We start from the raw sequence: 72,089 nt of genomic DNA, 5'->3' as shown, positions 1-72,089 counted from the left end.
TGAACTGCAAAGCATTTATATTATTACTGGATTTTGGCCTATGTTTCATAATATAGGAAACATAGGCCTAGAACATAGTTCTAAGTTCTGCGGTACTGAAATAAGGACAAGAGTATTTATGGAGCGTTCAGTGGCAGCCTTTGATAAAGGACTTGTAATATGGACACCCTCCATTACATAGAAAAGTTTTGCATGCCAGTCCTTGCAGGTTCATCTTATATCTTATATTTTCTTTTTTTTTTTTTTTGTATGTTTTGCAGATGAATTCTGAAAAACCTTCTACTCAAAGACATTTTCACTATACCCTTTCTGTTCCTCCAAATATGAGAATGCAACAAAGACACGGTTGACAAAAATGCGTGTGGCCTCTGTACAAAAGTAGTTTTCATTCAACACTGTCAAAGACTTTTGTCTTGCAGTCACTGACTGCAAGACAAAAGTCCATATTCAGCAAGAGCAGGCTACACTACAATTGATATTTAGCTAATTGATAATCACTTTATGACTAATGTTGTCAATCTGGCAACTAAATCCTATTTTGGTGGCCATCTGGGCTCACTGAATTACTCCCTTGAGAGCAGAGGTTATAAATAGTAATTATTCAGAAGTCATTTACTTTTAGAGGTGTTTAGTGCTTATCTATTTTTCAGTTAAAATGCTGACTTTGTGCCCACAGAGCTTCTTTCTTCCAAAAAAATATCTGCAAAGCATGTAAGGACTACCACGAAGTGTCGCAACACCACCTACATTTTCCCATGAAAAACTTTATTAAATTAGTTAATGACTATTTTACAATTAAATATGTTCACAACGCAAACTTAAAAAACAAGTCGTCATGATGGACTTCAGGAAAACTCGTGTGACCCTTTCTCTTTTCTCTCTTCTAGGCAAGGTTTGTTTTTAATGTGGGGAATAAAGACTTCCGTGGCTCTTTCTACATGTAGATTACGAATGTGATCTGGATGACAAATGTTGGACTTACACAAGATTATCCAACATGCACTGTCTGTGCATTTCACTCACTTATTGCTGAAGCACTCTGTCAGATTGATTATCCAGTCAACTAATTCCCAGTCTATGTTTAGCTAAAGTATGATAGACTCATTGTGTCCCATGGGTGCAATTCTCATTTGTGTGTCTGTCTGTGTGAGTGAGTATTTATGTGAAAGAGGCTAACTAATCAACAAACTGGGCCAGAAGCTGAATATTGAGCAATCTGGGACAGTTGTCGGTGTGCTTTAGGGCTCATCACAGCCAAATCTAGGGATGCAGTCAGTGTTTGATGGAAAACAGCTATAATGTAGAATAAACATAGAGATGGTGATGATGATGGCGATAAGGGGACAAATGCTGTTTTATGTATGATGTTTTTATTCATGTGCATTTCAATCTCCACAAAAATCATTGACTCTGATCCTAGAACCAGATTTTAGCCAGGAATTGCCAAAACAGTGTAATTTAATTTTAGAAAGTATTATTTATAAATTGATTTAACTGGCCAACATTGATTGATTTCACATGCTTGTTGGCCAACAGGAGTTTTTTCTCCACTGCACTTTCAATTCATCATATAAATTGTGAAAACACAAAAATAATAAAACCTCAGTCAGGATGAATACTACTGACAGAAATACAAAATGGAAAAGTATATAAACATTACAGTGGATGTATTTTGTGCTACTAAAAGACGTCTAATTAATTAATAAAGGAAAACCTAGACACGTACTTAAAGCAATGCTGAAAGTACAAATGGGGAGTCCACATTTAATGGAAATGTTAAGACAACTGATGTTTCAACTAATGTAGAGAAAACAAGACATGGAGTCACACTTAAATAAACTGTGCATCTGAATAGTTAAGCAGACAAATTAAGTAGTTATAAGGAAAATATTTCATTATATTATCTTACCTTATCTCACTGTCCATTGCAAATTTGTATTGAGAGCTTTATTACCTATCCTTGTTATAATATTACTCATCCTTGTAGCATGCAGAAGGATCTTCTTATAATAGTAAAAACCCAATAATTCTTTGGGGGGTTTACATGTAAAACTAAACCAGTTTATTTATTTTTTTTATTTAGAAGTAGCCAATTTTAAAAACAATTGGGGGTTGTAAATACTGTAAGGTAAAATAACTATTTTTACTTGCATCAGGGTGATAAAATGAACTCTAATTACATTTAGAGTGCACCTTCGCTCTTTCAAAGTTTGCTCTTTCAAACACTGTTATCTGTTTTGACCTAACAAGCCTCAAAAATCGTAGAAAATAAATGGACCAAGTGCATTTGGAGGCAGCTATATCCGTTCTGTAATAATCCTTAGTGTGTCCTGTCTTCCTCCTCTTACCTCCAGCCAGTTTTTTCCTGCTGAAAAGGAGTTTTTCCTTCCCAGCGTCGCCAAAGCGCTTGCCCAAAGGAGTCACCTGACTGCTGGAGTTTTCTCTGTTTTCTCTGCATTATTGTTGGGTCTTTAAATTCCAATATAAAGCACCTTGAGGCATCTGTTGTTGCGATTTGGTGCTATATAAATAAAACTGAATTGAACTGAATTCTTAACAAAATAAACACCCGTTAATATTTTTCAAAAAGTTGCATCTTTTTTCTAACTCTATGTAACAACGGCCAATTAAAATTTAACTTGATCATTTTCAACAGTTATTTTTTTAATAATACTCGCATTTCCTGACATAATGACTACTATCATAATTGTCATTATTTAAATTGAGATGCAGATTTAATGATAATTAAATGTTTCTTATTATAGTATTACAGATGTGTAGTTGTAGTGGATAGATTTACTCTATGAGTGTTTTCATGATTTTTTTTTTTATATATATCCATCGTACTGTACCTTTCTATCTTACAGTCTTATGCTCAGCGGGTCAGCTCAGGACCATAACAGAGTACCGTTCAATACCAGCTGGTCACACGAGAACACCTTCTTTATTTCCTATTGGAGCAGAAATATCTTTATCACATTATCTGGTGTGTCTGGCCAAGCAGAGTCCTCGGAGAGTAGAGGAGAGGGTGAAAGAGGTCATGTAGAACCAGACAGAGACACTTGCATGACACTGTGACATGTTAAGATCCCCTCCACTGAACTGTGCCTTGCACAACAACATGAAACAAGGAAATGAGCCACAAACATTTTCCTGACCACCCCCCTCCTCCCCACAACTACTCAAAGGTTTACAGTCATATGCAGAAGCAACCCACAGATCTAAACAGACGGGTAACAGTAATTTCAAAACTATAAATATGAAGTTATTATCATACAAGTACCAGCTAGACTGTGTTTTCCTTTTGAGGGATTTTAAATATTGTGACAAGATAGTTGGAAATATGATTTCATGTTTTCAGCTGGCTTGATTGTTCGACTAGATAACAGCACGGTGGCCATGTGTTCATCTTGTTTAGTGCACTGAGGTGACAAGACTCCACTGGAAGGGAATTATATGTCCTCCACTGGGTCGTCTCTCCAAATGAGAGCCATTGCCCCTATTAGACAAAGGTTAATAGTCATTTGCGGAAGAAAACAGCTGATTTTATGTTTGATCCAGAACACAAACACAGCTAAAGACGGCTATACATTTATTGTCCTCCTCATGAGACCCTTTCTGTTCATGAAACCCCTAAATATTTTAATTCTGACCATGTGAAAAGAGTTTATGTTCATTTTCTCTGTGCCCTGCAGGCAGGAATCAATGACATTTGAAATAATTGTTGTTACAGGGGTAATCTCTGGAGGGAGAATGGGGCAAAACTGTAGAGAAGATTTGAGTAAATTACTGTGTCAGCTTCTATTTATTTGCAACTGGATTGCCAGAGGCAGCACTTCAAGATAGCCATTAGGAGTCAGGGCAATAAAGACAGAGCGTGTAGCCATTGTCGAAAAGTTAGCGTGTAATGCAGCAAGTTATCATCAAAGTGCTCCCTGTGGAGAGAGCAGGGCACACACTGAGGAGAATACATGTGAGGAGAACCAATTATAGCTCCTCAAATCTCTCTTTCTCAGAGGGAGAGGTCATAAATAGATTGATATAGCTGTGTACACTTGCTGTATATCTCTCCATATGGAGACTGTAGCCTATCTGTATCATTAAAGGTAACAGCCACCCTTAAACTGAGAACATGTGCTATACTTTTGGTGAGTACAGTAAAAAGCTAAAAGGGTGAACAAATTGCTAACAAAGTTCTAAATAGAAGAGCAAACACTTATGCGCGAAGGGAACATTTTGTCACTGCGAGTATAAAAGAATAAAATACAAATTTTGCTCAGTGTACTTGTTTGCTAAAGAGAAGAAGCACTGGAACATTTGATTTAAGTAAAACAAGCAACACTGTCGAATTATGGTGTTACTGCACTGCCATTTAAAATGTTATTAGTATCAAAATATAGTCCAAGTTACCAAATGTTATTGCGCATATTAGCCCGATTCAGAATAAACTTTACAGTGCAAAGATAATTGTCTTAAATACCTTAAATGCTACAGAAATATATAACATGATCAGTTAATGTCATACATAAAACTTACAAAGAGTGACCACAAATAGCACAATTTACCCTCAGTACACTTTCACAAAGCTTTTTGATGTACACTGTTAAGGAGGCTGGTTCATGCATCTTCGAGATTACGCCATAGTCATGGAATTTTGTCTCAGTGTAAATGATCAGTACTCGCTCAGGTCTTTGCCTGGTTTTTCAGAACTTGTTCTTATGGTTGCAGCTGGTTATTATGAAGCTCTATAGGTGTGTGTTTGGCATTCCTGGAAAAAATAAACAAATCTAAAACCTAGCCCATCAGGTGTCTGTAGTACCACATTACTACTACTGCATGAAAGACAACAATTTAAACATTAATAAATAGTAATACATATAAATACATATAAATATCCTATACATGTTATTATTGTCTTTGTCATGCTACTATTGTCTGCACTGTCTGTCTATTTCGTTTACACTGAGAGCAAACAAAGAAAAAACAATCCGATTCCTTGTTTTTGTATTCATACGTGGCCAATAAAGCTGATCCTGATCCTAGTAGAAACTTCCTTGAGAGCATTAAGTCAAAAGTTAATTCGAAGTCATAAGGTCCAAATTTCAATTCTCCCTTTGGCTATGACCTTTTGTGTGCAGTTTTCCTTTAACATTCCCATTTAAGTCGCTTGTTGTCTTTGTAATCACTCTGAATTTATCTTATGTAACAGCTATCTACTCTATTTCAAGCATATATTCCCAGAATATAACTATGCCTCGTGGGATATCCTAATTAAAATGCTAATTTCATGAACAATGTGAAAGCACACAATTAGCTGCAAATTAAATCACACGAAGCAGATTCAAATAACAGGCGAGCATGAACTGGTTAATCCTTTTACTCTGTCAAAATGAAACCTTCTTGACCTGTTTAACTGCATTTCTGGGGATATTAGCTGAAGTAATGGTAAAACAATGAATATTTAAGAAAGTCATAATCCACAGAAGAGACACCTTTTTAATCCCCAGCCACTCAAATATGGTATGATAACCAGCACAGGCGGTGACTTTTAAATCTGGGACTTAAGAGAGGAGGGGGGAAGGAACAAACAATGAACAGGAAGTGCAGATGAAAAGGGAGGCTGCATTAATTAGATGACAGTGATGGGCTACGGCGGTGAAGACAAGGCAGGGAGAAAGGGGATTGAAACTGTTTGTAGGGTCTGCAAAACAAATGGCGCAGGTCCCTGCGGGAAAGAGATTATTATGGGGTCTGTGTCTGTCAAACATGTGAACACAATACAAAAAAGGAAAGGAGGTGGGAAGAGGAGGGGGCCCGAGGCAGTCCAGTAGCCTCTGAAGGCCTACAAGGACCCAGGCTCTCCCCAGCAACACTGGTCCTGCCAAAGAATGTCTGTAATCCTCAGACTGACTGAGGTGATCCCGTGGCTCTCTCTGGCAATGCAGCAGGCTTCCCTATTGTCAGTAACGCTCAAAGAGGAGAGGGAGGAAGCAAGAGAGGAGGGGGAGGCAGTGAGGCACTGGGGAGGTGGTGTCCTTTCTCAGCCTGGCCTTATGAAAGCTCCCTGCCATTGTCCAAAAATTACAATTGCACTTTTCTGATCTTTTGTCCAGTCCTGTTGACAGTGGTTATTGACTAAACGGTTGGACATGGAAAGGATATGACCCCCACCCGTACCCTCCCTGCCTCCCTCTGTTTTTTGACTTTGGGGGGCCTCCATGAACAAGAGAGGAAGCAGGTTTGAGGTTTACATGTAGCATTAGACTTTAAAGGGGTTTGAGGCAGCTTATGTGAAAAAGGAATACAGAGATGGGCGGAGGCTTTGGCCCTTAGGAAGACAGCGGGAGACACAGTGAGCAAGAGAGAAACTTGGAAGAAAGAGAAGAAGGAGAGGAGGAGGAGGAAGAAGAAAGAACAGACTTTTCCCTCAATGTGAAGGTTTTTTTTCCCCGTTTCTCCCCTCAAACAGATGCTAAGGCAGATGGCGGTGAATTAGCAGAAAATGGGCGAAAAAAGAAATGAGACAGTATATTAGAAGTCCAGGGAGGACGGACATGATGAAATAAAGATTAAAACGCCTCTGCAGAGAGAAGGAAATCTCACCCAGGGGTTGTGGGAGGTCTGAGGTGTCATCTCGGAAACATAATGTCCAACGGCTTTGGTGATGAGCGATATGCTCTGGGCCTTGTGTTGCAAAAGACCCATCATACAGCAGCAGCGGTAGCAGCAGGACATTGTGTTTCTCACTGTGGGGCTATATAGGTGAGAAGCATCACATTAATAAAATAATGAGGATAACCTAACGATGGATCTCCAATTTAAATAAATGTAGTAGAATAGATGGATTTTAAAAAAGCACCTATTTAACACTTTAATTGGAAAGAAACATATGCCCATCTTCATCATGTGCCTTGCAGGAACATTATTAGTTTTATTTCTATAACCTCTTTTTGGCCTTGTACTACATTCTATAAATCTATAAATAGAAAGCAGTCCACGGGTATTTCTCCAGAGTATCTATTACTTTGAGAGATTGACAGAAATAAAAATAGTGAAAGTGCAGACTAGGTTAAGACTACACAACATTACAGCCAGTAATTCTGGCTGCCTATTAGATTTATCTGTTGCAGGCTGAGGAAAAGCATGCACTTTGTCTTCAGACATGAAAACAGCATCTCAAGTGTTACAATTCCAGAGGGGGTAAAGTGGAATTGCTGTTTTTACATTTCTGTACCATTTTTTGCCCATAAGGAATATGGATAACAAATGAAATATTCAGCCACATTGTCTGATTTATCTCTTTTATTATCTGCAAATATCACCCCGGCAATTTAAAGGATAGCTCGCTTCATTCGGGCCTTTTCGCTTGGGGCCTGACAACCTATCAACTTTATACCGCATAAACAGGTCAGGATTGTATGAGCATTTCTATATGTTATAGTTTAAGGTTTTGAGCTCACAGAATTTCTAAATAGAAATTGAAAAAAGGAAAAGAAAAAAAAGGCACGATCCTTAAGGGGATGCTACAGACCTTCTTGCCTGAGAAAGATAAATTTGCACTGTGTCCGTTTCTGAAACCAGGGAACAAAATGTTATTAATTTCAAACCAAGTGGAGACCTCCGTATCACAATTTCTCAGGCTGTAAGTAATATGACTCTCCTGGGGTGGATGATTGACTGACAGGCGCTCCAGTCCGGCTTTTTGTACGGGCTGAGTGTTTTGGAGCATCCCTACGATCCAGTTTGTCTTGGAGCTGTCGAGTGATATAATAAGCCTTAGTTCTTGCCCTCTAAATGGGCTCTGACTTCACAAAACTAATAGTGTTTGAAAACTGACCTGCATTCACACTTTAAGAAATAAGGATTAGGACAATTAGACAAAGTGGAAACATTTTATTCTGACACTTTCAGAAGAGGCTCTAGATTTCAGTAGTTTCTGTGTTCATTATAGTTATTTTATTCAGTTGGTGTTAAATGAATTGACCAGATAATTGGAAACAATCTTAGAGAATAAACCTTTAATTTCTACAGGGTCATTAATCATTTTTTTCCTGCATTGTATCAATGATTGTAGACAGTTGGTATATTATTTAACCAAAATGATTTGTTTTAAGATCTGGAGACTATGAGCCCTGTTTAACAGCTCATAAAATGTGCAAATTATGAAATATACCGCAGGCCACTGTTTTTCTCCCTGCGGGCAATACTGGTATATATATATATATATATATATATATATATATATATATATATATATATATATATATATATATAGTAAATTTATATATATATATATATATATATATATATATATATATATATATATATATATATATATATATATATATATATATATATATATATATATATATATATGGGGGAATTTACTTTGAAATTATACTGAATTATATAAATTATACTGAAATCTGAATAAGATTAAAAAGTAGAAGAAGTGAAGCCAGTATCACATTGGATACTAATCTTCCGGTTTTTGGTATAGACACAAGGTAGACTATTATCAGGCAAAGATACAGTACTCTGCCATTGAAAACAAAGTAAGCACAGTGCAGTCAGTAACTTATCATGAACTTGGCTGAGATCAAACGATCTGCCCCATGACCTTGACTGAAACACACTTTCTGTTCCTTCTAGGTACTCTGTCCCTCCTCTCTGCATTTCCAAACACACTGCATGGCTAAAGATAGTTATTCCACCTTGAACCGCTCTACATCACCTCCCCTGAGAACACAAGTCCCTCTTGTGAAACCTTACACACCACAGCATTTCTCACTTCCTGAAAGGGGAATAGAATGGCAGGGGGGAGAATATTCAGCATGGCTCACTTTAAATCAAGATAAAAGACTGAAATAGAAAATAATGTGGGGAACAAACCCCCGGATAGCCCAAGGCTCTTAATAGAAACACATGGCTGAAGGCGGAGGTGTTGTCAGCAGCCAACACAGTGATATTCCTTTTTGATAATCTGGCCTGCCATAAAATTAGAATAGCAAATACCTCCTGACAAAGATGCATGTTCCTCCTCTATTGTGCCATCATAAAAAAAGAGGGAAAAAACTCCACTGGTGACTCTGAATGCCACAAACTTCAATTTAAATTTACAGCGCTGCAAAAAGAGAAGTGATATGCACTCAAAAATTTTAATAACCTATTAAGTTACGACTTCAATTTCATTTTATGAATATTTTCCTTGGGGAGCACAGCCATCACCAGAGAAAGATCGAAATTTAAAAAAGATAAATAGTGCCATTAATCTACAACATTTCTCTTCCATTATCCCTGAAAATGAGGAGTTATTTTTGCTCAGATCCTCACGTAATTAGCTTCTTACACTTGATTCACTAGCCAGAAAATGACCATGTTCAGAAAATTAAAAATTTGCCATTAAGTGGAATTTAACATAATACCATTTATCTTTATATATCCCTCCGCTGACAGGCAGCAGCCTTGGATGTTGATCAGGCTTTTGTGTCAGAGGACTTAGCACTGTAAGAGACGCAGAGCTGTTAATGTGTGCTCAGTTAGCAGGTGAATGTTGGTGATTTTAGCTGCTTTCACTCAGAATATTTATCCTACTAATGGTGCTGTCATTTGAAATAGGGAGTTGCCATTTGTGCTAAAATGAGAATAGGACTGAAACAGTGTTATACTGTTACGCTCTATTATGAAGACAGATGTTAACATCCAGTAATGTGTCCACTTCAGTCTCAAAAGGCAAGTTGTTTCTTTTTGCTCATTTGTTTTCAGATGTTCATATTTAGATTTATATAAGGAAGTAAGTACATTTTTATTTATGAAGCACATTTAAAATCAAAGTACTCTACAATAAAATAAAATAAATTAGATCCTAAAGCTTGATGCTACCATGTTTATACATTCCATAAAATAACAACAACTTAAATGTACAACTTAATTTTTTACCTGAAGAATTAAATTGTAAAAAAGAAAGCATTCATTAAGCTGGAAATCATTATTAAAACAACTATATTGTGTCTGATAATGTCATTACTGGACTTTGCTTGGTTCTGCATAAATATCTGAGGAGAAGTTAGCTAACACTAAGCCTCTGTGACTCTGTTGCTATTATTTCAATTAGCCCCATAAAAGAGAAACAGTTAATGGTAAGAATCTGCTACTTGCATGAGTAATGTTTGCAGAGGAGTTCTCCTAGAAATCACATTTATGTAAGCTTACAACTAACATGACAGTAAAAGCAATTTTGAAAGAAAAATATGAGGAATTGTTGAACACAATTGGAAAATGTTCAAATGTGTATCCAAGGTCTTGATACTTTCGTCTACTTTTTGGTGGCCACATAAACTCGTCTGTGGAGACTTTGCCTTTCCAGCTGCACATCCACCGCAAGCACCGGACTTCAAAGAACCAGCATGACTACTCTGCCATCATGTCTCCAACTGTGTCCAACAAAGTATAATCAAGGCTCAACTCTCTTAAGGACAGGCATGATCTAGTTAATATCATAAATATCAGTCATAGTGACTTAAGATGAGCCTGTTAGCATTTTTTATACATAAACCTAACCACAGAAGGGAGTCAAAACACTGCCAAAAAAATATTTTTCTTTTACAGATGTTTCCATAAATGGTAAAATTAAATAAGAAAAAAAATACAGAAAAAAATAAATAAAAAATGTATACAAAAAAGGATGCCTTCCTTCTTTTTAAAAGTGCAATGTACGGTATATTTGACAGCAGTTCCAATGTCAATTGAAATCATTTATTCTAACCATTGCAGCCCCTGGATATTGTTCTAGCCCACTAGCCTTAGCTAGCCAAGCAGTGTTTACTTAGCTAATATTATCTGTTTTACCAAAGCACATAGCTCTATTCTGAGATTGACTGCTGGTGTCTTTTCTGTTAACATTTTGAATCCGCAGAAATCAAAGATAACAATCCTTTGCGTAGTAAAGATTTGTGTATCACATAACTGTTTTTGACATTTGATATTTACCAAAGACAAAGTGTGCTACTACTGTTAGCTCCAAAAGCTATGCCCCCAAAAAGCGAGGTCTGAAACAGACATTCAGAAATTCCTTCATAAATAGTGACATAGTTGCTTTACGATGGTGATTCAACTGCAAAATGAAACACGCTCAACAATCTTACTTTTAAATTGGAATATAACTAGAATACAACCAAACGGCAACCAGATTGCGGCGAGTCTACATCACAAAGAGTCTGCTTTTATAAATTAGCAATTATTTGCAATCCTTCACCAGTCAAAGTGATTATAGTCAGTCCAAGTTTAACCATGATTTTTTGGAGGCAGGTTGCCTCCCATCCAAGCAATCTGTCCAGTTACCTTGCAAGCAATTGCTCAACACAACCTCAATGCAATCATCGGGCAACCATCAATTTTTCCTAGTTGCAATGAGGTTGCCATCAGATTTTTACTCTAGTGTGAATAAGACATTAGTCAGTGTACAGTATACCGAGATTCAGAAAAAAAATTTTTTTGGAAAACTAAAAACATCATGTGGTTTGGACAAAGAGGATAATTCACTCTTCTCCTTTGAACAAATACAAAAACGCTTAAAGCCATAGAGGATTAACTAGTATAGAAATGTTCATTAAGGCTCTAAAAGTTAATGTTCATTTTAAACACCAGCAACAGATATAAATTATTTGAAAATACCAAAGCAAATCCAGTGGCAATGCATTTAAAATGATGTAATCAATGACTGAAACGTGCACAGACTGATTTGAATTGGAGGTTCTGTTCTGTGCTTCTGTGTGCAGTTCTGTCATTTACTTAGTTCAACACAAAAACATGTTGGTCATCATCTCACAGCACAGCAGGCTATCCATTAAGATCTAATTGATCATCAGAAGGAATGGAAGGAAGAAATGGAGTTGATAATGGTGAGAGAAACCATTTTGTCTCACTCCCATTACAGAGCAACAGCATTCTTGTTTAGTTATTATTCTCCTGTGACTATGAAAACAAGAAGTGAGGGGCCACATGCTGCACTTCTCTATTGAAAAACTTTCCCTTCTTATGATAGACCTGCACAAATCTTGTAAACCTTTAAAAGACATTAAAAAAAAGATTGTTTCAAAAATACATGAAAACAGTTGAAATCATCGGCAGGAAACGACGTGAGATTCATAATAATTAAATACATGAAACTTATACCACAGCTGAATTGTGTTGCGATGTGCATGATGTCACGGTACTGAAGCAAATTAGGGATACATGTTGTACAATGAAGTCCTCACATCAAGTGGTTAATGCAGGCTCTCGTCACCCATGCCTGCTCCCCTAAAGCAAAAGCACATTACCGGTAGCTTTAAAACTAATAAACTCATTTCATAATAAAATGTGCAGCTGGGCTGGTAATAAATCATTATGGGACTTCTTGTTCCCTTGATACAGTATTGAGGCATTGACCCCAATCAAGTGCTTGCAACAAATATTTGGAATTACAGGCTGGAGTTGATTAATTTCACAAGATTCAGAGATTCTTTAAGAAGATTAACTATAAATGCCTCTGAGAACAGAAAGTGGAAAAAAGATAGTAGATAAGTGGTAAAGCCATGCAATTTGATTCCTTGATGCTTTGATATACATTTTCTTTGAATTTTCTGGAATTTCGCTAAAGAATATAATTCAATATTTGAGTAAAAAAAAAAAATTCATTTAAAATTGTGCTTCATTAGTTTTGTTTATGTGTTTTGGATTCTGGGGATTGTCATCCCGGGCAGGTTTCTACAATTTCTGTAAAGTCAAACAAGGCATAAAGTCACTGGTTTGTGATCTTATAAGATTTGGACTCTTACCTTTTGAAAATTATAGATTTTCTAGCAACAGAGATATACAGAGATATTTTAAATATCTAATGTTTAAATTATGAAGCAAAATTGTGCATGTTTTCAGTGCAGATTAAGACAGATACTTAATAATAGGGAATAAAAACAGTGATTACAAGCAGACAATGACCTTTTTAAAAAGAAATTATACAAAATTATGTGCAATTTCCTTATTTTTGACCTGGGTTTTCTGAACTGTCAAAATTTAATGCCTCAATTTAATGCCTTAATTTGTAAGATTGGGGAGCTCAGGCCTTAAATCAGTCTTTAATTGGTTTATTAAAACCCTTAATATTTAAAAAAAAAATAGATTGAGAGACTTATTTTGTTCTTGTGAGGTACAAGCTCATATATGTATCTATTCCCGGCAAGTCGGCCATATTCATGTGAAAACTTTTTAGCGTTTATAGAGTTCTAACATCATAAATGACCCCAGACTTCATAAAGTCACTGCAAAAATATTATTAAAGCTGACATCTTTAGTATAAGAGCAGGGAAGCTGCTTATCACACAATAGGGAAGTGTGGTATTCAATCACTTGTAACAGCAAAGGAACAGAAGTGCATTCTGAGGTTGCATCAAACTCCACTACACGCATGTTTCACCAGCCCCTCCCTCTAAAACAAAACCAAGTATCCTCACATGCGAGTCACACATCTTTTCAGCTCCCTGGGGTTCTGAACAGTCTCTCTTGTCTTCAGCCAGTTTCTCTGCTCTAACCTGCAGCAGCCATCAAACCTATTAATCCATCCACCGAACACGACTATGACTGATCTGGTCGTCAAACAATTAATTTGTATCTCACTGTCGTTTGGTGTGGCTGTACACACTATCATGAAAGTATCAATGGCAGTTCCACCACCAGAGTGAAATAATAGAGTAATAAGGCAACCAGCATTTGACCTTGGAAGACAGCTAATTCATCTGCCCATCCATCTTAATTATTTCCTCGGAAATGGATACAAAAGGCAACCTGAACATTTCATCAGTTCTCACATGACAATTTCATTTTTTTATGTGTTCGTAATGCCTCCATTTTTCTTATATGATGTAGCATTTCTTTGTCATGAATTCAAAGGAGTGGCCGATAAAGGCTACACCAGTGGAGATTAAGTGGTTTATTGAAACTTCATGCTAGAACCAAGAAGCACAATGAATGTTGGTACATTTACCCATAAGTAAATTTCTTTGCTTGGAAAAATCTACAGGCGTCTTTCTGTCATCCGTATTATCATGCTTTCAAAGGCAGTATTAGACTTTAGGCAACTAGTCTAACCGGTTATAATGCTGGCAAATCAACAGAGATTTACTTTTTCATTCCAGAAGAAACATAACACTGAGCCACATTATTAAAACTTCTGATAACACAAGGAAAAACACTGACCAGCTTGTTATGACTCAAGGTTTTCCTGGGAAAAAACGTGGGTCATGTGGATGTTACTTTGAAACATATCAATAGCAACTACTGATGACAGTGGCCTCACAGCAGCCTTGTCTCCCAATTGCCCTGATTCTAATTGTTGAGCATCCATGAGAAAACCTTCCATTCACTGAGGCCACATCTCACATGACCCAAAACACAAGCTACCCCAAGAGGTCCCATGTCCATCTTTTGATTGGTCTGAGCATGAGCATGCTGCCTTTTCAACATCTCCTTAATTTAACAATCAGGCTGAATATTTTCCAAGTAATTTTAAAGTTTTGTTGTTACTAACTAACTAAGAAATCTGGATATATTTTTTCTCAGTCTACTGATTTCTCAGTGTTGCTACTTTATTGTTCCATCATCTCTATCAACACCTTGCTAGACTGATCATTTTTACTTTATTTTTAGACTTTTGGATGGATGGATGAATGTGATGTCCTGCGTTTAACTTTACTGGGGCAATACCAACTGTCCTTCAACGCTAAACCACTCAGGAGTGAAACTGTCTGCTGTCAGCTACACAGTGCTGGTGAGCAGCATTTGGAAGCACTTGTAGCTTGTCGGTCTCATTTGATTTTTCATCAGTGGAAGTTTTTAAGCATCTGACAGATGATTCAACATGTAGGTTCAGCGATAGCTGTCAATCAGTCGAGGGCAGCATGAAATGTTGCTGTGAAAATAAAGGGAACAAAGCTTTTCTTTGGCAAGTATAAATGACTTGTGCAATATGTTCCCTCATTTGTCCATCTTATTGGACATACAGTAGGTGATTATCTGTTAGTTTTTGGGATACCAGTAACAACATATTGTACCTCTTGGTTTGACATTTGATCTGTCAGCTTGTTTGTTTTCCTCACACTTGTAATCCTATTATTTAGGTCCATGTGATCAAGCTGCTCTTGATACTCTGATTTTCTCCCCAAGAACTGTGTTTGTAACAATGTTTTTGACACTTTCAATTAGATTTTCTGGAAGCTGCCAATTTGCGCTCAGCGGATAGAAAAAGATTTGTCTGTTATCATTATTTCAGTAGGACCCATCTATTTTGCTCAACAGTTTGATTATTTATATTCATCACACATTAATTTAAGTGCACTTTAGCAGAGAAAAACTATTAGCAAACAAGAGTATTTCATGAGTTGGATTAGATGCATTTTTTCAGGGGAATCTTGTATGAGTTAGACTTTATTAGTACTCAGCTAATTTTCTTGTTTGGGCTTCTTGTCCTTTGCATTTTTTTTCTTCCTAGGCCTTGGTAGTACTAGGTTGGAGCAAATCTCCAGATCCACCGCATTCAGAGTTATTTAAATCACCTTTTTTCCTCCTGATTTTTGGTTTGAACTTCTACAGGACATCATGAACATATCTACATGCCTAAATCTGATGTACAAACTTGCTACCAGTGTATCTCAAAGGCGCTCTTTCAATTAAGATCTGGTGACTGTGGAGGCCATATGAGTACAGTGAACTTATTGTGATAGTCAAGATGATTCTTGAGATGATTTGAGCTTTGTGAAATTGGTCAGCAACAATACTCAGGTAAGCACCGACATTTAAATGACCCTCAACTGGTGCTAAAGATCAAAAAATATACTACCCGTTTTCCCTCACATCTTTACATCACCTCTTGGACTGTTGACTGTTGATGATCCTCGCATCTGAATGTTGCAGCAGAAATTTACACTCATCAGACCAGGTGATTTTAAAAATTTTTTAAACTTCTTTTGAAATACCAAACCGGCCACCCCATATACCATGCCACTAAATCACCTTTCTTCTCCATTCTTGGTTTGAATGTCACTAGGTCATCTTTATCAGGACTGCATACCTAAATGTGTTGAAGAGTTGTTACAATGTAACCGGCTGATTTGTACCTCAGAGCAGTAGAGTGTATTTTCCAAAGAAGCGTTAACTTTTTTTCATGTGGAATCTATGAAATGTAGCACACACTTTGGAGAGGTCAAGGGACTAGAAATACAGGTTTGGATGTTAAATAAGATATTTAAAAGAGAGCATATTAATAAAATGGTATTAACTGTGTGCCATAATATCAAAAGGAATCCAGGATTAGTAATTTATTTAATTTAAAGTTAATCCCATTTTTAGACTTTACAATAACAGTAAATAAAAAATAAAATAAAATAAATCAACAAAAAAAAAATTAAATAATAAAACTTGTGTTGTGACAGTCCTAATAGGGACACTAAAGTACAAACAAGCCTTCTGAACTGATGGCATACTTCCTGGATAGGCCTTCAAATTATGAAAATGAAATTAAATGACTAAGTTATTGTTATTAGATCAGATTCTTTTCAGATTTCTTTTGGAAGTAGATCAAACACTAAACCAATCCGAAGTTTTCAGCTCTGTTACATTGATATTTTTAGAATATAAATTCATCTAAATTCAGAAAATCAGAAATTGCAATTCTAAGTACAAAACAAATAGAAGAGGCTGGATGAATCGGGTGGGCTTTGCCTGTGCACAGAAGGCTCAGATAAAACTATATTTGCTCAATAGCACGTTGATGTAAAAACAAAAAATGATGTGCATGCCACCCATACATACTGTAATAGATATTCAACTGAGAAAGAAAAGTCGGAAGTGTTGGAATGATATTGCAAAAGATAGAAAAAGCATTCCGCATTTTAGGCGCACATTATAACAGTGTTTGATATAACCCTGTCTGATGCCCGGCTTTTGGCTGCCGTGCAGATAAAGCTGCTAATAGTGAGGCAAACGAGAATGCAAAACAGGCCATCTGATAGCACAGAGCAGAAGGTACGAAGGAGGCATGTGTCTGGGAGAGGCAGCCGAGGAGCATTTGTCAGGAGACAGTGACAAAAGGGGGTTGAAGGGGCCTTGCTCAACGCTATTCAGAGACAATTTGTAAGCCCGGCTGTTGAAGCCAGGCCAAAGACTTGTGAACAGCTGGAGCCCTGCCGTGATTGATAAATGCGGGCCTCCAAGAACTTCATTTTGATATGAATGAAGACAAAAGCGTGACAACATTCTGTGAGTGTTTAATATTACCATCATTAAGTGACGACAGTGGACAAACGTTCCGTCCTCAGCTGGGGATACACAATGCCAAAAGGGAGGTCAGTACCCTCTGCTAATTAACATTTTTATGACAAAATTCCTTTCTCTTTTTTTTTGTAGCAGATTTGTAATTAATTCGGGTTTCAAGCTGAGTGATTAAAAGGACATTTAATCTGGATTTAAAGGGGCTGATTACACCAAGGAATACTTACCAAGAAAGCCCCCCATGTTAGCCTTTTGATGGTCACTTTCGTGGCCATTTTTAAGGGTTAAACATGTATGATATAGTGTTTTCCAAAAAAAAAAAAAAAGTTTTCTTTCATATTTTCTTAAAATAAAATATTTTTGAATAGGTACGACCCTACAGATACGGAAACAATCATGTGAACATTAATCCAATTACAGTGTGTGCTGTGCTAATCATGCAATTAACAAATTTCAACATGTATTGACAACTGTAAAAGAGTTTTGCTGGTTCTCTGTCACAGGCTTTTGCAGATGTTGTGACCCATGTTCACATGGGTCACTGAGAGTGAGGGTGGCCAGCTATGATCTTTTCACTTACTGGGTTCACTGATTTTTAAACCTCTTTATCAACCGCTGATTTATATTTTACTAGATCAATAAAAGAGTCTTTGATTTGGAGAGGAGTTTCCAAACAAAATAAACTACTAAACGGGAAATTCAATGAGGTAATCCTTTTTTTCTTATTGATTATGTTTTTCTTCAAATAAGCTTTTTTCTTTTTTATCAACATAACGCAGGATTTCTCTCAGTCTCTTCTATAGAATTGAAAGTAAACTATGCACATTCATCCCTGACCTATTTAATGGCTGAATAGTGCCAAAGACCTACACAAGAAAATTGAAAAGTTTTCCATCATTAGGTGATATATATAGCTGTGACCGAAGTCCATAAAAATTGGGAATTGTTCTATTCTAATTTAAAATTCCATTTCAGACACTCCTCACAGTGACAAAGGAGAACATCCATCCAGTAATACAGTCGAGAATTTGCTGCCAGGATTCACGATGAATGAGTGAATATTGATGAAGTTGAAAAACTCCACCGGGTCCCTGTTCCTACATCACTCCAGTGGAGGATGGGATGGGGGGAAGGGCAGGTTTCACTGGGTTTCCATGGAGTGAGACACCTTTCTCAATATTCAGAATCTCAGTGCTCAGTGCCGAGTCTCAAAAGGAGATCAATCTCACTTTGAAGCACTGGGGGCTTCATTTGTTTGTGAAGGATGTGAGGTGCTGCCTAAATGACTATGCCAATTCTTCAAAACCCACTTGCAGTTGACACCAGGTGCCTATGCATTCATTGTTTTTGGGGGGCTCAAGTTCAGAGACACATGACTGAATCCGGCCCACTTTGGAAAGACTTGCTCACAGTAAAGACTTAGACACTTGGCAGTCACATTTGTTACTTAACTGAACCCTGACATTGCAAAAGATCAGAAAAGGGAACCATAAAAAACAATGAATGGGGACTAAAAAGAAATTTGGAAAAGTGCAAGAAATATACGAGCAATAAACAAGTTCAGACACCATTACTGCTGTGAGATTAGGGAGGATTTTTTTAATTCAATAAGACAATATGACAGAATCTAATTTATAGCTTGTAGGATATATTTTGAAATGAAATGAAATGAAAATATCAGAATTACTGGTAATAATACAAAAGCAGATACTAAAATAATCTTGCTAAACTATATAAGCTTTTAAAAATAAAATGTTTCTATGCTCTTACATGGAAAAATGCAGTGCAATACATGATTGCTGGCTCTGGATGGTTTGAAGATGAAGCAAAAGTAGATAATTTGTTTTTTTAATTGCATTTTTTCCCCTTGCTTTCTTCTTTTTTTCTTCTTCTTCTTCTTCTTTATTTTGCAAAGACTTTTTTATTTAAAAATTATGTCTTTAAGATTCAAAGCTGCATGCAGAGAAGTGAGATTTTTACAGATAATTGTTAAGTCTTTGGCTTTAAAACAGTCCTACCTTTTTCATTTGTATTTACATTGGGGCACCTGCCTATAATAACAACTCTGAGAGTAACTGAGTAGAAAGGACAAAATGACTGTCTGTTTTTCTTTTACTGGGATAAGTAAAACTCCAGGAGCCCAGGGAGGTGTTACAAAAGTGTAAGTAGTGGTTCCAAACATAAATAAATACTCCCTCAGTCGCCTGAGCTTAACTAGCAGCGCGTCAAGCCATTCTTCTCCCAGTTTTAGCAGTTCAATGGCCCATGCGGTTTCCTCACAGTGTGTTTAGAAGAGGACCCTCCATGTCTGCTCAGTTGTGCCTGGTTTACCAACACTATTGATTGCAGGTGATGCTCTGGACAGAGTCCATCTGACCTCTGTAGGGGCTTAAATACATCATTGTCCAGAGAGGGGCCTCCTGAGACTCTGGTTATACTGTGTGTGCAGCCCTGAGCCTTACTCCCAGACACACTGATGAAGTGGCAGCAAAAAAAGTCAACAGGACAGATGGATAAGCACTTTTTTTTTTACTACTTTTCCCCGCTGTGCAAAAACTATAAATATAGCTGGAGGTCAGAGAATAGCAAAGCAGTTAAGACGTCTTAAGTTTGTCTGCTTTCAAAGCTGAAATGTGATAACTGCTACTGCCACACTGGTTTACACAAGACTGAGACGGTCTTCATTCTCTTCATCGTGATCGCGCTGATCCGCTCTCTTGTTGCCTTGCTGTGAATTCTAATTGGCTTTATTAATCAGCAATCATGTTAACATTCTCCCTAATCTTTGTGGCAAGCTTTTGTTCCGTACACACCTCAGAGCCATTGATGGAAATGCAATGAGACATAGGTTTACCTGCCATGAAAGTACCTCAGCAGCAGTCATCAACACATTATGTTGAGTGAGGGGGGAAGTACACTTAGAATTAATTAGCATCAGACCTCTTGTAGCACTTCATTTCTGTAAACAAACGTTCTAATGTGGGGTAATTAATTAAATATGCCAAGCTTCCTCTCTGTTTGTGATTATCTTTCTTTCTGTTGTTCAGTTTTTAGGCATTAACTCTGGTTAGGACTTGAAGTTGGTGGACATGTCAGTCCTCACAAAAGACTGTTTAGTCTTCTCATTGTGATTGGGAGCTTTGCTAATACAGTCAAAACATACTGCGATAACACAAGGGGCCCTAAAACATCTCCAGTATATTGATATCACACAAATTTTACTTGAAAATGATTAAACAATGGATTTACAAATTCAAAATTTGGAAAGTGCCAGACATTTAAGTTCAAACCAACATCATAATTGAATTAAAATTATTATTTCAACATAACTGACCTGATCCTAACCTTTAATAACATCAGAATGCGTAAACACATGTTTTTATATTAAGTAATTCATCCATTAAGACTCTGTTTAATCATTTTAATGGTAATGGCAAATATTTTAACAGTTGTTTTTTTTTTGCTGAAGTTTGCTGAAACTTGAACTGAACTTTGGCATCACTGATTACCTTTTTAACACTGAAGAATTGTCTAATTTTTAAGCAATATACCTTATTTGCGAGCTTATTTCTCAGTGACACCCATTTCAAAACCAAGGGCCCAACTTTCTGTTTTCCTTATTTCCATTTCATATCTGTGACACACTCCCAGCTCTGCATGAGAGCTGCTCATGGATGATGATTTTTGAATCGATTTGCCATTCTCACAAACGAAGGGCACAAAAGGCTGAGCAATCAGTCCAAGGCTGGCTGCTTTTGGCCCAGAGAGAGGAGAGATACTCTGTGAGTAGAGGGCAAGCATGGCTGATCTGAATCATGAAGAATAATGTTTAGCCTGGCAGATGATTAGGGATGTTAATTTTTTTGGAGGGGGTGGGGGCAAACGGGGCTGGCACTTGGTGATGTCACTTTGGCTATCTGAACAATCTGGCAGGGCCAATCCTGGCGAAACGCTGCTCAATTTGCTGGGGCTCCTGCTCCATTTGCCTGTTAATGAGCACTGTTGTTGGAGGTACCCATGTGTACCATGTCAGGAGGCTAGCAGGCAGCACCTTCACCTGACGCTCTGACCACAGAGGAAAATGGCAGGCGCTGTGACAGATGTTTTCACAGTCCTGGGGAGAGAGCCATGGGAGACCTGTACAGTCAGAGGGCCAGGATATATCGCTGGCAACAACTGCTACAACATGTGTCTGCATCAGTGTACATTCAGCATGCACTGAAAACAAGGAGTCAGCTTGATTAAAGCCATTTTTTATTTGAAACACTTGCTAATTTAGTATAGCTGGGGTTTTTTTTCTGTTTTTCCACCATGTTAGCCATGCTGTGACCACTCAGACTCATGTTGAGAACACAGACTGTGCATAAAGTGGGATGTAGCCACTGTGATGTCACACACTGGTTTGTCGGAAAAGTTAGGTACCACCTTGGTCCTTTGAAATTGGACATGGCCATATTTGAGAAGATTATCAAGCTAATCACCTAAAACTAGCTAGTTATTGCTGCAGTCACACGAGCACAATGACCTTGCAGGTCATAGATCCTTTGAATTTGTTCCTTCCACGACAGAAGCCAGGTTTGTGACCACTTGTAGTCAGTTGCTATCTTCAGTGTGGCTTTGATGCATCAAGATGGAATGGTTACTGTTTGCGAACATGTTGGTTCCCATTAGGCAACATGAGCAATTGTCTTGTGATTGAAAGTGGTTTCTTAGAAATTGCTGGAGTTGCATCCTGAGTCTCAGGGCAATTAGTTGGTCACTGCAAAAACTAGCAGTCACTGAATACAAAAAAAAATTTCAACCAATTAAGACCAATCTTTCCCAGTCCCAAGTGGGTTACCTTCTTATTATCACTTTAGTATGACTAAGCTGCAGTTTGGTTGACAATGTGCTTTTACATGAAACAAGATAAACATGCTACAGATTTGAAAGGTTTACTGAAAACTAAACAGCTGACACTTTAGTGTGTCTTTGAGTACAACTGAATCCTAAAAAAGAGGAAGCTGGATCTGACTGAGAAACCAATGACCCTGCATGCCCATTGTGACATGACAAGCAAATCCTTCTTTATCAACTGGTTTAAAGGCTTAAAACAAGCAAGTTCATTAGGAAATTGGTCAAATTTGGTCAAATTAGGAACCAGGTCGTTTTCCATGAGAAAGGATGCATATTTGTGACTGATGAGAATAGAGACTACAGCCTCCTTTTATATACAGGCCGTGATTATGGCCACTTTGAAGAGCCTGGCTCTATACTGGGACCCATTGCTCTAGGCAGCGATTGGTTTCCATTAATTTCTGTATGGCATAAAAATCAATTGGCAGACTACTGACGCTTGCATGAGTATTGTAATTCATCACTCTGAACTCTGTCAAATCAAATATAATACAGTGAGGGATTAAAAAGCAGGCTGATTGATCACAAGAGATTTGGAAATGATTTGAAATCAATGGCAAACTATATTGGACTTAAAAGGCATCCATTCTGCATGGTTTGGAAATCTCCATCGGGATCAGCAGTACTGTGAAGTGCAGTGGCAGAAAGTTGATTAAGCACTGTTCATAGGTTTCATTTTGAGTTATTCTATTGTATTGTGTCATTTTTACTATTAACCTCTACATTTAATATGTAAGTAGTCTGCTTTTTACTTTAATAAATGTACAAAACACAGAAGTGGGTTGCAAAGCTTGCATATAAAGTTTTGCACTTTCAAACCAGCAACATAATGTAAATGTTCACATGTTTCAACAATTTTAAAAAAAAGCACTGTACACAAGTTTTAAGTCACTCCTCTTTTTTTTATATATATATATTTTGCCAGGAATAAGGAATGTAAATGTATGCTGAGATTTTAATTCAAAAATCTGCAAAGAAAAAAAAGGAAATATAGTTCTAAAAAGTCAATATTTGTTCCGACCACCTTTATTCTTCACTACCTGCCTTCTCTTTGTCAAATCTCTCTCAAGGTGATCCTTCAGCATTTCTTTAAGGAAGCCAATCCATAACGGATAGTTTTTCATTGTGTATGCTTTTCCTGCATTGGCAGTGTATTTGGGATCATTGTCGTGCTGAAAAACGAAGCCCTTGTCAGTCATGTGCTTTTATTACATGGTGGATCCAAATCTGACAATTTCCTATCAATTTTGACAAGACCACCAGCACCACTGGCTGAAATGCAGCCCCAAACCATGACAATGCCTCCACCATGTTTTACAGATGGATCACTGTTGTATCTCTTCCATGTATATTGACATGGATTTGAACCAAAAACTTCTAGCTCGGATTCATCACTCCATTAGATCTGTTGTCACTGATTCGTTATCTACTTGTGTAATATGACATCCCTCAGCTTGTTCTCTCTCCCTCCTTAAGATTGGCTTCCTAACATCTATCCTTCCACTGAGACAATTTCTGAGGAGGCTTTGGGGAACAACCGATGGATCAGCTGAAAGACCAGATCTCTGAGATCCTGTAGAATTGCGTGTTATCTTTGGCAAGACAAATGAAACTGTTTACTGACAGGCCTTGAAATTTTTTTACATTTTTTTCTTTTGTAAGAACTGGACTGAACATTGGTGGAAAAGCAGTCAGTGCCCCCCAAAAAACTTTGAAAGACCTTCAGAAAGCCTTGAGAACTACTGCTCAAAACCACTTTAAAAAGTTGAAAAAGAGTCAGGTTGCTTGGAAGGAAAATATAAAGAAATGCAGGGTGATTCAAGACTTTTGCACAGTAATGTATACATAAAACTATGGAATAATTCTGCATGATTGCAGAGATATGGTATAATTTACTGCATTTTAACCAATTTTCTGTAATGAATTAAATATAATGGCCTTAACTTGCAAAATTGATAACTTTAAGTAAAGAATCTGAGTACTTCCTCTATACCCCAGATGACGTATAAGAGCACAGTGATGTAAACAGACTCCACAGCAACAACGAGGATTGTGGAAAAAGAGGAAGCCTCTGAAGCGAGATGAAACTTGAAGGTTGCTGTGGTTATTTATTGAAGCCTCTGAGTGAAATGTGCCAGTACATCATGCGGCTATACATTGTAACACTATTACACAGTGCATCATTAAACAGATCCATAAACCACACGGGCAACCAGACCAAATTTTAATGACAAAAGCGTTGATCTGAGATAAGTATAAATACGATGTAATTCAGCAAGGTTTCATGCCTGGTTAAGCATGTACATCTTTTGGCGGCCCACTAACTGATATTACTTCAGTGCAATATTTCAGAGCACATCAACATCCCGGTGAAATTAACTCTGATGTGTGAGCAGAACCGAGTCCAGCACTCCAAACTGTCTCGTGATTATATCGAGATAGATAGAGCAAGTTGTGCACAAAACTCCCCACAGTCTGCAAGCTGTCCTGGCAAATTTAAATACACCTCTGAAAAAATGGTAGAATCATTCTCTAATGTTTACGCTGCTGGAAAATAGGTAATAGATGTGATGCCCCGAGAGTGTTTTTGGAGGCAGTTGGTTTTTCCTCTGTCTGATTACTAAATCTAGGGTTGATATACAGATGTAAATATGCTGCTTAGAAGCACCCTCCTCCCCTATCCCTCCCTCCCTCTTCTCTTCCATCTGGCAGACAATAGTTTAAAATTCTTAATCCATGAGCAACCATTGAACATTAGTGAATTGCAAATTACAGATGTTTTACTGTCTCTCCCCCTTCTTTTTTTCCTGTTTTGATCTGTGCATCCCACTGTCACTCAGTGTCGCATACGCATCCCTGGCTCCTCTGCATTCATTAGACACCCTGTGCCATCATGGCACCATATGACACTGTCATCATTTGGTAATTAAACCTTTGCTCGTTTAAATATGAAAAGCTGGCAAGGGTGTGATCATAAACAATGTTGCGCAAACCAGATTTTCCAGACTAAATGAGAATTCGAGCAGCATCACGCCAGAGGTTTTTTTTCTTTCTTTTTCTGTCTTCACTTGGAGCAAAACAATAATGAAAAACAAATGCAGGAAAAGTTGTCCTCGTGCCTAACACATCCGACTGTCGCCCATTAAAATTCATGTAAACTCCTACTTTATTTAAACCACAGAAAATACATTTTAGAAATGTTTTTATAGTCATAGTCACAGATTGCAGCTCTCATCTTTCAGTCTACAAGTAAACAATAATAATAAGCCAAAAGACGACAGCAGCCAACAACATTTTGTGCATGATTACATTACAAAAAGATTTTAAAATCAGCCCCCTAAATGATAACTACAGGACACAACATCATTGCTGCACTCTTTTGTCCCCTAAACACAGTTATGTGCTTGATCATGTTGGACCAGCAGACAATAAAATCTCTTTGGTGCCTGAGGACAAGCGTCAACATCTCCCAGATTCTCATCTAAATTCACACAGGCCTCCATCACTGAAGATTTAGCCAAATGGCTGTGAAGAGGAGGAATGCCCGAACCATTACAAGCCAAACTACTGGCTTTTTATTACCGCTAAACAATCTTCCTCAGAGCCGTCCTTTAGCGTACCTCTGAGCTCAGAGCCGGTGAGAAAGTATGTGGGAGGAGGCCATTCAGTCACATTATGGCTTTCCATAGATCAAGGTCACAATTTTCATGATCATTACACCACTGAAGGTGACAGGAAGCATTTACAGAAGTGATCAGGAGCTTATGTGGGAGCTGCTCATCCGTAGATTTCTGGGGAGAGGAATATATGTGTATACACAGCTTCTCCTGCACCCACAGACACACAAACTAATCAGCAAGTCACACGGGCGCAGCTATCATTGCTCATATAATCATGATTATTACGCTGAAGATAACTAGCGAGGACAAAGACAGAGAAGGAACAGAAACAACAAGACAATGTGTGAAAAATTAAGGAAATCAAATTGTCTGAGCTGGACAAAAAATACAACCTTTTCAGTTTTAAGTCTGCCACCAGGAGGTGACTGCTACATTATGCATTCACATGCCATAGGCTAACACATGTCAGCGGCCCACTGGACAGAAGCTCTGTTTCCCATATTGCTGACATGTGATTGGAAGCTGTTGGCTGTCTGGATGGGACAGAGGCAGCTGGCGGGACACCTCCGAGCCGCCTCGGGCTGATCTCTGTTGTACACACACACACACAAACACACACACACTCACACACACACTCACACACATAGAGGAAAAGAGAGAGGAAAAGATAGAGAGAGACGAGCTCCTGCTTCTCCCATAGTGATGAACCCTGGGCCTTATGGGAGGCTGGCTAATGTGTGCTGCCTTTATCCACTGAAAGACATGCTTGTGTGCAGCTCTGCTAGTCACTGTTAGTGGTGGTTGATGATGATGAGGATACTTTTATTTTCATTCATGTAAAATGATAAAAAGAGAATGCTTGGGAAATGATCATAGCTGGACATGAGTGGCAATTAACTTTTATTGAACAAACAATAAAGATACATATGATTTCCTTTACAGTTATCCAGAACATGCCTGACTTTCATTCCTGATGCCCTTACCAGTTTTGCTGCAAAGCCTCGCCAGTCTTTGTGAAGTTAAAACCAGAGGGGCACACATTTAACTATTCATGTGGAAAGTTTGATGGGGAAGAGGAAGGATTTAGCCCTTGTTCCCAGTGCAATAAATGCAACATGGAGAATACTTTTGAAAATGACAAGATACAGTCCTATTTTTAATCCGACACTGCAGGGCATATTTAACAGTAACTTCCAAATCTGCATAATGAATGAAGAGCCAGTTCTTTATCTTTATTCCCCAATTTAGGGTCTCAAAGAATGATAGCTATAGCATATAACCCTGCTAAATAATAATAATAATAATAATAATAATAATAATAATAATAATAATAATAATAATAATAATAATAATGCCATTTTTTTCTTTTATGTTTAAATGCAAATGAGATGTTAATTTTTCTTAATGATTTGCTCTACCTGAGGCATGGAAAAGCTCAGAAACTCGACTGTCTGACTGCCTTTGTGCTCAGGCTATGAAAAGTAATTTAACAAAGTGTTTTCTAATCAAAGTAATGTAACCTGATCTCACTTGCATTTGGATCTTTAATACAATACAAAATGACTGGAACCACTCATTATGTGTGTGTGTGCGTTGAGGGGGTGGAGGGCTGCTGTTGAGGACTAATGACGGGACAGATCATCAGATGAACAGCCAACCTGAAAACACAGCAGACATGGAAAGGCTTTAATTGCAGTTAACAACAAAACGGATGAAGGTAACGGGTTTTTTGTTTTCTTTGTTTTGTTTTTTAAGGTCGCTGTAAGGACATTTACAGTTACAGTACGGATCCTCAGAGCAGATAAAGTTCTTCCTGTGTGGGTTTTATCTTCTGAAATACGACCCTGGCAGCTGTAAACTATGGCATTGACTTTTACGCCTATTCTTAATTTTTCATGATTTGCCATCAAAGACAGTAAGCGGTTAAATTGGCTGAAGTGAACTGACGCGCTCACTCTAAGTGCGCACACAAAGCAACAACTAAAATCTGATGTGTGGGGCCTACAGAGTGGCGTCAAAATGTCGATCAAAGGCTGACAGATTATTCTTTAACAAATGTTAATGACAAAAATGTGCAATGGCTTAATTTACTTACCTGTAAATCTATTCAGAAGACGCTCAGATATCAAGTTCAACCTTATTCCTAAGTGGATAAACGATATTATTAAAGAGTAATTGATTCTAGTTAAGTGTGAATGGACTAAATTGCTGACATCCGTAAAAATCGAGGTAAAAGCCTCTTTAGATTGCTTAATTATTACTGTTTATTCTTGTTGTGATGTTCAGTGTGGATTTAATATCTGCAAAGTTACATATTGCAAAATGTTCGTTTTTTAACTTGCACGTACTATATTAACATGTTAATAATATTTTTTAAAGCTGATCGGTTGCATTAACAAGAGCTTAAGAACTGATTGTTTAGATTAGAATTATTTAATTATTGATATACTATAACATCACGTGAGCACTATGGGAGCTATTATAATGCCACTGTCATAAAATAAAACATTAAAAAAATAAAACTTTTTTTTTTCGTTAAGAGATAGAGAGGACCGGACGTGTGTTTCCATGTCTGTGTTGTTATTCAATGAGGCCACACTCTGAGCTTATAATGACTTTATAACTCTGAAATATTAATCTGCTGCATCTTTGAGGGAACAGACTCTCAGCTGACAGCGTCAGAAACAATGTAGGATGCTCTTCAGCAGAGCGAATGCATAAATATATTGAAATAAAATCAGAGAAACGAAACAGAGATCGCATTTTAATTTTACGTTTCAACTAGGGGATCAATGGAAAACAGTTGTAATGATCCAATTAATTATGGGCAAAATTAAAAGCAAGTGCAAAATCAATCTTTCACGGTGTAGAAGATGGAATCAAATTGATGCGCCATCTGTTCACAGGATTTGTAGCCCAGAGTATTGTAGCCTGGTTGCAGGAGCACAGGGCAGAGTGACGAAATCTAATATACAGTACGGTGTGGAGAGCTATTTTGTAAGTTTTACTGTATTATATGTAAGTGGGAGACCGTGGAGAGGCTGACCTGAACTTCTCAGATCCCCTGCTTAAAAAACAACGACATTACGTCTTTGTACATATTTAAGAGTGGGTTTTTTTGTTTGTTGGTTTTGTTGTTTTATTTTTTTGTTTGTTTTTTTGTGAAACCTATACCAAAATAACAAGGCTGTTATTACTATTACTATTTTTATTCAATCGTACAGAGCATCTTTTCCAAATAAAAATGTGGACATTAATATTAGGTTTACACGATGTGCAAAAAGAGCCTAAATGAGCCTCCATCCTGCAGCAAATTCATCTAAATCAACTTAAATCTGATGACGAACCCCTCCCTTAAATCTAAAAGGATTAATATTCAACTTACAACGAGTGGTGTCAGCTCCCCTCTGCAGGGAAACTCAGATCGATTGGTGACGTTGGAATAACGCGAGGGAGCCAGCCAGCAGCCTGCACAGGAAGAAAAAAGGGGGGAAAACTGATATGACACCTCTACAGAAATAAAACTTCTTAACCACCACTCAGACGCCTCGATCATCCTCCCCACAGTTGCCTGAAAGTGTGAGTTGATGTTCGGCGGGTGGAGCTGCTGGACCGTCGGTGCTCCTTCTTCCCTCTCCACCTCCTTCTCCTCCTCCTCCTCCTCCATGCCACCTCTCCTCTCTCCTCTGCACAGGCCATTAGGAAGCGGGGCAAAAGATAAATTGCTCTCTGTCAATACATTACACCTCTCCTAATGGGTGCACACAGGCTCCAAAAACATTTTCCAAACTCTTGACATGCAGTCGCATCGTCTTAAATGCCGCTGCTGCATGTCAGAGCGGAGACGAGACAGTGATTTAATTTCTTGAAACTTTAATTCATTTTATTTTTTAAACAACTCGTTTCAGGTTTCTGGTTTTGGTGCTCACGTGATGAAAAGTACCAGGGATTAATTATAACAAGTAAAACTTTGGGGGGGGAGATATGTGTAAATATGTGTATTTATATATGTCAGTTCTCGTTTTTGATATATATAAACTATATATATATATATATATATATATATATATATATATATATATATATATATATAGTTTTTTGTTTTGATTTTTTTTTACCCTGAATGACTTTTTATGAGCTCTCTGATCCCAGGCTCTAACTGCTGAATGGAGCGGTCCCCTCCTCCAAAAAGGTTTTTAACAGAGGGTTCAGGGCCCGCGCGGTACCACACGTGCGGTCCAAATAGGAGCCAAACAAAGTAAACAGACAAACACACTGATATCATTTGCTCTAAATTGTTAATAATAATTTCACCTCCTGCCTAATTCTTGTATGGGGAGGATCAACTGTGGGGTGCAAAAGGGCACGAGAGAGAGTGAGAGAAGGTGAGTAGAAAACTGAGGGAGGGGGGTGACGATGGCGATGGTGGCGGTGGTGTTAGTGATGGTGGGGGTCTTATAGGAGGGGGGAGAGAGAGAAAAAAAGAATGTAGCTTTAAGGGAAATGTGCAGCCGGGTGTGAAATTACAGCCTATAGTGCTACATATTGTACCAGAAGCTCTCTCCAAAAACAGTAACAAAAAGAGAAATCATCCTCTAACCTGACCAGGAGGCAGGGCGCGAGATGTGGCCGTCTGCCCCCCAGTACGACCCCGCCCATCAGCGACCAGCGACCCCGGAGATACATATGTATATGTATAATATATGTATGAATTGTGCTCAAAAATGCGTTATTATTATTATTACTATTACTATTATTATTATTATTATTGCTTCAGGTGCATAGAAATACTAGACTTTTATTTTGGTAATTCTATTCTCTTTTATATGTGAAAGAATCTAAGTGTTACTTTTTTGGTCTTTGTTAATAATTAATGTTCATATTGTATTTAGAGCCTTATAAAATAATGTGTTATATATATATATATATATATATATATATATATATATATATATATATATATATATATATATACATATAGACACACACACACACACACACACACATATTGACATATTCTAACTGTGTAAAACAGGATGCTAGTAAGATTAAATAAAACGCACCATCTTCACTTGTCTTCATCATCATTGTTGAAGTCCAAGATTCTCCAGTTTCGGATGGCGAAGTTGTCAGTTAATAATTAATAACTTTGCAACCCTTTGCAGGAGTCTGCAAGTCTACAAGTGACAGATATTTTTACTCGAATACTGTTTTTCACTCCTCAGGTTGCAAGCACTCAAGTGCACCCCAAGTTTAACTTTTTTTTTTTTTTTGGACCACTTTGACAGCCACCTTTAAATTTGAGAAACTATACAGCGCCATCTACAGAAGCTAGGCGGCACTGCTGCGTGCGTAGCAACTTTCACCTCCAACCATCACCCCGGTTCAGTTTGAACCACCGCAATCATCATCACAATCAGCAGAATGTAGTAAAGTGAATACATGTGCATTTACATAGCCAGTTTCAAAATTTTCTATATCGGATTAAAGGGAGAAATAGGATAAAGACAAAAACAAAATGGGCCTGAAGTGGGCCCAGGGCTGGCGGCAAGATCAATAATATTATAATATTAATATTTTTTTAAAGAAAATAAAAAAAAGCTTAATAAATAGGAGAGCTACTTCATAGCTTTGAAGAATGGATGGATGTCCGGTATATTCCCAGAAATACGCCTGTTAGTCCGTTTATTTTAGGGAGGAAAAAAAATCAGACGAAAACACACATTTAAAATATATATATATATGTATATGTATAGCTCTAATTCATTGATTTAAAACTTCCAACATGCGATCATATAATTCACTGCAGTTATAATGTCTAATAAAGTCTGATATTTGTAACTCGGAACTCCTTATTTATCTCCCTCCCCTTCCTGCCGGTGTGACAGACCCAGAGACCTCCTCATTTGGACCCCCGGTTTTTTGCGTTGGCGAATCACAAAGTGTTGGCATCTATTGCCTTTGTCTGACAAGTCATCCATATAAGCAAAAGGGGGGTCTGCAGAGGGGAGGGGGAGGGAGGGAGGGGAGGGTTGCAGCTTTTAGAACCACAGACACAGAGAGAGGCTTCATTTCCAACCCAAAGATCCAGCCTAACGCATCCAGCGCGAAAGAGAAACCCCGACGTGTGTGTGCTTGTGTGTGTGTGCGTACGCGCAGGTTCCCTTCGCCGTTTTGACGTGTGAATCAAAGCCACCAGGACTAAAGGAGATACCGGGCCCTGCACACTGGAACCTGAACGTTTCGTTTCTGTAAAAGAGACCCAGTTTGCTCGCTGGCATGCTGTGAGAATTACCTCTGGTCACTCCAGGCTTTGAAAAAATACCGATAAACTGAGCACAGGTCGTGTTTCTGAAACAATCCTTCGGTCATGCTTTGCACCTGCCAGACCTCCGCTGCAGGACGGGACTGTTAAAGAAAAGAAGGGCAACTTTGAGGGGAAAGAAGTTGCCATTAGATCGGTTGCTGAAGCGGGGGTGGAGGGGCAAACTTAGTCCCTCCATCGAGTAGAATCACCTTTTTTTCTTCTTCACATTCTTGATAGGAAGGCGAAACGGCGACTTCAGTTGATTATCTGTCTTTCCTTTGCTATCCAATGGATATTCACTGCAAAGCAGACCCCTTTACAGCGATGCACCGTAAGTAGCACAACCCGAGTTTCTTTGCCACTGCAGCTTTTGCATGCATGCGGATAAAATAATAACGGGAATATATAATATTTCTTCCCAGCACAAAGGCGGCTCGCAGCAGTCTGTATAGCAATTTGGGACGTAACCGGCATCTTCGTGCATTTAAAAAGACAAAATTACCATCTGATAAACGGACGAACAGAGCCTCAAAAGGAATCATAAGACTGGCAGTGGAATAAATATTACATTTAATACGAATTTCAGACCTTATATCTTTCGTCTGCGCGAATTTGAACCTCGCGAAATGTTCTGAAATTGTCACAGCCAAGCTGCTCCGCTCACAGCAGCAATGTGCACAAATTCAACTTTTTAACCACTAGTAAACAAAGAACATGCGTTGGCAGGTACTTTGTAATTTACACGTGCATCCCCACGTAGCTTCCCGCGCAGCGCGCGCGTGTGTGTAGGCCTAATAAGTCAGGACACATTACACATCTATTACTCAAATTATCCAGCTAACAACAAGCTCTGTGTGCAGCACTTTGTAGTCAACGCACAGTGTGCTTTACTCGTAATTTGGCGAATGTGTGTGAATTATTGATAATCTCTCCGTTTACTAAAATAATATGTAATATGAGTAATCAAGGCTTGTTCAATTATTTAAATTTGCATGAAGGGAATGAAGGAGCTCGTAACTTAATAGCCAACAGGAGCCGTGAGGTGCTAAGAAAATATCAAGTCTTTGTTTCGACTGTGTGAAACTTTCATGGAGTGTCAAAAATATATTTATATTATTTTTTAAATTAATTTCGGGACATGCATTTCCGTTGTGAAGGAGGCTTACAGGTCCAATTTAAGGAGGAAGATGTCACATTATGAGAGATTATGTACAATAATATTTAAATATTAGAAATAAATACATGCATATTCTAAATAATTTTGTGGTTGAGTAGGTGAATGTCACATCGATATTTATTTATTTATTGAAAGTATTTTAATTCACGATGTTTGTTTTAAGAGGATAATGTTTGAGATTGATTTTTGTAACTTAATTTGAGTAAAATATATATACATATAAAAAAAATACATCAAGCAACATTCATCAAAATAATAATTACAAAAAATGTATTTTAGTCAGTTTTTATTTTGTGAAAATATGTGACCAAATTAAATAAATATTTAATATCTTACATATTGCTTTGCTCTGCTGTCACTATGTCCACTTTTAAATCTCCAGCAGTTGAAACAATCATACAATTTTTGCGATTATTCTGAAAACATATTATTATTTAGTCGCTTTGGTGAAGCTGTTTGAGAAACAAAGAGAAATATGGCATTGTAATTTCATAAAATTAAAATAGAGGCTACATACTTTTTTAATGAAAATTTTTTTTTTTTTTTAAATTACACCATTAGAGGGTTCTCGATAATAATAAATGCATGTAGGTCAGCCAACTCACTTATATTACACACGCCTTTGCTCCGTGATTTTTTTCTGCCTGGTATAATTTTTTTTTAAATACTTACCTGCCTGGACCTTCCTGTCTATTACGACCTTATGTAATGTTACGTCTGTTTGTGGTGTTGCTGTTGTATCCCACGTAGGGCACGGAGGTGTGAACCAGCTCGGCGGGGTGTTTGTGAACGGCAGACCCCTCCCGGACGTGGTGAGACAGCGGATAGTGGAGCTGGCCCACCAGGGCGTCCGGCCCTGCGACATCTCCAGGCAGCTGCGGGTCAGCCACGGCTGCGTCAGCAAGATCCTGGGCAGGTAGGTGAAAACTCTTAGCCCTGCATTCAGCCAGGCAGGTTTTCCTAGCAGGAGAGTAAGTAACGCAGATGTAAAATAATGTGGGAAGAGAGAATTGAACATAGCCTACTAAACTCAGCTCTGCTTTTAATAATCTTGAAATATAAATGAAAACTGCCTTTGAGTAACCGTTATAATTAGCAGTCTGTTAGTTTGGGAGGGGTCAGATGACTTGTTAGTTTAGTGTCCACTAAAGGGATTTGACAACAGAACTATATGTTTGCACAGCGTGCGGTTTCCTGCTAGTAATTATTATTTTATTTTTATTTAAAGGTAACGATTAAAACTGATTGGGGTTTTTTCTTTTTTTTCTTTTTTAAAGAAGTTAAATGTTTCACAATTTCGTGTTAAACAAAACATAACTGGATTTGCCCACTCTTAAGGTTAACAGTCCGTTTATTGTTTGCATTGATTTAATTATTGCAGGTTTTTATTTAAAATACGATGTTTCGCAGATACTACGAGACTGGCAGCATCAAACCAGGGGTAATTGGTGGGTCTAAACCCAAAGTAGCCACGCCAAAGGTTGTGGAAAAAATAGCAGACTACAAGAGACAAAACCCAACCATGTTTGCCTGGGAGATCAGAGACAGACTTCTGGCAGAGGGCATCTGCGACAATGACACTGTTCCCAGCGTCTCATCCATTAACAGGTAGGGGAAAATGGAAATTATAGAGTGACTTCAAAATAAATACACAATTTGGATTTTTTTTTCCCTTTGTGAATGTAGTTTAGGTAAACGACGTCCTGCCGGATGTAAACACTTTAATGAAGAGGGCCGGCAGGGCGCAAATTGAAAATCATTTATCACTGTATGTCTGTGCTAAACGCACCACCCACTGCAGAATATTGTTTGACCAACTTCTTGCTGCCCGGCACGCCGAGGCTGCCTGCGGTCTCAGAGGTGCAATTCAATCTTTCAGGCCAAACTCCCTCAACAATCAGCAGTACATCCAGGACTGAGTGAATCTGTCGAGATGAAAACCGATCAATATTCGGTGACCAGATCCCGTGGCGCTATAAAGAAGGCCAATTTTCTTTAGCACATCTAATGTGCTGGAGCTACTGCACAGAGAAAGCAACGCGGGTTTTTCAGCAAGATATTATTTCGGAAATATATATATATATATATATATATATATAAATTCAAACATCTTTTTATCACATTTTTAGTTCATTCACAATTGTCCCTATAATTGCTTTCATCTCTTCAAAGTATTTTTTTAACAGCATATAGTTATAGCCTGTATTTTGAAAACGGCAGTCACAGCAAGACCCAGGGCATCCCCACTACCACCTCACCCTTCCTTACCCTGTCCCCCTCCCACCACCACCACCACCAGAGATCCCTGGTGATGAACTTTGGTTAAGAGGCACTGTTCCATAGAGCCAGCATCAGCATTACATTTTAATGAGCTGATGGGAGAGCATGGACAGCTCCACACAAGACATCTTTTAAATAGAGAAAAGGCTGAAGAAAATTCATTTCATGCTTCGTGGCTGCTTAAAAAGCCCCATTTAAGGAGGCTCAGACACATGTATGTGATAAATTCAAAATGTACATTAATATCATTAAAAGAGCCCTATAAAGTTTTTCAATTCCAATTAAAGCTTTCTATTTTGGAAAGAAGCTGTGTGTGTGAGGGGGGGGGGCGGGGGGGGGGGGGGGAGAGAGACTTATGTGTCTTTGTTTATGTGGGAAATTAAAATGCGAACACAAAGCGGTGTAATTCTATCAGCCAAATATGAGAGCTACTTTGAATTTCTATTATGGCTTAATGCTGAATATATTTTTCAGTAGAACTCATGTAAGAGTTCAGTGTCTTGCTCCAAAAACACATATAAATGAAACTCTATGGGCATTTGCTTTGATTTAGCTACGGCTAAATATTTTAACATAACAATGAAATTTTAACAATGAAATCATTCTCAGTGGTTCGGTCAGTTGCAGACTTAGATGCAGCAGTTCTTAAAAGTCACTATAATAATATCTTTTTTTTTGTACTTGAAAAAGGGGTTTTCCCAGTTAAGCAGTTATGTAGAAAAAAGAAAAAACAAGGCCATAGCCAGAGTCTTTTCCAGCTGGATTGTTGTGAGTGAGTGGGGCCAGTTGTGGGTTTCTGTGGCAGACAGTTTGACCTCAGGACTTGTGACAAAGGGGATGCTTGATTTAAACACCTCTCCCCTGTGCATGCATTATTAAATGCTACAGAGATAGTGTTGTACTGTGCGTCAGGGCCACCACAACCAACAAGTAACGCTACCTTGGGTGCTAGACATAAAGAAAAAAAGGTCTTCAATGGCGTTCAATATTATTGATTCAGGAGTAAAGCAATTTTAATATCTCTTCAGGGGATTTTCAGCAACAGCCAGGTCATTAATTCATTCTCCCAAATTGCTTATTCAATATCAAGAACATGGATACCAAATAAAGTCTTTGAATTTATGTAGCACACACAAGTCAAGGGGTCGAATAACTGTTATGGGGAGAAGTGAAAAAAATTAAAACATCAATATGCGCTTTCTGCAAAGGCTTGTTGTTAGGTAGCTTTGCCTTCGAGGGGAGTTTTCTTGGTTTTTGTTTTTGTTTTTAATTCGTGACAGTGTGGGATTAATTTTTCTGAAGGCTTCTGGCACCTACAGTAACATCGATATCAGATGACCAAAATAAAAAGAGCATACTATTTTTGATTCAGAGTTCCAATCTACATAGTCACAAATGAGCGATAAGAACACCATCCAAAAGGCTCTACGGTCCTCACACCGCCTTCTTTTTTTTAGTACTTTTAAATGGCTCTCGTGGCATACGTGATGAATAGTTTTAAAGTTTACAAATTATTGTGACAGCTCCCTCTCTCCCCAGTTGCCATTCAGATTAAAGGAATCTAATGCTGGCGTAAGCTTGTGCAAGGCAATAAGGAACTATTGCTTTCCTGTCACATATAATTTATAGCTTTCTATTTGCATCTGTTTGCCCGTGTGACTAATCCCCAACTTTTTCTCCCCAAGCCCCGATCAATACAACCTCATCCGCACTGGCACATGGGGGCTGGTGGTTCTGCGGAGATGTTTGATCTGGGAGGCAAAGCGGGCTGCTATAGGGCTGTGATCGGCCCAGTGAAACCCCCTTCACAGTGGGGGAGAGAGAGAGACAGAGAGAGAGAGAGCGTGCTGATTAGTGTGGGCCAGGTAGAGTCAGTGAAGCTGATCATTGAGGTGAATTGATGTGATTTCATGCTTTGTTTGCAAGATCACTCAGACCAAAAGTGCAATGAAGACTTTTCTTCAGTCTCACCTTTAAGGTAGAACCACTGACCAGATCCCCTCTTGTGTATGAGTTACATTTGATAGCTTATTCACAGTAACTGCTATGACTGATTTCTATGCATAGATAAGTGTCATATATGTGAGGTGACATGTGCTTTTCTGGTGTTGCTCAGGATCATCCGAACAAAAGTCCAGCAGCCTTTCCATCCATCTCCCGATGGGACATCTCTGTCGACACCAGGCCACACAATTGGTAATATTACAGCTCCCATGTGTGCTATATATATATATATATAAATGTATATCAAATAGGAGTTGCTGATTTTTTTTCTGTCTTTTTCTCAGTACCAAGCACAGCCTCTCCACCTGTAACTAGCGCCTCCAACGACCCTGCGGGATCCTATTCCATCAATGGAATTCTGGGTATTCCACGATCCAATGGTGAAAAGAGGAAAAGAGATGAAGGTAAGTGAGATTTTTACTTTTAAGAAAAAATGAACACATAAGATCAGGAGGGAAAAAAAGTCTTTTTAAAAACGAGGTTACAGCTTTGTACTATAAAACCCTCTGAGCTGAACATGCAATTACAGCATTCAAACCTGCTTCAGTTCCAGTAGATGACCCTTATAAAACACCTAAGTCTGAACTCTGTTACACTGCTGTGTCAACCTGCCAAGGAGTCTTTTGATTTGAAGACACGACCTCCGCTGTTGTCTCCTGCAATTAATCTTTATGGAAGTGATTAAAGGGCTTTAGATAATTACATGTCAAGATGATGTAGCCAACCACCCAGGTCAGTCAAGAAAGCGGCTATAGCTCTGTGGAGGGCTTGTGGTTTTTGTTTTTTTTTTTTAGAGCAAAAGTGGCTCTAGTTTTGCAGCTGAAGTCGTAGGTTAGTGGATGTAAGGGGGCCTGAGGCGATATAGATTATTGGTTCTGTAAGCAATAGGCTTCCTTAATGTCACTACATAAGAAGCTGATGAGAATAGCTAAACAGATGCACTCGTGTTACAAGGCGTGTATGGGTATGGAGGGATGATGTCGCTGCTGAAAAGGGGCAGTTATCTCAAACAGGGTGGGGAATGAGTGCCTTATTTCTGCAGTGCTCTGGAATGAGAGCTAATCAGAGCGCGGCAGCAGTTTACATAGCGTCTTCTTTGTTCTGGCGTTTGTTGAGAAGCACAGGGGTTTGCGGGATATTGAGTGGAATTGATGTTTTATGTGCGTGCAGGGAGGGAGGGATGACTAATGACCTGTCAGAGGTAGATTTCCTGGCAAAGATATAAAAACCAGCATGACGTGGACATGGCAAATGACATAATCAAGTCTTTCCCTGTAAGAGATGCAATCGCAGTGGCATAATGCAAACGTCTGGTATTTTCAAAGGTTCATTTTCAGTCGTTCGAGGACCTCTCATATTAGCCAGGGTGTAATGTCTAGTCACTGAATGATAGAATGCACACATTTCTATGCAGATTGCTACTGAAGGGCAAAGAGGTATTAAAGGGCATGGAGAGGAATAAGGTGTGTGTGTGTATGTGTGTGTCTATGTGTGTGTCTGAGAGAGAGAGAGAAAGAGAGAGAGAGAGGAGGAGAACTGGCCTGTTTTGTGGAGGTCTTCCAGGTGACAGCACCATGTTTCTATGGCTATTCAGTCTCAAATGATTCCCCTGATGTGCTGCCATTTCTGTGATTTAGGTGCTCGTCCAGCATTACATAGAAAGAGACGAAAGCTGCATGTGTGTGCGTGGATGCGTGTGCCCGTGCGCGTGCGTGTTTAAGTCAGAGTAGGGCTCGTACTGACAGAGACGGTGGAGCTTTGGTTCTTATATACTCTCGCAAAAGCCAGCTGGTGCCTACCTGAAACTACAGGGTCATGGATACTTCATCTCTCCAAAACATAAAACCTTGGGCCTTTGGCCACACACAGCTGCAAAAGCAATGTCTTGCCTCAAGCCACAGTTTGTAAGAATAGTATATTACATACGATGCTACCCTGTAGACACAATTGTCCTGTTGCTGTCTTCCCTTAAAGTGCACTTTACCAAACAAAAAGATTTTGCTGCAGGTAGGTTAAACTGTCCATTGCACGAGGGCTCTCGCTACAGTTATGCCATGTTCTCTGCATGATGAGGAATGCAAAGATTTTTGCTTTAGTAATAAATTTGAGCCGCTGAGTAAATGTGATTCACTGTGTGAATAATGTTCTGACATTTGAGCTGCAACTCCAATCCGTCCTCTCTTGTGGTTTAGGAGACCGATATTGCCATGTAGCAATATTTTAGGGGTGTATTTTTGAAAGTAAAGCATTTATGCATGATGTGGACTCCGCTGACATCACATTTAAGCGGTGGTTTGTAGCATTTGCATATTCATATTATATACCAATGAAAGCAAAGATGTTCTGAGATGTTAGAAAGATATTGCTGTTATCAGAGCGCTTCATTGTTGTTTTGGGTTCAAAGCAGATTTTCTCTCTGTGTTTCAGCAACGCCTTGTTTGCTGTTCAGACATATCTTCCTTCACTCAGTAGGCAGTAGTGTATACTGGGTTAATGCTGGGATTAAATTTCCTCACAGCACAGTAGCTTGCCTGAGCCCTATTTAACTTGGTAAGCCTCATGATTATTATGGCACAAGCAGTCATTATCAAGGGTTGAAAACATGAACAAAAATGAGAGAGAAGGAAAGGAGGGGAAGGGTTAGGGAGGGGAGGCGGTGTGCAACACAAGCCCCGGTGAAATGGATTGGCCGTGTAGCCCAGAGTATTTGTTTTAGGCAGTAGCCGTGGCTCTCTGCCAAGCCGGCAGACAGCTCCTAAGTTTCCAAGTCAGCAGTGCCCTTAAAAAAGGTTCCCCCATTACAGGCGGGATGTAGAGATAATGTAGTGTGACACACGTTATGTACACTGGGTCTCGGCAAGAGGAGCTTCAGGGACACAGGTGTCATAAGAGCCATTAATCTGCTATTGTCACGTGTTATTACAAATTAAAAGTAGCATGTTACACTTGGCAGCCATTGTTGCAGACGGACAGGGTGTGGGAGAGAGAGGGAGGGAGCACGAGCGAGACCCCAGGAGATGGTGTCTTTGGTGACCACGGCTGTCTGCACGTTTTACAAATTGACATATATTAGAATTCGCAATTCTGCAGAGAAAAGCTATTACCTCACAGATTAACATCCAAGTACCCCACCACCCGCCTCACCCCTGCATCCCTGCTCGAAAACCCCCCACTGCTTCTGACACTGTGGGCTTCAGAAAAGACAAAGGAGAAGCTGCTTCTCCCCGAGTGAAGTAAAAACAGTCGAAACATTTGAGCACAAATTTGCTTTCGGTGTTGTTTTTGAGTTTGTTCGTTTTTTTTCATGTTATTAGTGAACGTGTGTAAGAGCTGAATTGACTTAAGCAGACAACTCGGAGGTGTGTTGATAACAGGCCGTGTCCATGAAGTGTGTCCGGTCCTTTAAAGTGATATCATATGTCCTTTCAAAGCAACTCGCCAATTGCACAATCAGACCGGTAGATAATTCTTAATTTCAGTCATTGTGTGTGCTTTTCTTGCTTTTTGTCTGGCTTTCTTTTTTGATTTATGAAAGAAATACCAAGAGAGAAATTTCATGATAAGATGATCATCATATATTTCAAAACCCAACAACAATAGCCAGTGGCAGTCAGAATGGATGTGATTCTGTGCTTCAGTAGCTGTTGAATTAATTATTTCTCATCTCTGAGCGTCATGAGGACTGAACTGAAGCGTGTGGATGGAGATGAGTGATGGAGCGGGCCGCCGTCACACCCTGCTCTGTGTATCAGCATCTGTTTTGGGAGAGAGGAAGAATCAACACAGGAACTGGGAGTGCAGCAAAATGTCAGCACCGAAGTGTAACCTCCGAATTAGATTAATAAAGCCTTTAAAAGCTTGGCAACATCACAACAAATTAATGGCCACCAGTAGGTGATATTCGACGTACCCAAACTCTCAGGAGTAATCACATTTTTTTTGCAAGTAATCTATCAGGCAATGTTTGGCTAATAAAATGTGAAATAATGCAAAAAAAAAAAATGGGTTTAAAGTTCTCAAATTCTTATTACCAAAATTTAATTTCTGCTGATCTACACAATTTGTTGTGCCTACAGTAACACAGAAAAAAACATATTACATCCAGAAGACAGTTCATCTATGTTTACATAATCAGAATAATCAATTAGCAAGCCAAAATGAAGCTGAGTTCATCCAATTTGATGCAAACGAGTTTTAATTTGATTTCATTTAGCCAAGAATTGAATCAGGCGGGAAATTATACAGGTATATTATTGTGAAATACGTGAATGTGTTGAGGGAACAAACTCGTATGCATGTTGACATGTTATTTAAACACGAAGCAGACCGGGTGGGAGTACAGTTGGGAGGGGGCAAAGCTCATTCGTCTAAGGCAGTCTTTCCTGACCTCAAGGTGCCTGCTCATGCCTCAAACACAAACTTCAAAACTCAATTTTCATTAAACGAAAGAGCTTAAACTTTTACTCTGAAGCCCCTCTCTTCTTCTAAGAAAAGCTGCTATTCATACTCAGTCTACACTTCATTCGCGATAATTGTTATCAAAAATAACAACTGTGACGGAGAAGCCAGTCATTTAGACCGACTTCAGACTCGGAGTTGCATTGGCTTAAGTCTCCTGCTAGGGGTCATGACCTCTGGGTGCCAATCCTGCAGAGAGGAGGCTGCATCATAAAGCTGGTTATCTGATCTGATGGAGGCTACTCCCTTGTTACCAGAGTGTTAATACAGACCGATGTCAAGATGAATATCTTCAGTGCCAGCGGTGATCAATAAGTGACCACAGAGCGAGACAAGCAACAACAAAGCCACTGTGGTCAGAGATTATTATCACTGCAGCGTAATGGGCAGATTTAGAAATGTCCAGATGATGGGTCGGACTTTCTGAAGAGATTTTGAAGCACTTATGCAAGCTGATGCATTTTTATTTAACAATATGTGTGGCTATATAAGCAAAATGTTAAAGTTAACATTTGTAAATTAAAATATCTCGCTTTTCCAGTATTGTGTAGATCAGGTTTGGTCAAATTTAATTGACAGCGGCTTCAACTCACTAACACATTAACTCTTTAAACTCCGAACCATGAAATAAGTAGCAGAAAATTCTTCTCTTTTTTTATATATGAATTTGTGAGTTTAGTTTGTGACAGTTTATTATTTCTTTATTGCTTAAAAATGTATTGTGCAATTTATTTAATTTTTTATGTTGAGGGTGGGATCACACTGATCATGAGGAAGTCTCAAAAACACAAAAAATCACATATCAAATGTGATAAACTGAGCGTTAAGAGGTTAAACTAATGAGGCAGAAATCAGTCAAATGTAAATTATTATCAAATTATTAATTTAGATACAATTTTTTTTCACTTAAAATAACTACCTTGTTGTGGTTAAGCAACTTTTGTCATGGGTTTTAATGATAGCAACAGGGGTAATAAGGTGAGAGAACAATCATAGTCATGGTTTAAAAAAACAGTTTTCACCAGCAACAGGAAATTCTGGTGTTAAAGACATTTTGTTGGCACTTATAATGACATAATTGTTCTCTTTTTTTATCCTAATGCACAGGAGTCATAATTCACTTAAGAACAATATGTTCTTTTGGGGCTTTGGCGTTTTTTGGGGGGGAAACATTCTCCAAACTACTTAAACCTATGCTTGAAGAATCATAATTACATAGCTTCCTGAATGGTCTTAAGAGAGTCGTCTTCTTCACCAAAACACCACCTCTGCTGATTTGTCAGAAGAGAATCAGTAGCAGGGAGGGCAGATTGGACTGAGTGGGAGGAAAAGTGTGTAGCTTGACCCAGGATGGTTTGTCTTGTGCGTGGGAAGTGTATTCCACACTGGTGAATGACAAATATGGTTGGGGGTATTGATCAGGGTGTTGTGGATCAGGCTCGCTGATGGAAAGTAATTAATGACTCTATTTGCTTTGGTAGCAAAGAGGACAACTGGGTTTGATAAAGTGACTTGGTGCAGCTGTAGCAGGTGAGATTATCCACCTGAATGTGCCACAGTGCCACTACAGGGTGAAGGAAGCAGTTTTTTAGGGGGAGGTGCTTCCTTGTTTTTCTTGTGTATGAATTGTGTTATGCTCTTAAAGTAATAAATTGAACTTTTTACCAAGTAGTAGAGCTGTATCTTTGTGTTTGCTGGGTATTGCACATATTAAACCAGTAGGGATAGGCCCCTCTAGGGGGGTATAGAGCAGCGGTCCCCAACCTTTTTTGCGCCACGGACCGGTTTATGCCGACAATATTTTCACGGACCAGCCTTTAAGGTTAAATACAACAAAATAAAACTAGAAAAAAAGATTTATTCATAACACACATGAAAAGACCCAGGAAAACCGAGTTAACGATAAAAACAATAACAAAATAACGCTAAAAACCCATAAAAACCCTGAAAACCATACATTTCACACCCGAGCCTCAACTCTCGCGGCCCGGTACCAAACGACTCACGGACCGGTACCAGTCCGAGGCCCGGGGGTTGGGAGCCGCTGGTATAGAGTGACACTATGAGGGGCAATAAGGGGGGATTTTCATATGCTATTGTGCTGAGCATGACATCACATTTTTGTTTGTTGACTCCTGGTTTGGCCATCGCATCTTTTATTTTTAAAATGAAACATGGGTACCAAGGAGTGGATCTGACTAAGAAACAAAGGACACTGTAAGCTCATACATCCTGTTTTATGGGACCATACTTTACAAAATGAATGTCACGTTGTATTAAATAGGACTTTGCACTAATAATTGAAAGTACAAACTCATTAGGAAAGTATTTAATGAGGTCATAGCTCAAGGGAGCCAAAGGGTTGTTTTTTTTAAATGCACTTAATCTTTTTTCAGCTGTATTAGACTTCACTTTTCAGAGCTGCATCCATCTTTTATATACAGACTTTCTACTGCTAACCTATGTCCTGTAAGCTAAAACCTCAAATTTATATTCATACTAGGGCTGGAATGGATTATTTCATCTAACTTGATGTAAATCGAGCGGTCATGTCAACATTCACAGTTTCAAACCTGGAAACAAAGAGCAAATTCAATCACCTCAAACTTCTTCCTTTGCACACTATGTAATACATTACCCAGTTTCCTCCTTTGTCACAGCACCATTATAATTACTGTGGCTGCTTTGTCACTTAATTAACTACACAAATAAATTCATTTTAGGGCAGTTGCTGAAATGAATGATGCTGCTGTCCTTCCTTTGCAGACACCCTCTACACATTACCTCATATTACCTCTTTGAAAGGTAAATGATGCATCAGTGAAACCGTTAATCTCCCAAATCAGATCTTCCGCATAGCAAAAATATAAGAGTTCCTCACAATGCAGCTCTATAAAAGCCTTTTTATGCAAACGTGACACTGACTAAGAAACTCATGGCAATATTTCCGTCACAAAACAATACAGCCTGTCAGATCTCTGCAGCACTTTTAAATAAACCTTAATGCATTTATTTTGGAGACTGAAAGTTTTGCTAACAAGATATTGTTAGCAAAATGCTTTATTTCTTTACATTTTTGCAGCCAGCACAATTTTGGCTTATGCACACCTACCTATGGTCTTGTTTATAGCTCCATCAGCTCCTCTTTGGCGAGTCGGGTTCATCCTCTGGCCTCAGCCGGTGAAAAAAGGTCAAGCAGCAGAATAGAACGGCAATAACCCTCCCAAATGGTACTATCACACAGACATGATTGATCAATTGAATTCCATGGCAGAGAAAAATGTGGGATTAAGTAGAGTATTATACGCACAATGAGTTGAGGCATGATGTTCATTTCAAGTTCATTTCAGCTCCCTCTTGCCACCAGAACAGGCAATCAATAGCGGCCTTGCATATCATATATCACCACTCTCCCACTGAGGGGAGAACATAATCTGCCGCAAATTTAGAATGACAGATTTGTAAGGGAGCTGAAGCTTTCTGGGATCCGGGGAAGAAGACCTACAGACACTGTCAATGCAGCCTGGAGAGGTGGCTGAGGGGGTGTGCAGGGGGTGGTTAAGAAGGGCTGGAGGAGAGAAAAAGAGAGGGCGCTATGGAAGGATGGTCTGCGAAGGTTTGAAAGCGTTGCACACAAGTAACAACGGGAGAGGCATCCTTCTCCCAACAGACGAGTAATCAGGTCAGGAGTCGGGAGAAAATTCCCGTGTTTGGAGAGCAGGATGATTGAACAAGAATGTACAATTTTATTCAGCCCCTTGTCCTCCGCTGCTGCTTTCAAATGGAACCACCCGCTCACCGAGAATGGAAGCAGTATTGAATTGTGAAAGGGAAATTGTGCTTTAAAAAAAAAGGCTGCTCTTGATTTCAGTAACATCGGTAGGGTTTTGGGTGGGGGGGGTAGGAAAGAAGGAAGAAAAATGCACTGGCTGAAATGAAAAGGCACTATAATGGGCTTGCTGCTGCTTTCATTAGTACACATGCTTGCCACAACATGTATATATTTGCAAGTGACGGTAATCCATCAATTACCAGAGGGCTTTCAGATCATGATGGTGTTAATACTGTGGAGGGGTGCAGGGAAAAGCCTGTGTAATGTAGCCAGTGGCTCACCACAGCCATTAAGGTACAGAAAAACCTGCACTCCATTTCTCAGATCCCCCACAGAGAAGGTACAGGAAAAAAAACATGAGAAGAATATAAAGTGCATAGCTTGAAGTAAAGGCCAGCTTCCCGGGGTCAGTGTCTCGAATGTTGCTCTTTCTTCTTGTAGATGGTTCAGATGGTTCTGGCCCAAACAGTGATTCTCAGGGTAGTGTGGAGAGTTTACGGAAACACCTGAGGGCAGATGCCTTCACACAGCAGCAGCTGGAAGCGTTGGACCGGGTCTTTGAACGCCCCTCGTACCCTGACGTCTTCTCTACGACGGAACATGTCAAACTAGAACAGGTTAGTGGCACCGAAACTCTCCATCTTTGCTTTTCCTTTCTTGCAGCACTGAAAACCGAGCATGCTAGTACTGAGTCAAACACAGAAAAAGCACCTCTGTCACATATATTCCCAAACCCTTTCCTGGAAATAAAAGCTAATTAAATAAATGTCTGAGATGGCAAAGCCTGGGATTACAGTCCCAGCATGTATAATGCTGGATGTATCAGTAGGAAAACTCCCACATACTATTGATTTGGTGATGAAAAACACATTCTGTGTACTCCCTGTAATTGAGAATAACAGTAAAGCAACAGAAATTAATCAATACCTAGATTTTTTTCTTCATTTTTGCCACACTATTCAACTGTTGTTTCTTGCCTTTGTTGTTTATTTTCCAATTCTATGACATATCTTAATGTGCAACGACTGACGCGGCCTCAAAAAGCTGCCTTTATTGTAACACATGCCCATGAAATAGTTGTATGAAACACTAGCCTCCACCTTTTTCCTGGTCCTGATATTAAAGCCACTCTGGCCATCCATCCTCATTTCGAAAAATTAAGAGGCATTTGGGAAACAGCCACCCCCCACGCCAAAACGACAGCCAGAACCCACCGCTTATTAAAAGCTCTGGGCTTATTACAATGGATAACCTTTATTTACTTTCATTATACTATTAAACAACAAGAGACTATTAATTTCTCCCACCGAACTACAAGTCGGACCCATAAAGCAAAAGCAGTCACCTAATTGAGTTCATTTTAATTTCTCTCCAATCGGGGCGAATTACGCAGGTGATAAATCAGTGGGACAGGCCTCACCTCCAGAAGAGGGCCTAATTTGCAGCTAATTACAAAACTGATTTCTACTGGAAGATCAATACCAAAACGAATTGGAAATGACTTGCAATCACAAAGAGCGTCAGGGAGAGTATTAAAAGGCAGAGGGAAAAGGGTTAGACTAGGAAAAGGGGGTGAGTAAGTAAGAAAAAAGAAAGGAGGCCAGGAACAGTCCAGAAAAATCAGCTTTAATTTAATGCAATATTAATCAGAGTATTTTCCCTTTCATGGGTGCCTCATGGTTTTTTTTTCTTTTTTCCTCTGGAAAATGTGTCCCTATTAGCCAGTGTCTGGGTTCTGTAGCGAGGCATTAAAAAGCCATTCTGGAGATGCAAAACTCAATGGATTCACCCCTCCCACACTTCTGCTAGCCATTTGGTCATCCTTTTCAGACCTATCTTTTCAGTTTTCCCCCTCCTGCCCTTTATCTGCATGATAAAACGTCTGTTTGGCGTCTGAAGCCTGCGAGAATAGAGGAAAACATCCGACATTGTGCCAGTGAACAGTTGTAGCAGACAATTAGAGTTTATCTGTGATAGTGGCAGACAAGAGCGGGGTCACAGGCGTCCTCCTGTGGGAGCGCGGCCCACTGAGCCTCGCACACTGCGCTTTGGACAAACATTGTCAACACTCAGACTCCGGAAGTCTCATCTCATTAAAAAAAATCTGCTAACATCTGCCATCAGTGTCTTTAAGCATATTTACAAAGGGAAACATGACAAAGAAAGGGGAAGCTGGAAGAGTATCTTTTTACATTGAGAAAGTTTTTTATTTAATTAAAAAGTCAGGTCACCCAAATTACAAGTTAGATTTCATTTTTTTTGTTTGTTTGTTTTTTGATAGACGTCCCTGGGATTCCATCCCAGTGCAATGAAGGTGAATGGGAGGCTTTTGTGTAGCACAGTGCCTGTACAGGCGTTGGTGTCAGTAGCTGACAATAAAAATGTTTCTATAAAATATGTGAGTTCTGCAGATAATTCAGTGCTAAAATAATACACAGTAAAGAAAAGACGTGTTGCCATGAGTTTTTGATCAAAAGTCATGATTAATAAATATTTTCTACATCAAAAATCCTCACTTATTTATAATGATATTTTACTTTTACTTTACTTTTTTATTTAAATAATCTATTTTTATCAATTTTAGACTTTATTTCATGTGGGTTTTTTTGTTTATCTTTTTAATTTAAAATTTTTCAAAATTAAAAGGAAAGTTTATTTTGAAAAAATATTATTTTTTAAAAGAAAAAAGAAATAAGGAAATCTATTTTTTAAAATATTTGATAGATTAGCAATAATAATGAAAATCTTTAATGGCAAACCTCAGTGTTTTAACAAAATTTTCCTTTAAAAAAAGTTACATCTCCATCAGTCTCTATTAAAAGGGTGGCTCCAGATGTGTTTACATTTCAAAATATCAGAAGGATTAAGGGTTTGTTTTGCGCGTGATTTGGGTGAACTGGCCCTTTAAGCCAACATCTGAGCCCAAACAAAAAGAAAAGCCTCAACAGTTTTACGATAACAAAACACACAAGCTGTACAAGTGATTGTATTCAGAGATAAGAGGTAATGAAATTTAAAGGTGGTTTAGACTCCAAATTAAAACAACAAAAACTCAAAAAAAAAAAAAAAACGTAAATAGTGTTCCTTAAACGAGGCCACATGGTGTGTCTGTAACAAAGCAGAACTGCTTTCTCCCTTGGCTGATCAGGAGTAGCACTGCAGTCAAGCACAAAGGGCCAGCTGACACCTTGGCTTTTCACTCATCTCAAAATCCCACTTCCTCTCAGACAATACCAAAATACATTCATGATATGCTTGAACTGCCACCCTGCAGCATGAACACACACACACACACACAATGCTCTCATACAAATTTATACTCACACAGGCCTGTGTGGAACGCTTAATGGAGGAGGAGAAAGGAGGATTTCCATCTAGGTATTGTTTGGTTGTGTAATGATTCAACTGTCCTTTTCCCAGGCTAATGAGTACTCGCTTCCTGTCCTGAATTCCAGCCTGGACGAAGGCAAACCCAGTTTATCCTCTAGCGCCAACCCAGACCTGGGCCCCAGCGTGTCGCAAAGCTACCCTGTAGGTAAGATCAAGTGCCATACAGTACGCCTTTATGCTGCTGAGCCACAGCTTCAGCTGAGGGGTTTTGAACAATGTAAAAGGACAAGAAAGTCAGAGCTAAACATGCCTGTGCAACTGACAAAGAGCAAAATGAAATATGTGACAATAAAGGCAAAGCAAAAAGTTAAGTGTGAAGACTTTTTTACCGTTTCACTCTGAGCTGAAAATGCGATAAAAAGCTTAGCAGCAGTCTTCCGTCTTGGGTTTTTTTCCCTTTTTTTTTTTTTTTGCTGAGCAAGCAGGGCGATAAGAGAGACTGGGGAGGGGAGGGGAGCTGTTCAGTCACTACTGGACAAGGACCTTTAGGTGCCAGCACATCAGAACTATGACTGCGTATCAGAGCAAGGTCTCTGGGAGGAAAAAAAAAAAAAAGGCCACCATGCAGGACTGACTGCTTGTTGGCTGCTGCTGTGTTGCTCCTGCAATTTGTTCTCCAGGAGATAGTTTGTGTGTCTCAAAGCACGAGTAATGTGCCTCGGTAAATACGCTCTGGCATTTCTGCCGCCTAACTCTAACACTACGATCATTTATTTCACCCTCCTCTCTCTCTTTCTCTCTCTCTGCTTCTCCCTCCTAGTTGTCTCCTCTCCTTGTCACAGTTAATGACTGTCTGGTTAATTGAAATATTGTTTTGTTGTTGCAGTGTTATTACCAAGAAGAAGGTTAAGTTTACTGAAAGTTTACGATGACTGTCGGTGGCCTGAGATTAATATACAGAGCTTTTATTAAAATTCATATAATTATGCAGCAGCCATCAAAGGCAACGAGTTCTGCGTGGGGGGCGGGGGGGGGCAGGGTGATTGAAAATTGCTGCAGCCCTCCTTCTCAAATGATAGCCAAGCAGTCTTATGAGAAAAGAAAGGGCCCTTCTCTCATTAATATGTGGGAGGTAGATTTCCCCCTGTAAGGCAGGCCTCCTGAGAAGAAAGGTGTGTGTTTGTCCTTTGTGCACTGATGGCCCCATAGAAACAGGCCTGTCTCTACAGGCGGCACCTGGGATATTTTAGATGGTCTCTGCAGAGAGGGTCTCCTTACTGCTTTACAGGTGCAAAGAGACATTAAGAGGAAGAAAGATGGGATTGTATGGATGGCTGTGTGTTCCAGTGTGTGTGTGTGTGTGTGTGTGTGTGGAAAGCACCTGACTCGACTTGATTTTGTATTAGTAAATAAGTTTTTTCCGCGCCCTTCCATGTTGGAAGATCTCAGGAATAAAGTGTACAGAGGTCAAACTAATGGAACAAACATGGCTCTGACTTCCACTTGGTAATTACTATTTGGTTAGTGGCTCTTCTGCTTGGTTTTCCCCCCAGTGCCTGCCTGTGTGTGGATAATAGGTGATATTCAGGTGTGTGGTCTCTCTAATGGCTGAGTATTACAGTTTACTTGCCAGCGATAAGCTCACCAGAGGAATTTTAAGCCTTGCAAAAAGTGGCAAATTATCTGCAGTATTTAGGCTGAGATCCAATTTCAAATTAATTGTGTCTTTACGCGGGAAAGAACTGCAGATTATGTTCGTGCTTAAAAGTGTGTTTTTGAACACCAATTAAAATGCCTGCAGTTATTGATCTTGTTGATTTTATGTCCTGGAATTTGCATAATCTATTAAAAATGAATGATTCATGAAGTGTTCATTGCCAGAGATCGGGATTCTCAGTGAACTGAAAGACTTCAGAGATAGAAATCTTTTGTGTCCTCTGCTTATCCTATTAAGGCTCAAAAGTACCTGCAAAGCAGGCTCCAATAAGAAAGGGATTTAAGGGCATTGTGCACATCATCGAAATTCAGAGGCAAGAAGCCACTTCCATTAAAACACTTTTTTTCTCTCCCTTTCCTCCACATTAATGCTGTATTACCTGCTAAATAGTCCCTCTTACCCCATAAAAACACCAAAGGGTTCCATGAATATGTGGATAGGACAATTGCATATTGTGAGGTAATTTCTATTGTTGATATGGGAAGTAATTTCTTTGATGAATTCCCTTCGAGAGATGGATTTCATCTCAAGTGCTTCTTATTCTTTTTCAGTCGAACTGCTTAAAATTCAAATAGTGTGAGCCGTGGGTGAATTTGTGAATAGCGGAGGGAGGAGCTCGGAACTTTTTTTGTGTGTATTTTGAGAAATAAATGGAGAGATGGTCTTGATACGGCCAATTGTCCACTATTTCTATAGAGCGTTTCTGTATTTCCTGAAATTAGCCAGAGCCCACCTGTTTTCTTGATGCTGCTTCAGACTTAAGAGCCCTCTTAAAATTCCCATGAGCGTTCAGTGGGAGTTTTACACATCTCCGCTCATTGGCCGCATACTGAAGACTCTTTAAACATATTCCCTGCTGGGCCTGTTAATGGAGGCCTCCAATGGCTTAAAGCCCCTGTGTCAATGACACCTCTCCTACTCAAGCAGCTGCTTCTGTACACCCCTTTTATACCTTCCTGCTATTAAACAAAACCTCATCCAGCAAACACAACTAGCCACACTTTAGCTGAGCGAGTGCTCTCAGGGTGAACTACACAGAAAGCGTCAAGACCTGCCGTTGTCCAGTGAGCAGCGAGCAATGATCAGACAGTGAACCTGCCATCGGTGATGTGTGGCCTCGTGACAAATCGCTCCCGTGTCTTCCCACAGGGGAAAACGCAGGCTCCGAAATTAATGCTTATTTCATCTTCAGAAAAGCAAACTAACCTTTGAGCACACATTTGATAATGAATGACTTTCAGCCGGTGTTCGGGGAATTAAAGCAATTTGGCTCTCCAAACATTCTTTACTTAGTTGTAATTAATTAGGGTGCTGAGATTTTTTGGCTCGTGATAAATTGCCCCATTCTGCATATAGCCTAGAAAATGGAGGTCAAAGATTTTTGGTTGTTGTTGTAGCAAACATGAAGGTGTCCCTGTCATGGTAAATTTAATACTCTTGCAAGCAAAAGAGTAATTCACAAATGACTTTGTTCTTGTGCCAAATAACAAGAAGGTCACCCCGGTTTTCCCTTTGTGTTTTAAGAAATTGAGTAGTTGTTAGTGCATAATGTTTCTGGTTGTGGGTTCAGATAAAACCCACGAGTTTTATTGCTATAATAATATATGTTTTCAGTCACTCTGTGTACTTCAAAGTTTGCTTTTTTGGGGGGTTCAAATATGTTCACAAGAAATCCTCTATGTTTATGAAATATAACACAGTATTCCCAGCTCGAGCTGCTTCTCAAATGAAGACAGAAATCAACAGGCTTTTGTAACAGCGAACCAAAAAATCTTTGAATTGATTTTTGCAGCGAAAGAAAGGAGAAAAAAAAGAGGACAGGGGAAAATAAATAGCTCGATTTGCTGGCGTTCAATCTAAGGGGACTGTCAGAGGAAACAGACAATATAAAGAAAGCCATCTTTTAATGAGAATCTGGACACACATCTCTGTTGCAAAAACAACAAAGGCTAGGAAGCAGCTAATGAGGCTATCATTGCTGTACAGAGAGTTCTCCGAATCGGTGCCTCACTGAAAGAGGGTTTTAAAGGGGACATAAAGCAACAGTAACAGAGCTTCTGGCAATCACTGCCAACTGCATCCTGGAATATACAAAAGCAGGATTCGGCACAGGCGGTTATCAGCACAGAAGCTTGGCAAACATACCTTTAAAACACCTTTATTAACTGTTTTTTAATGGGTAAACCTTTCCTGTTTTGCATGTTAAAGTCCTTCTTTTATTCATTTATTCGAATCGCTAAGCAAAATTATGGCAAAATTGACACTTTTTGGAGAGGAAATGAAGGCTGAAGTTTCCAATGAAGGTTATGCTGAAAGTATTGTTTCACTGATCTGATTGACCTGATCAGTTTTAGGTCCAATATTGATGAATTGACTAAACAAAATCAAATCCTTTTTTTTTAATTTGTTTAGTGATTTTGTTTTGTTTATTTTTTGATGAAGTTACACTTACTTCATGCAAATTTACAACCCCAATAATGTTCATTTCCAGTTTCAGTTGGACACATTTTTTTAAATTCAGAAATATACCAATAACATCCCAGATTGGAAGCAGCATCACAAGAGGAAAAATATAATCACTCCTTCATCCAAACTTTTAGTAAAACCAGCTTTCATAAAACTGAGTTATCTAGTCTTGCTTGGTTATTTAAAATATAAAGTGCCCGTCGATGACTACAGTGCAGCCGTGACTTCATCCAGCATAAAAGAAGCCGAATTGAACTGCAGTATGCTATTATTTCTGAAGAAAATAAATTAAAACTGCAAGCGAAAACAGATCTCGTGGTGATTATATTTTTCAGAAGCTAATGAAGAGATTAGAGTATTTACTTTTATTAAACATATGAGGAAGCTGTAGCTGCTGCAATAATAATGAAGAAAAGATAGTGTCATTGTTTAGGGAGACAGCTAGACAATAGTTACCAGTGTCTACACACACACACACGCACACACACATACACAATGGCCTCAACCCTGCTGGACCCCCCACCTACAGTACTCCCACGGCTCCCTTTGACTTATGTGCACTGGCTTGTGGCTAACTAATTCTTATTATAAATGAAAGGTCCAGCATGACCTCACTCTTTTCTATAAAGCTCTTTAACTCTGCAGCCCTTGAGTTTCAGCGCTTTAAGCACAAGATAAATCTCAGCAGACCCTCGTACAATACAACGATCAGTGTGGAGATTTGCAAACAATAGGGAACAGTTGTTGGACATAAGATTTAATCGTTTCTTTATCAGACAATTTGTGATCACAAATGAAAATGTTCTTTTTTGGGGGGGGGAGTGTTTTTAGAGCAAATTCGCGTCACAAGTAAGTTTATATTTGCCTTTCATGTACTATTTTACAGCGTTGTGGTTTACATTGTACCTTTGAACAAACCTGTGAATAAATATTTTTTCTGCTGAACAACAGAGCGGCAAATTTGTGTCATCGAGTGACAATTTCAGACAAAAAAAAAGAATTTTTTTAAATTAATATTTGCATTTTAAGGGTTCATTTAATGATGGAGCTGAAAACCTTGATTAACATTGGTATTTTTGTTTTGTTTTGGGAGTTTTGTTGTTTGTTTGTTTTTTGCAGTTAGAATTTCCACTGGTGTTCACAATAACAACACAAAAATGTATCATAACATTAATATTATACATAAGAGTCTTTTTCGGGAGTTAGCATGGATCATATGAGTTACAGTATATTTTAAGTAAAGCAGGCCAGCAGGTCAGCCTGGAGATGATTTTAATCACTGAATAAATATTGTTGTATACATAATATTCAAGTGCAGCACTGTAGTTGAGCAAGAAAACAATGAAAGCAGTGTCTGCTGCTGTTAATCCTTTGTATTGGTTCCTATTTTACCAAAAAACAAACAAAGAGAGCCTCAACTCTCCATGCACTCTTTGCATTAAGTAGAAGCCATTCAAAGCTTCCATGGCTTCTTTTACTCCTAACCCTCGTCCTCCTGGTCCTCTCTGGCAGATCTTGGCCTTGTGGGCCTGCCACCGTGTTTCTGCCAGTTTTACCACCAACCTTTTCAGTCCCTGCCCTCACATCCCTCGGCATAGCCGATTGCTGCCAGCTTGTAGTAGTGGTACATCATTAGCCAAAAGTATCATTCCCACATCCTCAAAATAAACAAATAATGTGTTTGTTCCATTATTCTTTTAATCCAGTATATATATGTTTTCTGTGTCTTATGCTTACTGGCAGTACTTTGTTGTTGTTGTTGTTGTTGTTGATTGTTTTATTCTATTATATAGTTATTGCTTTGCATATCCTCTTATTTTGTTAGAGGTACAGAGTCACAGACATTAAAAGTGAGACAAATCATGCATAGCGCAGCTGCAGAGTCAAAAACATTGTTTGAGGGAACAAAGCATTTACCAGTAAACACTTTTTGCCTCATAAGATGAAAAAGTAAACTTGGATTTGAATCTGGTGCCGGACTATAATTTTCTTTTCTTTTTTTCTGTAACACCAACAACACGAACAACTGTTGTCCTCTGGTGTTATGGCGCATTTTTATCCTGTACTTCCTCATTAACGCTCCAGTGGGAAATGATTTTTCCCTTTGAGTCTAAGTGACCCTCACAGTTGACAATATAGCAGGGGCCTCTCTTACCCCAGCCACTGTGGTAAATGGGGTTACGTGCCGTAGTCCGAATGTCCCTGTGGCCAACGAGGACAGCCCAACCGTCACTCTCAATTACAGAGCTGAATATCTGCAGCCAGACGGGTGACACTCTGCGGAGGGGCCTGCGTGCTCTGCCTATACAGCCACTGCAGAAAAGAGAGGAGACTTCTGGGGTTTACTAAAGGCTGCCATATTTAGACAAGTTTGAATTGTTTAATGAGGAGACATATATACGTGACTAGGATTCGGTTGATTGGAAGCAGCAGCTGTTAGTTTGTTTTTAGTTCACCTATTAGAGGCAGGCTGATGCTTTCTGGTAACTGAAATCTGGAGTTTTGTACTGACTGACTTGTGGTGATGGTGGTGAGTCATGACGTCCACAGAAACAGGGGGTAATGGTTGTTTTGTGTAATTGCACATTTGCATTTTTGAGAATGGGAGGCTGAAAGCAGAGGTGAAAGTGGCTAACCGCACTTGAGTTTGCTTTTACCGACCTTTATTTTGCAGGAACAGCTACTTATTTGCTCAGCAGATTCAGATTCTACATATTTCGTTTGATAATATCAGACTCTGAAAGCAGAAACTCAAGCAGAATATAAAAAAGTTCAGATTTTCAATTCTCAAAGCCTTAAAAAAAGAATACTTTGCTTCTTGCTTTAAAGATAGAAATGTTTCTTTTCACTCAAGTGTTAAGGATTCATTTGTAAGTTACAGCGTCACCAATCTTAAACAGAAGATTTTCTAGATCACACCTGAGTTTTTTTTTCTGTTTGTTTTGTTTTCTCTCTGCAGGTCGGGATATGGCCAACACAACCTTACCTGGGTATCCCCCTCACGTTCCCCCTACAGGCCAGGGCAGCTACCCAACCTCCACGCTCGCTGGAATGGTTCCTGGTAAGAGATGAAGTGTTTTATATTTTCATTAGGGGTTATTTAACAGTTGGCGTTGCCCTCAAAACAGATGTATAATATTTAAATGAATATTGACCTGTAGAATAAGGGATTCACATATTCTTATATTATGTGTGCATATGATTGGATCAGACAAGCTGAGTAGGTGATCAAAGAAAGGGAAGTGCATGGTCAAACTCTCTTTCTTCTCATCTTCCCGGTTCTGTTGGCTCATCATCTCCTCTGGTGGCCATTCTCAGCGGCCTCGATAAACAGCACCAGCAGCCCTCCCCAGCCTCTGAGCTCCAGAGCATATCCTTTACTCTCCTCTACTTAACCTGCAGTTCAGGTTCACAGCAAACAGTTAAGGGTCAAAAGGCAGAGGCATGAGAGCCCGGTAAATATTCAAATCATTGTCTCTCTGAGGAGGTCAGGTTTGTGTTTCACTGCCAGGAACAGGGCAAAGATGCAGTTTTGGTGCAGGGCTTTATACGCTTCTCCAGCTCCGGCATCGAGGCACACGTTTTCAGCAAAGCACAGCCAGCATTTTGCTTTGACGTGATTAAACCACATGGACAAGGAAATCAGTCAAGTGTGCATTGTGTTAGCATATCATTTACCAATCAGGCACCCCATCACAGACTCTGGCTGTTCCTTTTTCTTCCATTATAAAGGGCTACCATGACATTTTTTAGTATGTTCTCAGCCAAGGAGGTTGCATTTATTTTCCATTTGTTGTTGTTTTGTGATTTGAAGGTAGACTAAAAAGGAGCATTTCTTAAAACCTAGTGGTAACTTAGTCCTCAAAGCACTAAACAAATGCTTTTGTAAAGGGTAAGGGTATTTCTTAAAGGGTAGGTACACCCAAATTACATAGCATCATCCATATTTCATCTAGCCCTGCTTTAATGTAACAGTGGGTAAAATAAAATTTGTGGTATTCTTAGAACTGAATGGCTTACATGTAATGCTATGTTGCTAGATTATTTATTATTTATTTATAAATTATTAATTATATTATTTAGCACATTATTTTGAAAATAGTAGTTTATTTTTGAAAATATTGAAAATATATATAGAGACAATATAAATACATTTCTCCTCTTTCTTTTTTTTTTTCCATATTCTTCTTCAAAAGCTTGATGCCATAATAGCCAAAGCAGCAGTAAAAACAAAGGGTGATGTGGGAGCCCTGGGCGGTAGCGCAGCCCAGATTTACTTTTTTGATTTCAGCTAATAAAACTGTTAAATCATGTGGGTGGAAAAGAGACAAGTCAAACATACTTTTACTTTCCATTTGTTCCTATGTGGCACCAAGCAAAAGATGAGGACCTTAATCCCATGGCTTGTGGTTTTGTGTTACAACTGATTCATCCCATACACAACCACTAAGATTTAGTGACAGGCACAAAACACTGTTAAAGCAAAGCCATTTCTCACCAGCTCCATATAAAATCTGGCCTTTATTATCTCGTAAAAGAAAGAAACGTGTTGAACCAGCAGCAGTGCTCACTGACATGCTCCAAGGTACTTCTGTTGCAAGAAACATCAGAGTTTAGACCAGAGGGCTTTGAGACTGGAGATGTTAAAACTCCTCCAAGAAAGGCTGCAGGATTTATTGCAGCATATCAAAAACGTATGCATGAAACTGTTTATTACCACTCTGTATTTATTAGACTGCTTTGGAATATACTGGAGGAAGAAGAATGGGTTGATATCCATAAATGGGACAGGGAAAAGCCGCCTTCAGTGTCACATCCTGTATTGTTCAGTGTTGCATAACTTAAGTGAAATGAAAAAGAAATAAATTACTTGCTTGACTGGTCTCACATCGATGACTATCATTTCCACCCACAAATTGCATCCTGTTTTGAATGACGAGAAATGACTGCATGTGAAGGGGGTAATGGTTTGATGCATTGAAATGCTAATTGATTTGTTGTTTTTGTTTTGCAGGGAGTGAGTTTTCGGGGAACCCCTACAGTCATCCACAGTACACAACCTACAATGAAGCCTGGCGATTCAGCAACCCAGCATTACTAAGTGAGTAGAGAGTGAGAAACTTGATGAGAATGATTAATTGACCATTTACTAGATCAGCGATAGTCCAGTTGTAGCCTTGCAGACATGGAAATCTTAGGATATTTATACATCCCAAAGCATTACAGCTGGAGCGCTAACAAGAGCAATACTTTCTTTTTAGTGCTTTAGTGCATTTGAGGTGGTGTTTTGTGTTTTATTTAAACACCACCTGTATTAAAATAGATATGTATTGCAAGTGTTATTTTGTATTATCTTGACCAAGTAAAGCTTGAGCTAATCCTTAAAACTGACCTACTATTTTCTGTCATTTCTATATTATTCCAATGACGGATTCGTATATGTTTCCAATAACAAGGTTAGAGTATGTTTAATAGCTCTGACTACACTGTTCTAAACCCTGAGTTTAAGGCAGTTTTGGATATGTACAACCAGGATATTCCTAATATGATGATCCTGTCCCTGGTTGTGAACACACAAGCCCCACCCACCTGCTCTTCAAACCTTCTGTTTGCAAGTTGCAGCCAATCAGGAGACAGCTGTCTTATCGGGATGGTGATCTTAAAGGGACAGGAGTTAAAAATCTTGTTTCAGACTGTAGATGAATTAAGGCCCAGTAGCAGAGAAATAAAGACTAATTTGAACAGAGAATCATGCAAAACTACTAGAGTGCAATAATAGAAATTAAAGAGCTAGAAATGAGCACAATAGGTCCCCTTGAACATCCTTCTACGATCCTAAATGTTAAAGTGTTATATTTGAAAAATTATGTTAGGACAACAGTATTGCTATACTAAAAACAAAAAAAATCTTCCTGTCATGTCTTCTACATCCAATAGGTGACCTTTTGTCTGTGACATGTAGCTTTAGCATGTCTCTTTTTTGATTACAGCATTTGCAGATTCAAATTTAAATCAAATGATTCAGAAAGCATAAAAAATGTGAAATGCATAAGATGCAACCTTTCTTAGTTGTTTATAGCTAGTTAAGTAAACAACATTTAAGTAAACTTTAAAGGAAAATCCTAATTTTGCTGGTCTAACATCAAGGATTGATTCAAAAGTTCCAGTATGGAAACCTTGGCAGGTGGTAAAAACAATAAATGTGGGGGACAGGTCTTAGTAAATGGTTAGTGTGATGTGACTTGAATGATGAAACCTATTATTACACATTATATGAATATTAATATATTTGGTAAATGGCAGTGAAAACTGTATTTGTTGTTTCAAATGGTTCGTTCTTCTGTTAACTTTCAGGTTCCCCTTATTATTATAGTGCCGCATCGAGAGGCTCCGCCCCTCCCACTGCTGCCACTGCCTATGACCGTCACTAGTTACCATGGAAACCAAATCAACCTGCAGGACCATGGCCTCAGCCTCCATATTGCCCCGGTGTGAGCGGCATGGTCCACTGGACACTGAGCAACTGCGCATAAAATATTCCTGGCTCACACAAAAAGAAACTAAACGGTTTTTGGGATTTGTGACAACTTCAGTCCTCTCTCATCACAGCTTTGTTGGACCATCAAAGCCAAACTTAATCTCCAAGACATCATCACGGACAGGGAAAGTTGCTACACACATGATAAAACTTGTGGCTAAATGCAGTGATTTAACAAATAAAATAAAAGGAAAAAGACTCTAAAAAAGAAAAGAAAAGTCAAGAACTCTTTCCCCCTTTAGCAGTACCACAGTTTCATCCCATCATGGATCAATACTGTACATTCCTTTTTCTTGATGGCTCTCAGCAGGGACACTGTCCAGAGCTTAAAATGTAGCAGCAGCCTTTTTTCCCCACTTTTCCAATTTGTCTCCCTCTCGATTCAAACGGCAGCGCAGAGAGATCGGAGGAGATTAGCAGCAACACGTGCAGGCTGTGGCAGCCTAATGTTGATTTTATCCATTTGAACAGTCACCGACTGAACATCCAGCATGAGTAAATCGATCGCTTTTGATGCCATGAGAAGATTAGGACATGTTCTCTGTGATACACAATCAAGATGTAAAAATGAAAATGAAATAAATAAAGAAACATCCGTTTGAAAATAGATGGAGCCATGACTATATAGCACCATGGCCCGCTATTTGCAAGACTTCGAGAAACTAGTAAATATATTCTTAAAATGATTTTTTTATTTCATTTTTATAATTCGTAATGACTCAACTGCAGACTGCTTGGCTAGTGTTTCACTATGTCTTATTTGTCAGGATTCAAGAGGTCATCAGGCAAAACTTTTTGTGTTTTTTTTTTTTTGTTAATTTTGCACTATTTTGGAGGTTTGCAACACTGGAGCGTTATTATGCAGAAAACTGACATGCATCTTTGCTTTATTTCACAAAACTGGCTGTAAGTCCAAAAGGCACTTACAGTTAATCTTGTATTTCAAGGCCCATCATGTCACTGCCTTGACGTGCACTATACTATGTTCTCACAGCTTACATTTCTATTTAAGTTGATTAAGTCTTTGGCATTCAACCACAAAAAAAGGATATAACAGCCATCCCAAGTAAAAACACTATCATCATTTGTCTAGTCTGATAACTGAAGCGTTCAGATTCACGCTGATAAGATGATTCTGATGACTCCAATAAAATCAAAAAGCAGGGCGACGTTTTCAGCTAAATGCCTTAAACATGCTCCTTCCTAACTTTAGCCCCCTCCTCCCCCTCCAACATGTTTCAGGCCAAGTCATTTGTTTGAATCAAGCTGGAATGATGGTTTCTTCATCTGTCAAGTGAATGTATTTGCATTTGCCAAAGACTTAGTTCTCATTAATGTTTATTTACAGGTCGCCTATATGCATCACGAGAGCAGTATTATTGTTATTATTATTATTATTATTAGGAAAAAAACCCGCATTGTTCATGAGGAAAAGTATATGTATAAATTCTATGCAGTGCAGAGATGGTCATCATATGCATATTCAGCTGTAAACCTAAAGGTAGGTGGAGTTTATTTAATGTTATGTTATTTACAAATTGTTCATTTTGTAGAAGCATTCTTTGTGTGTGATGTGAAGACACTTCTCTGTAAATACAGTAAGAAAAAATGTCTTTCATGTTCATGGGTATTATCACTTTCATTATGCTGATATCACTTGTACAATAATAAAAGTGTCTGAAATCTTTTACGCAAAAGGACCTGCGGGTTGTCTCGTATAATCTCGTATAAAAAAGACAAAAAATTGACTTGTTAGATCTTCTTAAATGGGAGGATTTCATATTTTTCTATTTTTTATCACTTCACGCAAAAAACAAAATCATGTTTGAAAGTTTTAACACTGTTTTTTTTTTTATATTTGTGCATTTACTAGAACAAAACAAAGTGATTAAAATCCTCGTTTGTACAAGCTAAATTTTATGAAAAATGACATGATCGATTTAAATTTCTTTGATACATTTAAAAAGTAAGCAATTAAGTATAGCTTCTCTTTACTTAGTTATTTTAGGGCTGCATTTCAGTCCATTCATATAAAAGAATGAACCTTCAGTCAGTCAGCTTTATTGTCAATTCTGCATGTACATAAATAGGATCAAAATGACAATCAAAATTACCCCTGACCCCTGGTGTGCAACTACAATAAAGTATAACAAATAAAATAAAATAGAGAGCTATAAGAATAAGGCATACAGATATGAAAATAAATATGAAGTATCAAATAGACCGAATTACTATCTATCTACAAAAATATAAGTTGTACAAGAATCCTTAAAGCTCTATATAATATTGCAGTTCTTTGTTAAAATTATAACATATATAAATATATATGTATATGATGAATTATTAAAAAGGTCTATGAGACTGAATGTATAGATAAATTTAATCTACCATTATATACAGGTGTCCCAAAACTTATAAAGTAAGTAAAGTTGAATTCAAAGTTGGTAAACTCCAACGTTTTTTATAGAAATACTGAAAAAAGACATGAAATAAGAAAAAGAAAACTGAATATATTTATGAGTGTTTTAACATTATGTATTGTCAGACTCACTGTCAAATATTTAAATAAAAATAGAGTGTGTTTATTTGCAGATAATTTTACCCCTTTATTAAATTCAAAATCACAATATATCAAAAGTTGAAATTGAGAAATTTTATTACTTACAAAAAAATAATTCATTTTAAGTCAGTAGTTGACTACACAAACAAGTAAACATATATATGCATGAGATCATTTAAGATGCAGGCAGAATGATATGGCAAATAAATATTTAAAAATCTAAATCATGAATGTTTGATTAACAGGAAAGGAAAGGAACACAATAAATGTGCAAACACTGTGTATTAGAGAATATATGAGAAATCCAAAATAATACTGAATGATATATGCAGGTTTAGGACCAACATGTGCTGCTATATACAGGAGGACCTTTGTCAGAGAAAGCCTTTCTCAATTCAGGATAACAATGCCAAGTATGTGTTACATGACTGCTCGGCAGAAAGGTGGATGACTGGTCTTCCTGCTATCCGAACGAGTCATCCATTAAAAACATTTGTCACATTATGAGACAAAATATAAAGCACGGACATCTAGAACCTTGAGATGCAAAATGAGGAAACATTTGGCTTTCAAAACTGCAGCAACTGGTCCCCTCAGTGGCTAAACAGAGGGGTTATGATAATACAGTAGGCACATCACCAAATATGTTTTTCCCACATTTAGAGGATGCAAAAACTTTTGCACAGCTTGTTTTTATTCATTTTTGTATTCAACTTCACATTTTAGCAGGAAGGTTTGAGAGGATTCATAACACTGATCCTGGCTTGATGTCTGCTGATGTAGTCTGATGGATTGTTTTTATCTGGAAGGTCACAAAATGGGAAGGTAAATAATTGTTTCTCCACTGGATTGTCACAGGGGTGCATTATTTTGCTGTATAATGCCAAAGCCATAACACAAACCACCATATTCTTAAGTCAGGGAGGGGCGGCCATCTGTGTGACCCTGAATGACCGTACTCACCTGTATCAAGTGAGAACTTTGAAGAAGGTGCCGCCTTTTCTGGCTGATCCTAGCCACACTCATTAAAGGAGTTTAAATTACATCCATTTGCCTGCAGATACTCTATGCCACATATATGCTTTAAACGGTGTTGTCTGTGAAGGTTCTCAGTCTGTTCTCAGTCTTTAAACGGTGTTGTGAAAAAGTTTTTGCCCCCTTCCTGTTTTGCATATTTGTCCCACATACATGTTTCAGATCATCATAAAAATGCAATATTAGACAAAGATAACCCGAGTAAACACAAAATGACATTTTTCGATGATGATTTTATTGATTCGGGGAGTTATCTAAACTTACCTGGTCCTATGTGAAAAGTAATTGTCCCTCTTGTTAAATCATGAATTGACTGTGATTAACCACATTTTTTGGAAAGCTGAGTTCAGTTTCACAAAAACACTCAAGCCTGATTACTGGCAGACCTGTTGAATCAAGAAATCACTTACATAGAAGCTGCCTGACAAAAGAAGCGGGCTAAAAGATCTCAAAAAGCAACACATCGTGCCATGATTTAAAGAAACACCTGAGAAATAAAGTCATTGACATCTATCTGTCTGGAAAGGGTTAAAAAAAACATTTTAAGGCTTGGGACTCCAGTTAACCACAGTGAAAGCTATCATACACAAAGGGAGAAAACATGGAACAGTGGTGAACCTTCCCAGGAGTGACCAGCCTACAAAAAGTGCTTCAAGAGCACATTAATGACACATCCAAAAGGTCACAGAAGAACCCTGTAAAGAACTGCAGGCATCACATGTCTCATTTAAGGTCAGAGTTCGCGATTCAACAATAAGAAAGAGGCTGGGCAAAAATGGCATCCATGGGAGAGTTCAAGGAGAAAACCACCAAAAGGAACATAAAGGTTCATCTCACATTTGCCTGATGATCCCCAAGACATCTGAAAAAATATTCTGTAGACTCACAAGACAAAAACTTGAACTTTTTAGAAGGTTTGAGTCCTTCAGGCATCAGGAATAAAACTAACACAGCATTTAAGAAAAGAAACATCATACAAATAATAAAATATGGTGGCAATAATGTAATGGTCTGGGGCTGTTTTGCTGCCTTGGGACCTGGAAGACTTGTTGTGAAACCATGAATTCTGGTGTCTACTAAAACATCCTGAAGGAGAAAGTCTGGCCATCTGTTTGTGAACTAAAACTGAATTGCACTTAGGTTCTGCAACAGGACAATGATCCAAAACACATCAGCAAGTCCACTTCTGAAAGGCTTAAGAAAAACAAAATGAAGACTTCAGAGTGGCCTAATCAAAGTCCTAACCTGAATCCGATTGAGATGCTGTGACATGACTTTAAAAAGGCAGTTCATGCTCGAAACCCTCCAACGTCACTGAATTACAACAATTCTGCAAAGATGAGTAGGTTGAAATTCTTCCACAACACTGCAAAAGACTCATTGCCAGTAACTGCAAATGCCACCCTTAGCAGTCTTTGTTGCTAAGGGTTGCCCAACCAGTTTTGAGGGGCAATCACTTTTTTATATAGGACCCTTTTCCCCCTTTTCCACTTAATAACAAATACATTAATTTACAAACTACATTTTGTGTTTACTTGTGTTACCTTGGACTAATATTTAAATTTGTTCAATGATCTGAAACATACAAAAAACTGGAAATTAGGAAGGTAACAAACAATGTATATGCAGGGCAAACAAATTTGTCCCACCTTTGGAACGACTCACTATGTTCTTAATCATAATGTATCATTCTTGCATATTTATTGTCTATTTATTTCATTTTTCCTAATGCTGTCCCTTGGGGATAATAAAGATATTTTTGATCCTTAATTATTGAGGATGTAACACTTTGGTAACACTTTCCCAAATTTTCTAAACAGGCTGATGGCATGAAAGCCAGAATACCATTGTTATATATTGGATAATTTGCCTGGATAGCATATTTTCTTGTGACTGATTCTTTTTTATTAGATGTCCTGATCTTTACTTACATGAGATCTAATGTGTAAGGACATTTTATGTATTTATTACATATTTTTCAAGAAATTCTAGCCTAATGGCCAGGCAGATAAACAATTAAAGAGTGGTTTGTGAGGACAGAAATAAAATGACTTCAAATATCTGACATTACACATATCTATACAAGAAAGCTTCACATTGCTATATAAAAAAAACCTGTTAGCTTCTTAGGGGAGCTTAAAATGTTTGGAAATTGAATGAATCCTTTGACCTTATAAAGAATAGACAAACAAAACACTACAGCTAATAGCTTAGCTGCCATACTATGCTGATAAAAGTCACATTAATTTAGGTAAGAATTAAAATATTATACTGTCTGTCTGTCAACAGTCTATAAGGGGTTATCTTCTGTATTTCTTCTGAATCTAACAATTTGAGAGAGTTTTGAACATGGCATATACTTCAATGTTTTAGATCTTAAGCTTAAATTATTAGTTGTTTTTGCCTCCAACTCAAAATACCAATTTATATTTATTTTGTGTTTTGGATCTCTCCTTTACATTAATAAAAACAGTCAGAGAGATTGCTGGACAAACAATACCTCAAACAGCTCCGCCCAAGAATGGTTTCTCTAATGCTAATGCAAAATATAAAATGTAAAGTGTAAAATTCCAGTTCATTTGACAGTTGACAATACATTTAATTCAGAATGTCCTCTTTTTTATGCCTATAACTACTTTGTGTGAGTAAAATGTTTAGTACGTTTGTACAGTGAATTTAAATCCTAGATAGAAGGTTAGAATACAGCATTACCATGTTAAGTATATATTTGATTTCTATTTTTTTGTGGAGATGACAAATAACATAGGTCTGCGTGCTGATGGGTAAAAAGAAAGCTGAACGCATCAGTGAATTCAAGCTCTTAATGAGGCTGTTTTCAGATAAATGTATTTACTTTTCAGGTATAAAGATCACATAGTACAAAGAGACTACAGTGAGAATGCCTCTGAATGTTTTCTCCATGATTTGGATCACTGAGCAGCACATAAAGTGTTTAACCTCTCCTCGCTTTGTAAAGCTGAATTAATTTTTCTAGCAGTGTGCCTGAATTCAATTTGTGCTAAGTTGCAGCGAGAGATTTATGCATGAAATCCCTCTTAGAGCTTATTTTCACTCTTTCTTCGCTCCGTAATCCCTCCACCGCTGCCGCTTCGTATGACTTACTTATATCATTATTGATTTACAACAAGTGGACACTGTCCTGATTAACGTTGTGCGATTTGCAAAGGATTTGGGCTCCAGAAGCACAGGAGCCAGAATGTGCAAGTGTAATACAATAATTCAAACATCCGTTTCTTAGTCAAAATGCTTTTTTCAAACTCCTTTTAATTGCACAAAGTGAGTTTAACCTTCTGGATAGGAGTGATATAATGACAATTTTACTATAGCTATCGACAGCTTATTTTACTTAAAAATTGACTCCGAAAAACACACTTCTCTAAAACATACTGAGCTGAGCTGTTCTCTGGTGCGCCCTGATACCTCTGGGTTCTGGAGCAGAGACTCTTTTTTTACTTTGTAATTCAATTTCTCTGGCTGTTGTTTATTTCATAGCTCCCCTGTGAAGCATCAGAAGCTGATGTTCTGTCAGCCCCTAACTGTCGTACATGTTTGTCATTCACAGCCCTTGTTAGAGGAAGAAGGGAAAAAGGAGAGCTTGACTCTTTTTCTCTTCCCAGCTGAGAATTCCCAGAAGCAGAATTGTTCTATTTAGATGGAAACTTTTTTGTCACTCTCCTGTCTAAATTGGCATATCTGGCTCTCTCTTCTGAAACCAATAAACTGTGAACCTGGACGAATCTGTCAATCAAGCTCAAATTGACTGCAGCATGCCAGATGACAACACCATCCTCTTGAATATAAATATATATATTATTTACTGTATATATAAAAATGTTGGGGTGATCTGATTGGCTGTAATCAGCACCTGTCACGCTTTTTGCGCATCAAACATTCAGTTAATAGGTTCGAAAACACAAGTGCAGACATTTCCTCAGATATTCTCAGCCAATGTAAGTTTGCGGGTATAAATAAAATTGAGTATTTGATCTTGGGGGGGGGAAAAGTCCAGTAAGGCAAAGTTTGAACAAAAATGTGCTTACTTGTACTCAAAAAAGAAGAAAAAAATGAATCAATTTAGTGCACAAGTGCTGAAAGTTTGATTAATTATATACATGAAACTTCAATTTACTTGAGCGAGAGAGAGAAAAGCTTTTTATAATCTACTTTTTATTCCTTATCTAACAGTGACATTAATGAAATTACTCCTCACTTCAATAAGCTGTAATAACTTAAATGCATAGAACTCATTCTACAGATTGCTCCTTGATCAGCATGTCTAAATTGTACAAGTCAAGAGAAAAATATTTCTATTTGGAATGATCTCAGAAATGTACGATCTGTTTCAAGGAAACAAGTTGGACTTGTACACGTGGTAGACTATGTGTTAAAATGTAGCTTTGACAGTAACAAGATACCCTCCCAGGGTATCATAACAGAGAACCGTATTGCTCATATACCTCCAAACCACAGTGTCAAATCTAACTGTTGACCTTTTGAGCTGCTCCACGCTAATACTTGCTGACTGAACACCCTTTCTGTGTGATTTGTACAGCCGTACCATGAATATGCTGCAGCAACTGAATTATAATTTGGTTACTGGTGTGTCAAATGTACAATAAATCCTCAGGATGTTATCATTTGCAGTGACACATGAAGAAGAAGATGAGGGGAGGGGGAGCTGTAGAGAAAATATGAAAATGCTTTTCACGTCTTCATATCCGAGCAGTGGTTTGGACGTTATGAAAAGAGGGAATGGATCTGCTGCTTTATGTGCTGTATCTAATTGGATATGGCAATATATAATATGATTCTCCAGTATCCATCAATTCCTGTGTTAGACCTGTTTGTATGGCCGTGTCAGTGGGGCAGCCTAGCTTGTTATGATGCCTGAGCAGCAATTATGAGGTAATTTTTGACTCTTGCTGTGTGAGGCCATCCAGAGGATACTTGAGGGGAGGTTCCTAATGAGTGAGCATTGATTGATTGGACATAATAAGTGCCCTGCTTGACTGAAAGCGAGTGAGAAAAGGGGGAGAGGAAAGGAGACTGGGGGGGGTGAGTAGTGGGGTTTGGATGAAAGCATATTTCCAATTGACCAGTTATTAGATCGGTTAGCGTATAGGTGAGCCCCACACCACTGCCAAAACCAGGCTGTCTCAGCCCAGCGCCAAACCTCATTTACCCTTCACCAGTAAATAATTACCCTAATGGCTATTGTGTGATACATGATGCAATTAAAGCCTAATGCAATGCACCTCACTTAGCAAACGTGTCAGGTCCCACACAACAGGCACCGGTGGTCCTGAGCTAACAGGGCTAGCTACCTGATTGCCCAGTAAAGGGGATGTCCTCCAAAGCAGACAGAAGAGCTCTCCTAATCAGCTGGATCTGTCACCCAGGTGTGTTTGTTTGCCTGCAACCAGGGAACTGGGAAATATTCAGAGAGAACCGAGGAGGGAAAGCAGAATTTGATGCAAGCTATTCCAGTTAGCAGAAGAGGATATAATGGAAGAGAGGGCAGAATCATCAACCCCCATCCTTTCTCCCCTATAACCCCAGCTTCTCTTGCAGCTCCCCTCCTCCTCCTCCTCCTTCACCACCACCACCACCACACTCCCAACACCCCAGTCACTGTCAGGCCAAACACATGATGAATTGCCCTGTCAACAGAATTCATTCAGGGACCAATTAATTCAGCAGAAATGAACTAGAGCCATCAGTCGCTGAAAAACTCAGAGCAAAGAGAGCAAAGTAGCTCTCTTTGGAAGAAAGAGAGACAGTGTGTGTGAGAGGGGAAGAGAGAGAGGGAGAATGAAGGAGAGGGTGCCAGGGGAGTGCAGTGGAAGTTAGCCTGACAGGAATTGGTCATTTAATGCTTTAGCGCACTGGAGACAGCCCCTGTCATAGAGGAAGCCATGACAGGACTCCCCTGGTACTTTATTTATTAATTATCCAGAGCAGCAAGGGGCATTTAACTGTCTCACTCCAGGCCTGTCAACTCGACTTCTTGTCATTTCCCTTCCACAAACAGGTCCTTTAGAAACAAACCCCGAATCAAAGGAGGAGAAAATGTAATTACTCACAGAGCAGATAAATATTTTTATTGCAGCAGCTGTTACATTACAAAAAAAAATCAATTTTGGTGCTTGGACTTTTTCAGAAGTGTGATTTTAATCATGATGGAGGAAACTATATCTTGCCCTGAGTTTTGACAGCTGATCGTCTGTCAGTAGCGAAAGGACACCAAAGAGTCAGGTCACTCTTACAGCCACTTGATACAAAAGCAACACAAGCAGCCATTTAAGAATTCACGCCTATATTGCAGAAAAATAGATCATAATCATTATTACGTAATGTAATATTCTTTTTAGCTTATTTCAGCTACTTGCAACTTATTCTATATTTGCATCAAATTTGTCACTTAGTATAAAAGAAATTGCTCTAAGGAAGAAACCGTTTCCAAAAGGAAAGCAATCAATAACAAAAGTTTTCTTGAAGACTAAAAAATAATAACATCCTATGTTGTCGTTTGCCAAGCAGATAGAATTCTGTTTTCCCTGCTGGAAACTCAATGAGCCCATGGCTGACCTTTTCAGTCAAAGGTTTGATCTTTCCCTATTGTGTTGTGTTGATCAGCTGGTAAATATTTGATGGAACCTTTTCTTTAGCACATCAAGCATCTCGGTGTAACGGGAGCATGACGAGGCAGCTGGAAAGCTGTTTTTGCTATCAGGTATGCCCTACTGAGATCACACAACAGCTGAAAGCATGAATAATGTCAATAATGTACCAAACAGCATTACAAAGCACTTTTATGAAATGGGAAATACAGAGAAATTACATCCAGTAAAACATTCAGTGGTACGTTGTGGGAGTTGCAAGTCCTACAAACTCCTTGCAGTGAGTTAATTTATGCATTCAAAGAAGGTGGTTTTAATCCACAATGGCATTAAAGTCACAAAACTAACTGAGCAGCGGCACCTGAGGACTGCTCTTTTCTGCAAGTTTGAAACAAAGCCGATGAAATTCTGAGGAAGCCAGGAATAAGGAGATGTGCTGCAGTATATAATTAATTAAATGAGACTAATTAGGAACATGAGAGCAGGTGCCAGGCTATGGGCTGACAGCAAAGACAGCTAGACAACAAGAAGGGGGGAAAAAAACCTATGGGTAAGGGGTGTAACGTGACAAGAGGAGGGACAAAGCAACTTTCTGTGTTTTGTCACATGAAACCTCCAAGGAATATATGTGACAGAAATTGTAGACCCAGACACCATGGGGGTCTCTCCCTTTGTTTAAGACAGATTTTCATTTCACCAATTTGGGGTTGACGCAAGCAAGAGATTTTCCTCCTCATTATTCCTGCATGTGGATTAAAATAATATATAAAAAAGAAAGACGGTGCAACTGAGACACTCACATATGAGTGTGTGCAGTGGCTCACCAGAGATACCATAGAGATGTCACACATTTAGAATGTTATGCATGAAAAAAATGGGTTTGTATTACTCGGTGCACACCAGCTGGTGATTTAGAATTCAAGCAACAGAGTACCTGCACAGCTAAATGCAATTTATGGTCATTCTTGGATTATAAAAGTAATGTTTGCTTATTAACCACAGTTCCAGACAGAACGAAAACATCACATTATTGATGGCTCATTCTGTTACTTAAATAGTGCAATAGATGGAAGAAAAAACAGTTTTTGTGCCGCACAAAAAACCCCACATCCTCTTTTTCTGCTCTACCATTTGGTTCTAAACATTATGGAAAGTCCAGCCTGTTCAGTCAGAGACACTCAGAAGGGGCATCAGCCTATTTTATCACAATTTGCTCACTAACCAGTTACAAATGTGGCATGTGATGACAATAATGAGGCTTGATGTCACTTAGCCTTTGGGCCGTGTGTGTGTGGAATAGTAAAGCAGGATGTCAGGGTGCTGCAGGTCCTCTTCTCTGGCACTGAGAGGCCTTCTACACACGAGGTGACAGACACCTCGGTTAGAGAGAGAGCCGCCTCTCTAACAGCATTATAAATTACTGTAGATCCTATTTGTGTCAGTGGAGGCAAGTGAGGGGAAAATTCAACATCAGCCTATTTATTCATTTACTTATTCCCTGGCTCGGTCAGGCTCAGTGCTGCTGGAGGAGAGGAGCTCTGCTCCTCTCTGTAGTGCCACTCTGCCTCAGAACAAATGCTGTGTGTTTAGAGACACATGGGTATTTCATTTTAGAAGCACTGGTGATATCAGAGTCAATCAGGCCAGAAAGGGAAAAGCATTACAGCTGAATTTTCTTCACCCAATCTGGATGGAGCCCGCATTTTTACATATCCATAAAGCGTAAATAAAACCTGCAAGTGCAGACAGCATGTCTGCCCAGGAGGGAAACTTCTGTACTGGAATGTGGCAGAAATGTTGAAGACTTGCTACAATATATACTCTAAAATTGTAACAGGTTAAATGAATTGGGAAAGGCCACTTAATATATTTAAATGTGTGTACGTTGTCTGAATAAATATGGGTCTTTTCAGATTAATTGCCTTTC

The 72,089-nt window shown here is 38.6% G+C and overlaps 1 protein-coding gene across 2 annotated transcripts; it reads left to right on the top strand.

Annotated features, from left to right (window-relative positions):
• Positions 1-31,903: 31,903 nt before the first annotated feature.
• pax2b (paired box 2b) lies at positions 31,904-61,596 on the top strand. Of its 2 annotated transcripts, none has more exons than XM_087844716.1 (10): positions 31,904-32,455; positions 34,052-34,217; positions 34,712-34,909; positions 37,698-37,777; positions 37,870-37,989; positions 46,317-46,492; positions 49,296-49,410; positions 56,348-56,449; positions 58,403-58,489; positions 59,762-61,596. In XM_087844716.1, the coding sequence occupies exons 1-10, from the start codon at positions 32,413-32,415 to the stop codon at positions 59,881-59,883; spliced, it is 1,209 nt and encodes a 402-aa protein (XP_087700842.1). In that variant the 5' UTR covers positions 31,904-32,412; the 3' UTR covers positions 59,884-61,596. The 2 variants fall into 2 exon arrangements, with proteins under 2 accessions (XP_087700842.1, XP_087700843.1); XM_087844717.1 differs by having other exon boundaries at positions 59,743-61,596.
• Positions 61,597-72,089: the final 10,493 nt, after the last annotated feature.

This window comes from Neolamprologus brichardi, chromosome 8 (genome assembly GCF_056152115.1).
Source record: "Neolamprologus brichardi isolate AB-2024 chromosome 8, ASM5615211v1, whole genome shotgun sequence".
In the NCBI taxonomy this organism is placed as follows: domain Eukaryota; kingdom Metazoa; phylum Chordata; class Actinopteri; order Cichliformes; family Cichlidae; genus Neolamprologus; species Neolamprologus brichardi.
The sequence above is the reverse complement of the archived record's forward strand: the minus strand, read 5'-3'. Positions and strand labels throughout refer to the sequence as shown.

Coding starts and splice junctions, on each gene's coding strand:
- pax2b (XM_087844716.1), top strand. CDS start 32,413: ATGGATATTCACTGCAAAGCAGACCCCTTTACAGCGATGCACC. Junction 37,778..37,869: donor GACACCAGGCCACACAATTG/GTAATATTACAG, acceptor TCTTTTTCTCAG/TACCAAGCACAGCCTCTCCA. Junction 58,490..59,761: donor CAGCAACCCAGCATTACTAA/GTGAGTAGAGAG, acceptor TTATTATTATAG/TGCCGCATCGAGAGGCTCCG.